The sequence below is a fragment of the Delphinapterus leucas genome, chromosome 2 (genome assembly GCF_059928025.1).
Source record: "Delphinapterus leucas isolate spDelLeu-1000000601 "Yukka" chromosome 2, BTC_Dleu_Yukka2, whole genome shotgun sequence".
Classification (NCBI taxonomy): domain Eukaryota; kingdom Metazoa; phylum Chordata; class Mammalia; order Artiodactyla; family Monodontidae; genus Delphinapterus; species Delphinapterus leucas.
In genome coordinates, this window is record NC_143130.1 from 37051734 (window position 1) to 37123822 (window position 72089).

Consider the following 72089-nt stretch of genomic DNA (forward strand, 5'->3'; position numbering starts at 1 on the left):
TACATGCTTTTCAAATTCATCAAATCATACGCACAAGAGGTGTGCATTTCACTGTAGGTAAATGTTACCTCATTAAAAAGATACAGGGCTTCCCTGGTGGCGCAGTGGTTGAGAGTCCGCCTGCCGATGCGGGGGACACGGGTTCGTGCCCCGGTCTGGGAAGATCCCACATGCCGCGGAGCGGCTGGGCCCGTGAGCCATGGCCGCTGAGCCTGTGCGTCCGGAGCCTGTGCTCCGCAAAGGGAGAGGCCACAACAGTGAGAGGCCCGCGTACTACAAAAAAAAAAAAAAAGATACAGAATTAGTAGGGAAAATTATTTTAAAATATGCCTGATGGCTCATACCTCAAAAGGGAAAGAATCTATCCTCAGGCTACATCCCTAACCTTGAGAGGGTCACAAGACAGGTAACACACACGACCAGATGCCAGTGACCCTGGGTCGATGCCCTGGCTCTGGGGGCCATTCATTGTGGATAGCTGTGCTTCTCTCTCTTTGCCTCTGCCCTTGTTTATAAACTAAGGGAATTTTACAAGGAGGTGGCTAAGCTCCGACCATCTGAGACTTCCTGTCCCCACATTCTGAGACAGAGGCTAGGCTGGATGAGCCATGGGTGTAACCTGATTTGGTGATTCCTGTGATCTGAATCTCTTCCACATGTCTGGTCAGCCCAGTGCAGGGAGCCGGGAGAGCAATCTGATATCTCCAGGAAGTCCAGTGTTCCCTTGTTGCTAAAATTAGAACCAGGCTGCAGCTCAGATCAAGGCCATTCCTTTCCCAGCCCCTCGGTGAGCTAACACTTCTCCCTCCGCCCTGAGCCACACAAATGCGCTCATAATTAGAGCAACCATCATGTGAGCGCCAGATGACCCAGTGCCCGGGAGAAAGCAAGCAGCAAGGGAGTTCTAGCCTCGCAGAGATCCTTTTAGACAATTAGGAGAGGAGTAGGAGGAACGAGAAAAGAGAAAGAGGGAAAGAAGACAAAAACCATACTTATCCCTTTGCTGCTGCACTGTGTGTACCTCCTGGCTTCCCCAAAGACAGCAGTGCATCCTTTTTTTTTTTTTTTAAAGAAAAAAACTCAAAAAATGAAATTATGATCTTTCCTGATCATGCATTTCAGTAGCTGGCCTCTATCTGTGTGCCGGCCAGGAGCAGGTGATCAGGCCGGGCTTGAATCCTAGCTTTGTTATAGATTAACCAGGATTTGAGCAACTTACTTAATTGTTTGTACCTCTGTTTCTTCATCAGCAACACAGAGAAATCTAACTCAAAGGGTATTGGGGGCAGGGAACGAAGTGAAATATATGAGAGCACATTGGACGTTCTTGGGTAGACTGACTGAACCCAAGTCTAGCTGGAAACATTTGTAGATGACTTTCTGGTCTGGCTGGTCTTGGATTCAGCCTCAGGGGATCTTACTTCATCGTAAGCTGCTCTAAGGGTAGTTTCTTTATTCCATATTTTCCCAATCATCCCCTAGGCTTGCATGCGGAGAGCAGCACCGAGGGTACCTCTGACCGGTACCTTTCTGGTTGACCACGAAATGATGACAAGCAGCTTCTTAAGAGCTGCTTAACTTACCTTGGCCCTGTGGTACCCAAGCTGTCAGTGCCATTTCCTCTACAGTGAGAGGGGCTACATCCGGCCTGCAGAGTTGCTGTGGAGATCAGAGGCAGTTGCTATGGAAACTGCCTAAGAGTGGTGGGCACACAGTGGATGCTTAAGCTGATTGTCATTTAACGGGATGAGTTATTAAGGGTTTTTTCTTTTTTTTTTTTAGAAAACATTTAAGCAATTGATTAATTCGCTGCTCTGGACTTTTCAGCTGAATGAAAACATAATCTAATTTCTTTTGGGGAAACACACGTTGCAGTTTTGTACTTGACTGCCAAGCCGTTCAGACCCATGACACCACTCTTACCGTTGCTGCCGTCAGCAGTGGTAATGACAATGGCAATGATGAGAATGAGAGTTCGAGGTCCGCACTAAGTTCTAGCTTCGGGCTCAACCGGCGTCGCATCTTCAACCTTATCAACCAGACACTGTTGAATACGATGGAATCAGAACCGCCCTGGCGTGGCTACCGAATGTCCACAGCAGGGCTACCTGGGATAAAGCTACAACACATACACGGGAAGGGGAATACAAAATTACTTTTTCTTCTGGGCATCCTGGTGGTCCCCTCCTTGGACCTTTCCATGCTCTGTCTCTGAGCTCTCCTTTTCCATGACAGCTACCAATAAGGACCACAGGAAGTCTGTCTTTCCCAACCCCGTGATGTCTGTGGTGGTCTGAGGTGACCACGGGGTCTCGATTCTCAGGTTTCACTGGAGGCAAATATACTGAGAGACCTGCCCTTCTTCTCATCCAGAAGTGCCTTCAGAGAGAAGGGTCCAGGCCTCTGGAGTCACGTGAGTGACAGGGACTCAGGCCACCTTTCGGGAGGTTCTCTAGCTGCAGTAAGCACAAAAAGGAAAGAAAAGAGATAGAGACAGTTCCTTCTAGACGTACAAATCGCCACCTGAAAACCCTAGTGGGATCTCAGCAGTGGACTCATGGTGAGGCACTGCTGTTCCTCAGGTGCATGTGAGGCCCCAGAAAGCAAATACTCCCCTCTTTATGTGGAGACAAAGCAGCCAACTTAGGGCTGAAGATGCTAAGAATTTTCTCTGTGGTAGCCACAGATGGGAGCACTTAGATTTTAGTTTCTCCGGGCCTCAGTTCCTCCCATAAGGAGGTGAGTTGAAATGGTCAACTGCCACCTCTCTTTCCCGCCTGTGAAACTCACAGATGGACACCCCAATGCTCCCAGCCTCGCCTAAGGCAGGAAGTAGGCATCCCTGTCTGCCATGTTGGTGGTCTTGCATTTAGTTGTTCCCTGGGGCTGGGTCCTGGTGTACTGTCCTTTTCTTTCTCCAGGTCTCTTTTGTTGCCTTTCATGACATCTGTGTGGCTCCTAGATTTCTCTCGAGTCTCGTTTTTGTTTTGTTTTTTTTTGCGGTATGTGGGCCTCTCACTGCTGTGGCCTCTCCCGTTGCGGAGCACAGGCTCCGGACGCGCAGGCTCAGCGGCCATGGCTCACGGGCCCAGCCGCTCCGCGGCATGTGGGATCTTCCTGGACCGGGGCACGAACCCGTGTCCCCTGCATCAGCAGGCGGACTCTCAACCACTGTGCCACCAGAGAAGCCCTCGAGTCTCCTTTGAGGCTAACCAGGGCTGGGCATGCCCTCGCCATGAACAGTGGGTCCCTTAACTTCATCCATGGAGGGACACATACTGTATGCTTGAACACAGAGCCCTGCCCACTCAGTGCATACCAGCCCCTCTGGAGTCTGCCCCCTGAGGAAGGGGTGGGTTTCTTGTCTGAACTCCTGGCTCACTCCCTGCTTCTACCAGCCTTGAGCTGTTGCAAGCTGGCCACCAAGTTCTTTAAGATGGATCTAGGTGGGGCCTTTGAGATCTGATATTAAACGGACTCATACCAACTTTTCTTTTCTCTCGGTTCTCAAAACTTCTACAAATGTAGGGAAAGCCCTGGATATGGGCCACACTAACTCATTTTTCTTGCAGAAATCCCTTCTCTCTTTGAACTGCATTTGAACACAGGAATTGTCCATCTGAGGACATTTGTGTCCTTTTGCAAAAAGCCAGTTGGAGCTGTTGCTCCTTGGGTTACCTCATGTCTGTTATATAAGGACTCACTTGATAAATTTCTCCTTGAACGTGGTGCCAGGAAAAATTTCTCTTTCCAATCTGATTCCAAAGCTTTTGTACAATGCAAACTACACGAGCCAGCGCGTTTCCCCTTTCATCCAGGAAACTCAGAGATAAATCCAGCAATCAACTGTAGTAAACAAGTCATCCCAGGTGCCTTGAAACACATTGTTCTCTTTTACTCTAGCTTTTGCTTTGAGTTTTCTGTTTCTAAAGTTTCCTTAGATTCTTTGGGGAAATAACGAGGTGTAAATGTCCCCTCAATAAATCCACGCATACATACACATGTACATGACACAGATGTACCCCACCCCCCATCCCTTTCTTACCATCACCGTGCCAGGTCCTGGGAGTGCAATGATGAAATGGTGCCTCCTGTGAATTGCTAGCAGTTGGTCTATTGGGAAGATAAGCAGATGGACAGAGAACTTGAATGTAAGGCAGAACAGGGTCAGCGCTGACATCAAGGGACGAAGAAAAGGCTGGAGGTGTTCTGATGAAGAGAGAGTGACTCCAGAAAAAGACACCAGAATGGGAGAAGGCTTCTGGAAGGGAGGGCGTTTCAACTAGATTGGGAATGATGGAAAGGATTTCAAAGGCATAGATAGAGAAGGAAGAACATTTCTGACTGAGCGAACAGTTTCAGCAAAGACCGGTATAGGAAAAAATAAATTGCACCTCCCACATTTGGCAAAAACGTCAGGAATCTAGTTCAGTTGGCAGGTGAGACCCATGAAGGAGGCAGTGGGAGGGAAGGATAATATTCTTTTACAGTGATACGTACTTTGCAATGGATAACCAAAATTTGGCTTCAATATATCCTTTTTTTTTTAAAGTTTCGCCTCTGGAAATACAGGAGGAGGGGTTCGGAGGGCCAGGCTCCTGAAGCTTACCTTGGACATAAGAACCAAAGTTTTGTTGTTTTTTTTCCTTAAGGGGTGGGTGGGGGTGTTGATCAGGAGGAAAAGGAGGGGCCCGTGAGTGTAAATTACAGCAGCGGTTCCCTTAACAACGCCTGCAGATGGGTGAGTTTCCGCGCAGCCTGGTTCTCGGTTCCTTTTCTATTGCTGAAGAGGAACCATGAGGGAGTGAGGGATAAGCTGTGATGTTTATCTTTCCAGCTATGAAATTTCAAATGCTGGAATCCCCCAGGGTTGGGAAGAGTGGGTGTGGTCACTTCCCACCATTGCTGAAGGCGGGGAGATGCAGCCACTCCGCTGGGGAAGAGGGGGTGTGATTTCCTCCCAAATAGGAAATTTATCTCCCGAACGGGAGGCTGCAGAGAGTCATCAAGGACTTATCTCCAGAAGCAGATGACCAGAGAGGAGCCCTGCCCAATCCTTTACCCCAAAGGGAATGAGTTAGCCGGAGAAGGGAGACTGAGGTTCACCAGCTGAGGACCAGTGACATGGAGATCTCCACTTTCATTTGTGTTTAAAGAAGAATTCTTCCTGCCAGACTCTTCCAGGACCCTCAGCAGGATCCCAGCGCCCCTCTCGAGATACTCGATTACATTGGAAGTGGAGGACGAAGGTCACTTCGGTAATTGAGAGCAAAGGGAAATTTTAGTCCTTTCTTCCCACTGAGTCCAGAATTCTGGGACAATCATCTCAGGTCTTAGAAATCATGCTCTGGAGACTCCAAAAGCTCCACAAGTAGCCTGATCTGCATGGCTGCTGAGATGAAGCATCCTCTCCCTCTCAGCACCCTTAGAACATTACTATGGGGGGGGCTTCCCTGGTGGCGCAGTGGTTAAGAATCTGCCTGCCAATGCAGGGGACACGGGTTCGAGCCCTGATCCGGGAAGATCCCACATGATGCGGAGCAACTAAGCCCGTGCGCCACAACTACTGAGCCTGTGAGCCACAACTACTGAGCCCATGTGCCGCAACTACTGAAGCCCTTGCGCTTAGAGGCAGTGCTTCTCAACAAGAGAAGCCACAGCAATGAGAAGCCTGCACACCACAACGAAGAGTAGCCCCCGCTCGCCGCAACTAGAGAAAGCCCGCACGCAGCAACAAAGACCCAATGCAGCCCAAAATAAATAAATAAATAAGTAAATTTTAAAAACAAAACAAAACATTACAATGGGAAGGAAGTCCCATCCTTTCTGATAGAGGAGGAAACTGAAGGCCAGAGGGGCTAGATGTATGTTAAGTCAAACTTATTCATGATACCATTTCAAAAATCCTTACTTTAAAAAATGTATTTTATTAGACATAAAGGTATGTCTCCTGCCCTCCTCGTGTCTGTCATATTTCTAATTTTTTTCCTTTTATTTGTACAAGTGATACACTTCTCTGCATCCATGTTGTCATCTATGAGATGGGGGTGATCTTTACCTTCTAGATCTGTGAGCTTCAACTAAATAAGACAACACACACAGGTAAAGCATTTAAAACAGTTCTCGAACATTCAACAAAAGTTATCACAGGGGAGAAAATTTCCACTTTTAATTTCTTTCACCTCTGCCTGCCTCCCAGGTTTTTGGTATAGTCTGGGATTTTTGACTATGAAAACCAAAAATTAAAGTTTAATGCTTATAATTATTAAGTATTTCTTCTTCAAGAATGATGTAACAGGACATTATTTTGTCACTCTCTTCACTATAATTCTTTCATCTTAGTTCTATGCTTAACTTATTTTATGCTTATATAATACATATTTTTTCAGTGTTTATATAATAAGTCCCTTTATAAAACAGCCTCCCTATTATTGAGTTCTTTAACTTGATTTATAGCCCAATTGCATAATATTTTTCAGGAAAGTTACCTAAGAGGCGTATTCTGAACTGATACATACCTTGGAATGTCTTTCTGTTGCTTTAAATCATGAACAACTTTCTGGGTTTTGAAATCTTGCTTTCCAGACTTTTCTCTGCTCAGAGTTTTATTGATCCAGTAGACGAGGAGTTTCAGGCCAGCTCCCTTTTTATTCCTTTGCCTACAAAGTTTTATATGCCTAGATGATTATAGACATCTTCCTTTATCCTTGAATTAAAAAGAAAATGTCTCCACCTTTTCTTTCTTAGGAGTTCTCCTTCTTACCAAAAAGAGGTTTAAGTTGACCAGGTATTTTCTCCCCAGATATGCATTTGTGATCCCCCTGGGCCCCCAGTTGATTTGTCCTGAATGTGGATGGCTCTTTTTTTTCCCATGGTGGAGGGCTGGCTGATCAAGTCTGTGTTACAAGTTCAAGGATTTGGCCACTACCTTGGATGGCTTGAGGATGGAGTTTAGGAAATCCTTAGATCTGTGTGTTTTGTTTTTCATAATGCTACTTTACTGGAGCAAAGTTTCCATATCAGGTTTCTAATCCATTCACTCTTCCTTTTGTGAACCGGTCCAGCCAGGGCTGGGAGCCAATATATTGACAGCCAATATTTAACAGCCTGCCCTGACCAATCAGAAAGAAGCAGGTAGTACAGTGGCAGAGGCCTAGGGACCGCCTCTTATGCTAAGTATTTATCCTTAATTGTTGAATAATGGTGGCGACGGTGATGTTTGGGTGGCCTGGTTGGGGGGGGAGGGGCGGTCTGGGGAAGCCACTGCAGCAGAGGGACCCTAAGGCCATTTGGGGTTAACAGCTATTTGCCAATCAGTATGGAAGTGAATCAATATGATAAAACTGGTATAGCGATGCCAGTCCATGCCCAACCCTAGTGTCAGGGATGACTCCTTTGGTCTGTTCCCCCAGGTTCTCCATTAGTGCCTCTGCTTACTTGGGGTCCTTCTGGCAGGGATGCTTTGCAATGCTTCTTGAATCCCAGTAGCATCCTCCAAAGCTCAGAGTAAGGATAGACAATGATTGGACATTCTCCAGGAATCTAAGCGTGTGCCTGAACTGAGCCCATCACACTGCAGCCTGTACCCCTGCTCTCTTCCGTGATAAAAGGTGTAGCACTGAGGGTAGTTTGGGGGATGGCAAGGACCATCTGGATACTGAACAGAGATTGGCATTTAACCGTTACTGAATCTCATCCTACCCTAAACTGAGCCAGAGAATGGCTCTGTCACACTGCAGCCAAACTGTCAGGAGAATGGTGCCAGGAATTACATATTTATTCGACAAAAATAAATCCTCACCCAGGGAGAGGGTCAGAAAAATAGTGGCCATAATCTTGGCACCTAAGCTTTGGGGTGAAGTTTGGGTCAGAGAAGGTGCTGGGACTTGGGACATGGCCAAGTTCTCTAGGCCAGTTCCTGCACAAGACCTTTTGCAGGAAACATGGGAGGAGATGGTCTCTGCAGAGTATTACATGAACCCAATATGGGGGACTTCCCTGGTGGCGCAGTGGTTAAGAATCCTCCTGCCAATGCAGGGGACACGGGTTCGAGCCCTGGTCCGGGAAGATCCCACATGCCGCAGAGCAGCTAAGCGCGTGCGCCACGACTACTGAGCCTGTGCTCTACAGCCTGCGAGCCACAACTACTGCAGCCTGTGTGCCTAGAGCCTGTGCTCCGCATCGAAGAGAAGCCACCACAATGAGAAGCACGCACCACAACAAAGAGTAGCCCCCGCTCGCCGCAGCTAGAGAAAGCTCGCGCACGGCAACGAAGACCCAATGCAGCCAGAAAATAAATAAATAAATTTATTTTAAAAATGTTAAAAAAAAAACCCAATATGGAATTGGCCCCCAGAAATTCTGTAGGCATTTGGTTTGCTTCTGGAGAGGGCAGGCTGCTGTCTTTGGCAGGCGAACCCAAAGGGACACTGGTTTAGCATGCAGGTACTCCAAGACCCAGGGCTGATAGGCTAGGACACGTGATGGGGTAAGGGATGCAGGTGGTGTTGGATTCTTAAATTGGGTATTAATTTAGGAGGGAAGAATTGGGATCTCTGAGATTGAGGAAATGCTGTAGGCATGGAACAGCCCAAGGGTTGAGAATAAAGGGCGATATTCCTGAGAGTTTGCCAGACAGGCCCTCAGAGAGTGCCTGGGTTGAAGGACCAAAAATCTCAGTTTACCGCAGGACTGTTAGCTGGAGGAAGGGAAGACAGAGGAAGCATGTCCTGATGACGGCAATGGTGATGTTACAACAGGCAACGTTTATTGAGCACATAGTGTGAGCCTGGTACTATTCAAATCCATTGACTCACTTGTCGGAATGAGTGGACAAAAAGATAGTGTTACTATCCCCATTTTATAGATGAGAAAATAGAGGCATAGAGGGAGGCCGAAACCTGCTCAAAGTCACCAAACGAATACGTGATGGAGTTGGTTGTCAAGTCCTTTTCTTCTGGTGAAGAATGGGCAGACTCCTAATCCAGTAATAAACATCAGGCATTTTTCTGCAAAGCGGAGAAAACAGTAGAATTTAGTATGAAAAACGGGGATTGGCTCAATCGAATACTGCCAGGGGGCATCCAGAGACAGGAGCTTGTAGCCAACTCCCTCCCCCAGCTCTTTATTCTTTCACGAATGCAGTGCATCTGGGGGGCCAGAAAGCTGTGGCAGGGGCATGGGGCAGCGGACACGGCTTCATGGACGTTAATCCAGTTTTTCTGGCAACTGAACAGAGGCAGGCTGAAGTGCTGGTGGCTACTTTCAAGACAGGGGATTCGGAACCCCTTAGTGGAGTAGGTAGGATTGAAATGAGGTTCAAGGTCACCCACAGTGAGGTACACCTATATTTTGTGACCAGTGTGGAAGAAATGGCATGGGTTGGCCTCCTGAAACCCCTCAGAGAATCTCTCCTCTTGTCTCCACTTGTGTGGACAAGTCATGCCTTTTAGGAAAGAGTTGCAGGTCAAGGGCTCTGGCTGGCGGGAGTCATAGCCCATGAGGTCCAGCTCTGCCCAGCTGCTCCAGATTCCTCTCACAGAGCAGCTGCCCGGGGAACCTAAACCCTTCCCACTGGGGTAGGCAAGGCCACGGGCAATGACCCAAGAACAGATGGAGATACTTGCCAGGCAGAGCCGGACTGTAGGTCATTTCCAACTCATTCTGTAGGAGGTCATTGGTCCATGTTCCCCGAGAAGAACTTACCGGGAAGGTGTATGTTGGTGAATCTAGAATTTCTGGACAAGTTGTGAGAGTGAGAGAAATAGTGCGCAGGTTGTGTATGGGCTTGGTAGGAGTAGCTGAGTCCTCTCTGGAAATACCGGACATGCTGTTATTGCCAACAGGCTGTGGAGTTGGGATCAGCCCTGCTGCCAGTTCCTGCTTCCAGTGCCAGCTAGGGTGTGAGGTCAGATCAGAGCTGAGGACAATGGGAAATGGTTCCCTCTGTTCCCTCCTTGGGGGTGGGGTGAGGAAATGGGTTTAGAGAGCCCTAGCCTGAGCCGTGGAAAGTCTCAAGGCATGGAAGGAGACATACAAAGGGAAGCTGGGAGCTACAGGGAAGGTGTTTTCTCCCACAGGTGGACTTCAAGCTGTGCCAAAGGGATGCAACCCATGAGTTACAAGGCACACTTTTGACCATCTATGGCTAGAATGATTGCTTTTGGAGATCACACACTGAGGAGCCATATAAAGGAATTCTTTCCAAATGCCTTATGTTGAAGTCTTACACTTTTCCAGTCTGGAAGTTTGGAAAAGTTAAATCCGCTCACCGTGCCCCCCAGTCGTGGGCTAGAGAGGAGCTGATGATCTTTAGTGTTAGGTTGAAGGGCGGGGTGTATTAGCTGTTGAATCCAAGGGGGCTTGGGCATGTAGACTGGCCAGAGGGCTACTCACCGGGAAGGACGCAGTGGATCAGGGCCTTCCACCAGCCCACAGGGCGGTCGGGAAGAGTGGCATGACCTGCTTCTTCCCTTGACATCCAAACATCATCAAGGAGTCACTAAATTCACAAGAGGGTTAGAGTTGGTGGATTCTTGTTTCCCTAACACAGGGCAGAACTGAGAAGGCAAGCTCAGGGGACCCATAAGTGTTTTCAGACATCCCTCTAAGCTTCTGTGTGCATAAACAGTGTCATACTGTATATGACGTTACTAGTTTGCAATTTACATGGTGGATTAGTTTCCTACAGCTGCTGTAACAGATCTTCATAAACTCTGTGGCTACAGGAGAAGTGTTTTGCCCCACAGTTCTGGAGAAGCCTGAAATCAAGGTGTTGGCAGGGTTGCTTCCTTCCGGAAGGTCCAAGGGAGAATCTGCTCCATGTCTTTCTTCTAGATTCTGGTGGTTTCCGAAAATCCTTGGTTTCCCTTGTCTTGTAGATTCATCACTCCAATCTCTGTCTCCATCTTCACAGGGTGTTTTCCCTGTGTGTCTGGATCCAAATTTCTGTCTTATAAAAATACCAGTCATTGGGCCCCATTTTGTAGTCTACTGGAACACAGTTCAAGTGTTTCTTGGATCTGTGTCTCCTGGCCTCCAGTCCTAACAAACCCCCCCAAAACTCATTTTTTGGCCTCAAAAAATCCCCACAAACAAACAAACAAAAGCGAACGCTGGTCATTGGATTAGGACCCTCTCTAATCTAGTATAACCTCTTTTAAACTTGATTACATCTGCATAGACCCTTTTTCTAAATAACGTCATACACCTAGGTACCAGGTAAACATGAATTTTGGGGGGACAACATTCAACCTAGTACACATGGGCACCTCTTCATGTAAATAAATATAGATACTTATTATTATTAAAATATTTATTTATTTATTTGGCTGTGCCAGGTCTTAGTTGCGGCATGCGGGATCTTTTAGTTGTGGCATGGAGGATCTTTTAGTTGCGGCATGCAAACCCTTAGTTGCAGCATCTGGGATCTAGTTCCCTGACCAGGGACTGAACCCAGGCTCCCTGCATTGGGAGCGTGGAGTCTTAACTGCTGGACCACCAGGGAAGTCCCACTCATTATTATTTTTAAGGGCAGTATATTTCACTGGAGTTATGAATCATCATTTACTTAAACCAATCTCCTAAGGATTGACATCTAGGTTATATTATTTTTCTTTTTGACTATTTTCAGCATCTGTTTGATATACACTCTTATGCATAGATCTACACTTGTATAGTTATTTTTCTTAGAGAAATACTGTAAATAGGTTTGGTGATCCAAAGGGCATGCACTTTTTATTATCTTGCCATCGCTCCTTTTTATAACATTTTTATCTTGACATCTCTTGACCGAGATTCTCACGGAGATAGCCCCAGCAATGGATGAGAGGGATCGCAGGCTGTGGGAACTTTGCTCTTACACATGGAGTGTGGGAGCCTCCAGAGCATTCCATGGCCTCACTGGAAGCTCATTTCAATGCCACAAAAACTTCTGTATCTGACACATAGCAGGCATTTCATCAATGTTTATCAAATGAACATGGGTATTTATGGAAAACAGACATTTTCCAGGGAAAAACTAATAGACTTTTTTGAGTGCTGCATTGGTAGAGAGAGGACATTTCTGTATGTTTGACAGTGAGTTTTCTTTGGGAACCAAACACACGGGGAGGATGGGAGAGCTGATGCTTCGGGAGGCGGGGGCCGGGTCCTGTTCTGGCACTGTCGTCATGGTGGGGCCTGTAACCAGCATCTGTGGGGATGCTCTGTAAAGAGAAGAGCTCCTGCTGTAAGATGTGTTCTGACTTCCGTTCACAACGCGGGGGTCTGACCGGGGCGGCAGTGGCCAGCCCCCATCTAGGGCTCAGCATGGTTTTCAGACTGGATTGGGTCACAATCTCTCCATCTGCTCGGCCTGTCCCAGGGCACCCAGGTTACAGGAATGGAGACATGCATTGACCAAACAAACACCAGCCGCCTTCTGCCCCCAGAGTTGGGTGGAAGGAGTGTGTCTTGGTTTGTGGGTGTGGGGAGAGGGCCTACTATGAGCCTGGGAAGACATCATGGGTCTTCAGGAAGTGAGAAAGCAGTGAGCACAGGACGGGTACTCCGGAAGCTGGCTGGCAGAAGTGAAGGAAAACAATTCACCTGGGACGAACAGGAGAGGGCTTCTTGCCCACCCCTAAGATTCAGAGCATGCGCTGAGTAGGAGAGGAAAGAATCTTATCAATCAGGCCATGATGCTGGTGGGGAAACCGAGGCCTGCCTGATGCCCCAGGGATCTCATTTCAGGGTTCACGTGAGATCTGGGTGGACTGTTATTCAAAGACAGTAGCAGACAGGAGATGGCCAAGTCCGTGTGCAACCAGTCTCTGTGTTGGGTGGGTGTAGCTGGGTATTTTCAGTAAATAACATTTATGACTGTAAGAGTAAGTGTGCTTGTGCTGAACTGTACTGAAGATGGTCCCAAGGGAGCAGGGAAGGGGGAATATGTAACCGAACAATTCTTTGATCCACTTGTACTTTTGGACACCTATGTATCAGGCATTGTGCTAAGTGCTAAGGATACACCAATGAAACAAAAAGCCACCGTCCTCGTGGAGCTTACACACTGGTTCAAATTGCCCATTGCCAATAAAAACTTCTAATCACAGCAATTTGCAGAGAAAATACAAAGTGCGTTGAGAGCCAGGAGAGGGGTAACTGGCTTTGTCCAGTCTGGGGATGTTGTTGAGGGAGATGACCTTTGGGATGGACTTGATGAATGAGTAGAAATTACATGGGGAAGAATTGTCTTGAGTAAGGAAATTCAAATAGAGGAAACATCAAGGCAATAAAAACATCCTGTTGGGAAGGCTCAAATATTTTGATACTCTTAGAACATACTGTAAAACAGTATTATTTACAGGAGGGGAAGCTGAGACTATTATAAGTAGACAGTGATTTAATAGGCTTTTGACATTTGAGTGGTTCTTAACCTCAATGTTTATCACTTCTAGGGAGATGCATTGTAATTTCTAGAAACCCAACTTAGCAACTCCCTTTGGGAACAAAGACCCACTCGTAAACTGGGGTCTACAAGGGATCTCCTGCCTTGAGTCCATAGTTTCCTCGTTATGGACAAAAAGCTGTACCCAGGAGGTGCCACACGAGGGCGCAATTGCCCAGTTATCGAATCCAACTCACCTCCAAAGAAAGGTCAGAAAAGACCTTGTCCTCACAAGTTCTTCTGGCTGACAAACTACCAATGAGCACGAGCAGTGGACCACAGTGATTATATAAAAGCTGCCAACATCTGCTGAGTGAGGTGCTTGGAGGAGTTCGAGCAGAGAGTTGGCTCCCATTCTTGGTCCTAACTTCTCGAACCACTGCGACCTTTTATCCACTAGTCCTGCTGTTGGGACACAGATCAGAGCTTTAGTTTAGGTGTGGATTACCCCTGGGCCAGAATGTCTTCAGAGGGTTTTCTTTTTTTATTATTGCAAAAAATTTCATGCTCATTATAGAAAAGAAAACGAAAACAAGCATTCTCATATGGAAAGCCTGACGCAGGGACTTCCCTGGTGATCCAGTGGCTAAGTCTCCACGCTCCCAATGCAGGGGGCCCGGGTTCGATCCCTGGTCAGGGAACTAAGATCCCACATGCCGTAACTAAGAGTTCAAATGCTGCAAATAAAAGATCCCGCCTGCCGCAACTAAGACCCGGAGCAGCCAAATAAATAAATAAATATTTAAAAAAAAAAAAAAAAAAGGGCTTCCCTGGTGGCGCAGTGGTTGAGAGTCCCCCTGCCGATGCAGGGGATGCGGGTTCGTGCCCCGGTCTGGGAAGATCCCACATGCCGCGGAGCGGCTGGGCCCGTGAGCCATGGCCGCTGAGCCTGCGCGTCCGGAGCCTGTGCTCCGCAACGGGAGAGAGGCCACAGCAGTGAGAGGCCTGCGTATTGAAAAAAAAAAAAAAAAAAAAGAAGCCTGATGCCCCCTCCATATCAGCTATGTATATTATATGTGTATAGATTATATATGTACAGATTATGTAGATTATACATGTGTATGATTTTATATGATATTATATATTATATTATATACAGCATGTATGCATATTTTACATATAGATGTACAAATAGATCGTCATGCATGTTTATAAAGTACATTATTTTTCCTATGAATAGAATAAAAATACACATTTTAAACGTAAAACGGACATCTTACATTATAAACTCTTGTAATCTCATTTTAATTTACAATGTTATGAACATCTCCCAAATCATTAAATATTGCTCTTATATCATGATTTTTAATAGTCGCATAGCCTTCCAAAACATACATGGCTCTGTAATTTACTGAAACAACCCATTATCTTTGGATACTTTGCAATTTTTTTCCTGTTAATATACACATCTCCTTGGTATAATATCTTTAAACTGGAATTTAGAGATATCTAGTACATTTATTTCCAAGGCTTTTGATGTAATGCAAAATTGCCTTCCAGAATCATTGTTGCAGTTTTCTTTCTCAACAGCAGCAGATGAGAGGGCTTCCCAGAAATTCTCAGGGTATTTATCGGATTTTGATAAACAGAATAACCCTACCCTAGTTGAAGCTACAGTTTAGTGCAGCTCACAGAAGTCCCTAGAAGAATATTTGAAGGAGAAATTCAACAACTCAAGGATTGTGGTGTGTGTAATTTCTCTCCCCATATCTTAGAGAGTGTGCTAGTTGTATGATCCAGGTAGCACTGAATTTGGAGGCCGTGGGTCCAGGGCTCTACCCAGGCCATGCACTGGCACTGCCTCTGTGCTCCTGGGCAGTTCAGACCACCCTACAGAGCTCACCCTAAGAGAAGGGAGAATGATACCTCTATAGGTAATTAACTCCCCATATGGAATTTTTCTACCGCACAGAGCCATAATATTAAACATTACCACCTTTGCTGTCTATTTGGGAATTACGTACTGAAGACATGCTTCATCTCCCAGCTTCTTACTTGGAACCTTAGCGTCTAACAGAAGAAATTAGTAGGAGTCCTGGAGTCACTAGCTGTGTGACCTTAGCCACTTCTCTTCCCCTGGCTGGCTCTTTGTTTCCCCATTTGTAAAATGAAATATCCCTTGAACTTTAAACTTGTGAATCTTGCAAACAGAAAACTCCTTGATCAAGCCACTCCTGATGTCGGTCTTTCCAGTTCAATAAGCAGCAGTAGCTACTGACTGCTTGCTCTGTCCTGGACACTCTCACTTATGCCTACCAATAACCATATGAAGTGGGTTTTATTATCTCCTCATTTTACAGATGGAGAAACTGAGTCACAGAGAGGTCGTGACTTTACCTGAAGGTCACACAGCCTGCCAGTGGCTAGTTCTGGGATTTGAACTAGGAATGTTTGACTCCAGAGCTTGTGTTTTAAACCACAGAGCTAGCCATAGAGCATAGAATTATTTTCCAACTTCCTGTAGTGGTAATACTCAAATAAAATGTTGTGTGGAAAGCGGTGTAACACCTGGGGATGCTGTGAAAATACAAGGCCCTATTTTTCTCTGTTTTCTCTCCTTTCTTTCTTCCTCCTCTCTTCCGCATGCTTGTGGTAGCTTTTAGTTCTGGCTCGGATGCTAACTTGGGTATTCCCCATAACCTCTCTGTGCTTCCGTTTCCTCATTTGTGAATCGAAGGGACATTCTATCTTTTCCCGTCACATTAAAGGAACTGGAAACGCTAACCGCTTGGGGAAATGTGTCTTTGCTTTGACACCCTCCAGAATTCCCTGGAACTGGTTCATTTCTCCACTGTGTCCTAGGGTACTGTTAAGTGTTTGCATGGTTGCCTTGCTTTCAGAACACATTTGTAATCATATCGCAAAAGAATAGGCGAAATGGACCCAAATGGATGTATCCTTGTTGCATTCTAAATCTTGCCTTCAATGTGTAAAATGCTTCTATGTATATCTTTCTGGAGCGATAAAGGCCAGAACTTTCTTTTGACCAGAAAGACAAGATTAACGGGTCAGTGGTAAAAAGATGAGTGGTCCCTCGGATGGGGACCTGTGAGGGCTGAAAAGTAGAAAAAGCCCTGGACTGAGAGGAAAGTGGCATCGATTCCAGCCCCTGCTTTTCTTCCTGAAGAACTCCTGGCACTGAGTCCCGCTCTGTAAGCCTCACTTTCATCACCTGTAAAGTCAGGCATGAGACAAAATAGATCAGCTGTTTTCAAACTAGGCTCTGTAGACTCTCGGTGTCCTCCAGGGGGACAGGGTGGACATTTGGGGCTCATCATTTGAGTCTCTCTGTTTTAGGTAATTCAGTTCTGTCTTGCTTTGGTTGGAAAAGGGGGCTCTCCTACTTTAAAAAGGGGGAAAGAGTTTGAAATGAATTTCTGGTACTTTTAAAACAGAATGACACTCCTAGAACCTAAACATCCTCCTTGTGCTTTGAGATCTAGAAGAGACAGCTGGCAGCCTTGCTTCCATGCCTGTGGAAAGTACAGAGTCCTGCCCAGGGAGCTTCTTTTCTCCTGGTCACCCCTTCCCCTGGGTGCTGGTGCTTCTCTAGACTTCCCCGCCCTGATGGGGAAGAAACTGGTTTTCTTCTTGCTCTCTTAGGCAGGCCATTTGGCTTTTCCTATCTCCTGCCGCCAAATCCTGCCCTTGGCATTTCCAAACCCACCAGGGAGAGGAGTAGAACAGAAGGGCTTCCTCTTCAGAGGGTATACCCTCCTCAGAAGTCAGGATTGTAAACAGAAGGAAATTTCTTCTGCTTCCAGGACTTAAGACTACATACAAGCCTGTCACCCAAGAGGTCAGCCTAGATGGAGGGGGACGGCCGGTTTTCTGCAAGATTGCCAAGGGCAATAAAGAGGGACTGAGAGACTTTAGTCCCACAGGTTTGCTCCTGGGGTGAAGGCTGGCTTCTGGTGCTTGCGTCTGGACAGGAGAATGACAAGTGCATTGTGGGTGGTCTTTTCCCCAGGGGTCTGGTGCAACCAGAAGGGAAAACAAGAGGGGGAGACACTTTTCTGGTCACACGCCACCCTGTGGTCTTTGGAGAGGATAGAATGAATGACGCGCTAACAAAATGATGATGTATTATAGTTCGATCAGGACTTTCAGTAGCCTGCCTACTTGTCCAAGGATGGTTATTTGCTGACATCCTTTCGGAGAAGTGTTTCCCGCACTGACCCTCTGGCACCAGGCCTCCCATGTGTACTTATTTGTTCAGAATTGTGTCCTCCTTTTGACTCTCCACGAAGGCAGGGCCCATGATTTCCTTATTTATTCCTGAGCACAGTGCTTGGGGCTCGGTGACTCTCGGCTGGGTGAACAATGGATTCTCCCACTGCACAGTCGTTTCCCAAGAGCTCACCGTCCTGACTTGAGCTATTTTATCATTCCTTTCTACCTCTCTACTTAGGCACACCCATCACTTCTCCCCAGGCTGTCTCCTAACTGGGACCCCTGCCCCCTACTTGGCCCATCTGCCTGAATCCACAGCCTATAGTCCCAGCAAACTTCCAAAGCTCGACCCCGCCCTTTGTCAATTTCCTCTTCGGAAACTTTCATGGGTCTCTTTGACTTAAAGAAGAAAATCCAGAGCCCTCGCCTCTGTACCACAGGTCGCCCCCCACCATCTTCTCCCCACTTACGTTCATTACTGTGTGCCCCTTTCCAGACCCTAGAGATACCAGCTTCTTTGCCCTGCTGCATCCTGTTTCCTCTGTCTGTCAAGTGCTTACCTTGATTCTTTTATCTACATGTCCAAATCCTACCCGTTTTACATAGTGTTATATCATTTGAGCCGCACAAAATCTCTTAAAAATTATTCTTGCGAGATGATTCTTGTTTTTAAAAATTAATTTATTTTATGTATTTATTTTTGGCTGCGTTGGGTCTTCGTTGCTGCACGCGGGCTTTCTCTAGTTGCGGCAAGCGGGGGCTACTCTTTGTTGCGGTGCGCGGGCTTCTCACTGCGGTGGCTTCTCTTGTTGCGGAGCACGGGCTCTAGGTGCGCGGGCTTCAGTAGTTGTGGCGTGTGGGCTCGGTAGTTGTGGCACACGGGCTTAGTTGCTCCGCGGCATGTGGGATCTTCCCGGACCAGGGCTCAAACCCGTGTCCCCTGCATTGGCAGGAGGATTCTTAACCACTGTGCCACCAGGGAAGCCCCAAGATCATTCTTTTTAAAAAGTATTCCACAGTGAACTTAGCTTGGGCAATGCCGTATGTATCATCTTTCTGTGGGTTTATAGAGAGCGCCGAGACATTCAAGGCTCTGAGAAGGACTGCAGTAAGGATGCCTATTTAACTCAGCCTTTCTCAAACTGATCTACAACAGAACTCTTTCCCTCTCCACAGCTGTTAACATACACAGGGTATTTTGGAAATGCTCCCTAGAGAGTTAGCTCTAAAATTATCCTTAACTCGTTTTTATTGATGAAGATGCCGAGGCTCGGAGACAAAAATGGTTGCATAAGCTAAGTGAAAGGAACTTCAATCCCATTTTTCTCCTTTAGGACACAGTGATCACTTACAATGTTTCTTGTCCCATGAGGACTTGAAAGCTTATTTTCTGCAGCCTGGAAGTTACTTGCTTCTAAGATTATAACTCTCATTTCTCTTTCCCAATATCTGAATTTTATCCTAAAAGTTCTAAAAATGATCTTTTCTTTTCTAAAAATGATCCTGTCCAAGTATTTCTTTGGCTTTTGTTTTCCTGACAGATGTTTCACAAGTAAGTAACAAAAGGCTCCAATTAACTTTTTCCAAGAGCCTCATCAAATGATGAAAGAAAAGTAGCAAATGAGTGTTCCAGTATATACCTGGTTTATGTCAAAATTATAATAATTCTAAAAGGGAGGGAATGGTGTCCTAATTTAAATAGATATTTATTGCTACACCATGAACTGAGTAAATTACTCAGAGTCTAGCAATGTATGTGTGCATTTCTGTTTTACTATTAGCTTTGAGCAGTTTTGAAGAATATAAATTTAAAATACTCTATAATTGCAATAAAATAAAGATTTCATAATTTTTCAAAAATAAAAGTAAAAATTAGTAAAAAGCTGTTTCAGAAAACTCCTTGTATGTTTGTTTATAATTTTGTTATTATCACCTGGCTTTTAAATCCACCTGTGTTGTAAGTTGTGAGATGCTTCTTTATGTTACTTTATCATATTAAGATTTATTTAGGGGGTCAGGGGACCTTGTGCATGTTCAGGGCTATACCCCTGAAGAGTGACATCAGAGGGCTGCACCCTGTTGGGGAATAGACCTTACCTAACAAGTCTAGCCAAAGTCACTAAACAGATACACAAGTGGATAAGCAAACAACAACAGGCACTGAGGGTGGGGAATCAGTGCCCAGAGTTCCTACAATATGTTATCTAAAATGTTCAGGTTTCAACAAAAAATTTTGAGACCTGCAAATAAACAGGAGCATGTGATCCATCCACAGGGAAAATAACAGGCTTTGAGAGGGCACAAATGTTGGACTTGGTAGAAAAAGACTTCAAAGCAATTATTATAAACATGTTCAACGAACTAAGAGAAACCAAGGTTAATGAATTTAAGGAAGGTATGATGACAATGCCTCCTCAGATATAGAATATCAATAGAGAAATGGAAAAAAAAAAGAGGTAAGTGGAGATTCTGGAGTTGAGAAGTATCATAACCAAAATGAAAAATTCACCAGATAGATGGAATAGCAGGTTTGAGCTGGCAGAAGAAGAAATAAGCAAACTTGAAGATAAATCAATAGAAATTTTATGCAATTTGAAGAACAGAGAGAAAAAAGAAGGAAGAAAAGTGAATATGGCCTTACAGAAACAAGGACATTATTAAGTGCACCAACAATAAGGAGTTCTGGGAGAAGAGGAAAGAGAGAAAGGGAGCAGAATAATATTCAAAGAAAGAATGGCAAATCCCAAATTCTATTTAAATAAAAGTGATCTACCCATCCAAGAAGCTCAACAAATTCCAAATAGGATAAATGCAAAGAGAGTACCTCTCAGACCATGGTCAAAATGATGAAAGACAAAGACAAAGAGAACATCTGGAAAGCAGCAAGGGGCTGTACAACACACTTAGTAGACAAACAAGGGAACCCCAATAAGATTAATCATTGACTTCTTATTAGAGACAATGGAAGCCAGAAGGCAGAAGGAGGGCATATCTGAAGTGTTAAAAGAAAAAACTGTAACCAAGAGTCTTATACCCAGTAAAACTATCTTACAAGGATGAAGGTGAAATGGGCAGACAGGTAAAAACTGAGAGAATGTGTTGTTAGCAGACCTGCTTTACAAGAAATACCAACAGAGACTCTTCAGGTGGAAAGCAAGTAATACCAGGCTGTAATTGGTATCCACATGAAAAAATAAAGATAATTATGTATGTAATCTACAAAAGAGTATAATTGCACATTTTTAGTCCTGACTGATTTAAGAAGCAATTGCATAAAGCAATATGTATGTAATTGTATTGTTGATCCTGTAACATACAGAAGTGTACAATACTTGACCATAATAGCACAAAGAAAATAGGTGAGAGCAAAGCTGTCTTGGTGTAAGGACTTAAGCAAATAACCAAATCATTAGAACCTTAATAAATCATATGGAGATGAAAGTTTCCTTATCATACTCCTGATTTTACAGGGAATATGGAAACAAAGAGAAAAAACATGGACTTTGGAGTCAGAAGATCTGAGTTAAGTCCTTGCTTTGAGCAACTGTTAGCAGTTTGAACTTGGATAAGCAACTAGCATCGTTGAGTCTCAGTTACTTGATTTATCAAGTGCAGTTAGTGGTATAATATCTGACCTACCTTCTTTGTCCCATTTATCCTTTTGAAGGATCCTAGCATGTGGTGCTGTACTGAAAAAGCTCATGGATTCACCAATGTGTGAGAATATTCCTATTTGTATCCCAAGCTGCAGCCTGCCAGCTCAAATCCAAGTTCATCTCCAAAGTCCCCCTTCCCTCAGTCACCACCCATAGATCTCCTTACTCTCATTCTCACCATCACCATCCCCCAAGGCAGAAATGAATCTTTCTTTACGTGCCTATGGCCCTTCATTGGCACATCTTTAATTGCACTCATTCCATTTTCTCTGAAGTAATTTGTTTTCATGAACTCTCTTCTCTTGTAGACTGAGGTTGCTGAAGGGAAGAAAGGTCCCTGTGTCTTTCATTTCTGTCCTCTTAGTAGACACTAAATAAAGGTAAATTACTGAATGCATTCAATCAGCATCAAGCCCTGGGGAGTCCTGCAGTACCTGTTTACCCTTCCTACTCATAAAATTATATTTTGTTTAAAAAATGTTGGCTCCAGCGTATTCCGGTTTTATCAAGACTTCTTGCAAATCATAGGCTTGTCCTTGCACTTGGTATCTGGGGGAGGCAGGAGGAATGCTGTAAAGTCTGTGGAAATAAGAACCGCCTCAGAAGCATATCAACACAAATAGGCTGGCATGACATATTTCTTACTTTGGAGGCAGTGAAAATGTTGAGTAATTTTCTCTTCCACCTTCTTTCTGTATTATTTTGGTTTCCAAATTTCTACATTGAGCTTGTATTATTATTAGGGTGAAATGGCTGCTTGCTGATAATAAAAGTAGGCTGCAAGCAAGCTATGTTTCCATTTCAAAGCTCCTCTTTGCTGCCCCCCAAAGCAAGGGATACTCTACTTAAAAGCAATTTTCGTTTAGATTCTAAAAGAAAAAAAAAAGTTAAAAATTTCTCTCTAGCGGGCATTTAGGACAGTGAAGTCTGTAGGCTCGAGTTTTTTCTCTTGCCTGCTTTGCAATTAAACTCGAGAAAAACCTAAGAGGGGAAGTGAGGCGCAGGGTGGGGGGGCGGAGGTGGGGCAGTGACAGCCCCTGGGATGGGGCCGCACCAGAGCCCAGCTCAACTCGTGTGTCGTCACTTATTGGCTAGCAGGGTCCCGGACCTTGGCCAATCGCAGGGGGCCGGGTCGTCATGGCGACGGGGAGGCCAACACAGGCGCTGTGCCCCGGAAGCTTGTTCTCGGGAGAGCAGGGGACGATGGCTCAGAACCTGTACGGTCCAGGAGTCCGGATGGGCAACTGGAACGAGGACGTCTACCTGGAGGAGGTACGGAGGCAGTGGCCGGGCACGGCCCGCCCACTGCCCGGGGACTCCCCCGCCTGGCCTAAGTTCGGGCCCCTACTTGAGCATCCCAAGCCTCCTTTCGCACCCAGCACACACCCAATGTCCGTAAAATCCCAACTCCCTCTGAACGCCCTAAGAATCTCACTGGCTGACCCGCAGGTCTCACGCCCTTCTACTCTTCACGCGCGTCTCTTGGCCTCCCAAACTCTCAAGGCTCCTGCCTGTGTCTCTCCCTTAGTCTAGAGCCCCACTAAATTCCCTCTGTTCCGCAGAGACTTACAGTCTCCGAAGCTGCGGTCCAGGTGAGCAGGTAGACTGTAAGCAGAAATACTGCCCCCATCCCCCACCTTGTCCCACATCCCCTCCTGAGTGTCCCCGTAGCATCCCTTTTACTGACCTTATACTCATTGCCCTGAATTGTCCTATGGCGGTCTTAACAAGACCCTGGGCCATCCTTTTATGGAACTAGTTGGGTGGGGAGACACTTTCGGTGTCCATCATCATACAACTAGCAGAGACCTCAGTAGGAGGGGATATATGACCTCCAAATGTTACTCATCATTGTCACTGGTTGGAGTAATTACAGGTGATGTTTCTTTTTTGTGTCTTTCTCATTTTTCTAAACATTCCACAATGAAATAAAAAATAAAGTAATGCTAAAAAAAGTCCCCCATTTCCATCATGCTCACATTTCTTTTTACGTTCTCAAATTTTGCTCTTACAACTTGTCGTGCTTTGGACCTGAAAGCTCTCAGTATCTCTATTATTCAGGACTATTGCTGACCCTTTGGGTTTCATTCATTTTTCTCTTTAACCAGGAGCTCATGAAAGACTTCTTAGCAAAGAAGGACAAGGGACAACTTCTCATACAGAGAAACAGAAGACTGAAAGAGAATCTTCTGAGACCGGTAATTTTAAATTCAAGCGTTGTTTTCAAAAGTCTGTCAAATTAAATGTGAGAATATGTTAAGCAAGCAAAAATTCCATAAGTGAGTTGTCATTTGGAAAATACCAATTCTTCTCTTTAGATAACCACAATGTTTAAAATTCCCTAAGATTTTAGAAACATGAGAAGTTTGCTATTAATTTTATTCACCTGCATTTTCCAAATTAAGAAATGAATAGATTGATACATGCATAAGTAAAATGCCCTTTAGTTGGTGCTCAAGAAAATTTCTAGGAATGTTGAATAAGTTAATAATGGAATCAACCCATGAAATTTTTCATCAGCTTTATTTTACTTTGTTTGGGATTATCAGGGACATTGATTTGGCAAATTGGGAGCAGATTGGTGGCAGGAAAAGGAAGAAGAAAGATTTCAGGAAATTCAAGTCAATCCCTTCTTAAAATAGGGTACATCTGCAGTGGCCTCGGCACTGGCTGTGAAGGAATTGCATGGTTTCTCTGAAAAACTCCTATTTAAATTGTAGATGCAGCTTTCCATATCTGAAGACGGATACATTCACTATGGCGACAAAGTGATGCTTGTGAATCCTGACCACCCTGAGACAGAAGCTGATCTGTTTCTGGGCGGGGACCTGAGCTTGTGTATGACTCCAGATGAAATTAAAGCCCATCTGAGTGACGAATTAGAGGTGCCCTGTGGCCTGAGCGCAGCTCAAACCAAGATCCCAGTTGGCAGAAACACTTTCACTGTTTTGTGGTAAAGATACTTTAATTTTAGGCTCATTTTCATCATAAATATCTGTTTTCACTTGCAATTTAAGGATGCCCTGGGATTAGAGCAGTGCTGATTGGAGGCAAAGCTTATGTGAATATTCTCTGTGATTCTCATCTTGCTTTCGTATCTTGAGAATGATTGTCAAGGGGCCTTGACAATCCTGTTACCTTAAACATCAGGATAATGGGTAATTTGATTTCAGTTCACATCAGGATAATGGATAATTTGAATTCAATTCAAAATGCTTAATTCAAAAGTATTGCATCCAGGGAATTAAATTCAGAATCTGCCCAGAAGCCAAGTGGGTTTTCCTAATAACATTTCATAAGGCTTTGAGCTCATTTGAGTGCTTTCATTGTTTTTAATGCTACTCTGTTATTTCTACATCAGAAATATATAGTTAAATGCAAGGTAGCAGTCCATGGGGATTTGCTGTTTTAAAATTAATTGTCCACTAAAAATGTACTTGAAATTTTGGAGACGAGCATTTAAATCCTTAGAGAATAGATACATAATTATTTTGGAATCGAGCATTTAAATCCTTAGAGAATAGATACATAATTACAATTAAAAGTCATTGCTTTCAGTTTGTTACTAAACTATGATAGCAAGTTTATATGACAGGGATATAACTAGTCCTTTAAGTCTTTAGAGTTTTCGAATACACATAATTTATGTTAAAACAGCTAAAAATTGATCACAGTTTCTGTTTCCTGGAAGATTAAGAGGGAAGAGTGTATTAAATGTCTACAAATTTGTTACCTTGCTTCTCTCTAAAGTTGTCAGTGTATGGGGATGTCATATATAGAATAGGGAATATAGTCAGTAATATCATAATAATTTTAAATGGCAACAGATGGTAAGTAGATTTATTGTGATCCTCTCCTAACGTGTATAAATATCAAATCATGATGTATACACTTCAAGCTAAATATAAGATTATATATCAATTGTAATTCAATTAAAAAAAGATGTCAGTGGACTTGGACCAATTCGTTAGTGTAGGACAGTATGACTTGATCATTCCACCCTAGGCTTACAAAGTGGGAACACTGTGTGTTCCGAGTGTGTTGGAAGACAGTGAGTAAGGTGCCAGCAAGACTTGGAGGCCAAAAGAAAAGACCTTTTGGTAAGTGACTTATTTCAGTTATGGTACATGAATAGACATTACTAAGAAAACTATAAACCAAAGTGCATACACAAAAAATAGAGCTGCAGAATGATCCTAATACAGAGAGTTTACATTATATTAATTCTCCACTGACAGTGCAGCTGGAGAGGTCACTGGTCAGGTCCTTAGATACGGGCAGAACTTTCGCCTTGGGATAGCAGGAGGATTTGCAGACAGAATGGTAAGTCGTAATACTGCACGTCTACTTTGGACCAGTCATTTTTGTTTCCATGTGGGCTAATGGCTACTTACTGAAGTGGACAGAGAACTGTATGGGCATGGGCTCCATCTCTGGCCTCATTATGGTGTCAGCCTGCAGCTTTTCCGAGGCAGTCTGGGGCCAATTCTTTCCTTCTAACCTCACGAATTACAAAAATACATCCTTAAAAGCTAAAGAGTAAGGGGAAAAAAAACCCTCTTTGCAATGCAGCTGGTAAAAAGCAAAAATTTATACCACCTCCACTTGTAAGTTAAGTGATCAGATTATGTAATATTCTGACAGCTGTTTAATGTCACCAATGCTAACACATTTGCATAAATCGGGGAACACAAGTCTTTGATCTTTACCTCTACCTTGGGAATTAGGCAGTGTAATAGAACCAGATAAATATGGATTTGAATTCCAGCTGAGATGCATACCTAAGGGTTGGGACTTTGGGTAAGTTATTTAACCTTTTTGAGTCTTTCTATAAAATGGAGATTATTTACTTACTACGTGTTTAAGAGCTTCACATATGTTAACTCATTTATTCCCCCCAACAAGTCTTTAAAGTAGGGACTGTTTTACCCCCGTTTTACTGATGGGGAAACCAAGGCACAGCCAGTTAAGTGACTTCGCTCCAAGTCACTTGGCTACTAAGGGGGAGAGCTGGTATTATATATAACATTTTTCATTGAATCAAAGATTCCGTTATTGTATGATGTGGCACCGTCAACACCAGCAGCATCATTATTACTTTCATACTACCAAGAAATCAATGCTGGCAGATAAATTCTGACACACCATGGACGGTAAGCTGCAGCCTGATTTTAAATGTGAAAATGAGAGGAAATACCCAGTTGTTGAAAGAGGAAGTAAATCATCACTCTCTCATCCAGAGAGTAGCCCTACTAACATTTTAGCTTATTTTATAAAGGGAAAATCTTAAAATATAGGGAAAATTACAAGCATTACAACATTTAGATTTTTTTTTCTTTTCTTTTTTTGTTTCTCTCTTTCTTTTTATTTACCTTCTTTCCCCACCCCTCCCTTCCATCTCTGCTCTCCTTCTCTTTCCCCTAAATCATCTGTTCTTTGCCTGTTTGTTGACTTGGGCTTAAATACCTGCTCTTCCACAGATTATACAAGTTTACATGTTTGTTGCTAATATTCCCTCTCATTTGTTAACTTGGCTTTTAAATTGTAGTTGTTCTCATCTATTTTTAAGTAAAATCTATCAGTGCTTTTCTCTGTAATTCCTTCCATTGCTCAGAGCCTTTGAAGTCTGCTCCAAAGATATGATAAAAAGAATAACTTGTATTAATTTTTAGATGTCTAAACTTGAACTGTTGCTTAAGTTTATTCTTTCATCCACTTGGGATTTATTTTGATAGAGGCCTTGATGTGAACATCTAAATTTCCCCCAAATGACTAGTCAGTCATATCTGTGTTACTTCTTGAATAATTATTCCTTTCTTCACTGACACATGCTGCATGCATTAAATTATTATACGTGCCTTTCTATTTGGATCCTTTGAACTGGAGTTGTTTATTTTTATTCCAGGTCACTCTGATGACTTGTAGGACTAGTTCTTTATCATTACACTTCTTTGTCTGAATTATGTTAGGAATTAATCTTTCAGTCAAATGTAGTAATAATTTTTTTAAGTGCCTCTGCCCCTGTGGGGGGAGAAATCACTTGGTATTTTGATTGGCATTTTAAAATTAAGTAAGCTCACATTTTTAGTAGCTTTACAATATTTGTCCTTCTGAGATGTCTCTCTGTTTCTTCAATTATTCTTTTCTATCTCTCAGTAAAGTTTTGTGCTTTCCTTCACATGGATCTGACACTGATCTCGTCAAGGTTATTCCTTGGTATCTTCTATTTTGGAAGCTACTGAAGGTAGGTCCTTTTGACAGTTGCAGCAAAAATAGAAGATAGACATTGATTTTTATACTCACCTTGGATGAAATCACTTACTCTTATGAATTCAGGTTGATTCTCTTAGGACTTCTAGGTAGACAGTCAGCTCATCTTCAAATTATGACAATTTTATCTCTTCTCAAATTCTTATGCCTCTTATTTCTGTTTCTTGTCTTTGAATTAGCAAGCTCTTTCAGGGTATTTATGAAAAATCTGTTGATGGTGGCCTTGTAGAGGCCTGATTTTTGTTCCTGATTTTCTTATTGTTTTTCTTTATATGAACGAAGCAACGTTTGTGGTTTGAGATAGACATTATTTTCCATTTGGTCTGAATGGCATTGTCATCCGCCCCATCAGCCGGGCCAAAGCCGCAGTGTATCCTGCACCCATCTTCCTTTCCCACCCACATCCAGCTCCAGCTATTGTCAGGTCCCATGGCTCTTCCTTCACAGTGCAGTTCGGCCCGTCTTTGCACTCCCAGTGCCGGTACCTCAGTCCACGCCCCCATAGCTTCGTCCCTTTAGTCTATCCTGACTTCATCTCATACTGGCAGCGTGCTGTCAGGTCAATCCTTTAAAAGCTCAGCTTTGCTCACCTTGCACCTCCATTGAAAAGTCAGTAGCGGTGCCCCCATTGCCGTCTGCATGAAGTGCTGCTGTTCACTGTGGCATTTGAAGCCCTCTGTAATATGTCCCTACCCTCCCTGTCCATGCTCATACTCTCGGGCTCCCTGATACCACATCACCTCCTCCTCGGAGTCTTTCCTGAGCCCCTGGGAGAGCATGTGTTCCCATCTCTCCCCTCCTGTAGCTCTTTGCATCCCTGCTGGACGCCATACCTTACAGATGTTTCCAATTTCTATGCTTAGTCATCCCTCCTGTTAGTTGGAAGGCTTCTTGAGGGCAGTACCTCATGTCTGCCTTCCCCAGAGCGCTTCATGACATAGCTTTGTATAGAAAAGGTGTTTAATGAAAACCGATCAAGATATGCAGAAACGACCTCCAGGTGCAGGGCGAAGGCGAATCAGTAAACGGCTAACGAGGAACTAACATTATGGACATTTCAGCAAGATGGGGTGCTCCTTGGCGAAGTTATAGGCAACCAGAGAGCTGACATAAGTTCCAAGTGTGGACGTCAATTCCAGAGGGGCCGAGGCCCCCTTGGAGTCTCACGTATGAATATCAGCTGTGCTGGTATTGGTTTTAAGAGCACTTCACTTCGTGCAATAAGTTTCATGCAACATTATTTACAATGAATAAAATATTGCTCCAGGCCTGATGTCCTGAAAAAGAGGAGGAGTCAGAATGGGAGAAAATATTTGCAAACGAAGCAACCGACAAAGGATTAATCTCCAAAATATACAAGCAGCTCGTGCAGCTCAATATCAAAAAAACAAACAACCCCATCCAAAAATGGGCAGAAGACCTAAATAGACATTTCTCCAAAGAAGATATACAGATTGCCAACAAACACATGAAAAGACGCTCAATATCACTAATCATTAGAGAAATGCAAATCAAAACTACAATGAGGTATCACCTCACACCAGTTAGAATGGCCATAATCAAAATATCTACAAACAATAAATGCTGGAGAGGGTGTGGAGAAAAGGGAACCCTCTTGCACTGTTGGTGGGTATGTAAACTGATATAGCCAGTATGAAGAACAGTATGGAGGCTCCTTAAAAAACTAAAAATAAGACTACCATACGACCCAGCAATCCCACTACTGGGCATAAACCCTGAGAAAACCATAATTCAAAAAGAGTCATGTACCACAATGTTCACTGCAGTAGCCCGGACATGGAAGCAACCTAAGTGTCCATCGACAGATGAATGGGTAAAGAAGATGTGGCACATATATACAATGGAATATTACTCAGCCATAAAAAGGAACGAAATTGAATTGTTTGTAGTGAGGTGGATGGACCTAGAGTCTGTCGTACAGAGTGAAGTAAGTCAGAAAGAGAAAAACAAATACCGTATGCTAACACATATATATGGAATCTAAAAAAAAAAAAGGTTCTGAAGAATGTAGGGGCAGGACAGGAATAAAGACGAAGACATAGAGAATGGACTTGAGGACACAGGGAGGGGGAAGGGTAAGCTGGGACGAAGTGAGAGAGTGGCATGGTCATATATACACTACCAAATGTAAAGTAGATAGCTAGTGGGAAGCAGCCGCATAGCACAGGGAGATCAGCTCAGTGCTTTGTGACCACCTAGAGGGGTGGGATAGGGAGGGTGGGAGGGAGATGCAAGAGGGAGGCGATATGGGGATATATGTATACGTATAGCTGATTCACTTTGTTATACAGCAGAAACTAACACACCATTGTAAAGCAATTATACTCCAATAAAGATGTTAAAAAAAAAAAGAGGAGGAGTGCATGAGATGGAGAGGGAGGCTGGGTTTGGTATTCCAAGGAAGGGAAAGCAGTTGCCGGTGATGTGAGGGCGGGTGGCCTCAGCCTCTGAGATGGCCTTTCTGAGGGAGAGGAAAGTTGAATGTTCTTGTACAATCAGTAAGAACAGGGTTTCTGAAAACTGCTTTTGAACACGCTGGCCGTCCAGCCTCTCGGATAGTTGTGAGGTAGTCCATCTGCTTGCTGTCGTTTTCAGTTATATTTATCAAGTGACCACAGGACCCTCATGAAGTCGTCTAAGAGGTCTTGGCTCCAGGAGGTGTACCTGACGGATGAGGACTCCTACCTGAACTGCTGGCAGGCGGCCTTCCCTGACCCCCAGCTACGCCTGGAATATGAAGGCTTCCCCGTCCTGGTGAGCGCAGCCTGGGGAAGGCAGACGTGTGGGCGGATGCTGTGAAGTGGGTGCGATTTACTCGTGTGTGTGAAATGGAGGCTTGTCAGGGCTCCGATGCCTTATATGCCTCACACATTTTCACTCTCTCTTTTTCATTTCTTCCTTGTTTTAAAAAAATATTTATTTATTTGTTTTTATTAAAAAATTTTAAAAAACCCTTCTTTTGGCTGCACCGTGCAGCGTGCAGGATCTTAGCTCCCTGACCAGGGATCGAACCTGTGCCGCCTGCAGGGGAAGAGCAGAGTCTTAACCACTGGACCACCCAGAAGTCCCTCTTTTTCATTTCTAACTCAAGTTTGGGAGGCACCATTTTGCCCTGTGGCAGCATCCCGCCTTGGTGTTTCTCGACTCTGGCGGCGCACAGAATCACCTACAGAGCTTCATAAAGATACCGAGGCCCAGGCTCTGCCCCTGAGATCAGGCTGAGAACCACTGCCCCGAGATTGTAAGGATGAGGACACTGCTTTCTTTCAGGCCTCTGTTAAGTCCTCATTTCTAAAGAGGCTGGGTAATCTGGGGGAAGTGAAGGACAGGGTGGGGCCGACGCACAGGTGAGCACGTTGCTGGACATTTTCTCAGGAGCCTGGGCCCTGCGGACAGGAGCACAGTTCTGGATGGGAAGGCAGGTCTGGTGGGCACAGAGCTGTTTTGAGGACCAGAGGCCATGCTACTTGCTTGTGAGACATCCAGCAGACGGAGACTAAGGAGTTGTTGGAAGTTATTGGGAGAGTTACTGGATTTACAGCCAGGAAGGACTTAAAGAGTTGGCCATCCAGGAAGGGGCCCCCAGTTACGAGGCACTCTGAATCCACCTGACGCAGTAGGCTTCTCTCCCGAGCTCTGTAGGCGGACCCAGGTTTGCAAGGGTCTTTCTCCCAGCACGGAGAATATACACATGGTCCACAATGATGCATGCTTAACAGATTTCCTCTCTTCCACTGGTCTTTGCCAAGCTTTGCTCCCCTTGGAATTGCCTCTCATTCCCATGATTTAAACTGTCAGTATCTCAGCTTCATTGTCTGTAAAGTGGGGATAGATGATGATGCCTAACTTACGAGGTTTTGTGAGGACTAAGCGGTTAGTACATTTACGGTGCTTATTAGAAAAGTGCCTGGCCCAGACAGCGCTCCCAAGCATTCATTGTTGTTAATTTAACGGTGGTTGTTCTATTGTTGCTGTCATTAGGTTAGACAGGTTGGGGAGTTCAGGCACTAGGAGCTCATTTCTCTGTTCCTAACTCAGTCCACAGCCCGAGGCAGGTCTCTGAGCCACATTCAGACACATCTGCAGAATGGGACATTTCATACCTGTCCAGCTGCTGTCCACATGTCAATACCCTCCAGTCAGAGACCATCAGGAGCACCTGGGGTTGAACGAGTCGGCTTTATTCCTTGTCGCAGTGATGGAGAACGCGCACCATGGAAAACCGTGGGGCGTCTCAGTAAGAGGCTGGTATACATGGTGCGAAAGGATACATGCACCCCAGTGTTCATAGCAGCACTGTTTACAATAGCCAAGACATGAAAGCAACCTAAATGTCCATGGACAGAGGAGCGGGTAAAGAAGATGTGGTACATATAATACAATGGAATAGTACTCAGCCATAGAAAAGAATGAATTAATGCCATTTGCAGCAACATGGATGGGCCTAGAGACTGTCATACTGAGTGAAGTAAGTCAGACAGAGGAAGAAATACGATATCGCTTATATGCGGAATCTGAAAAGAAATGATACAAATGAACTTATATACAAAACAGAAACAGACTCACAGACTTAGAGAACGAATTTACGGTTACCAGGGGGAAGGGTGGGAGGAAGGGATAGTTAGGGAGTTTGGGATTGACATGTACACTCTGCTATCTTTTAAATGGATAACTAACAAGGACCTACTGTGTAGCACAGGGAACTCTGCTCAATATTATGTAACAACCTAAATGGGAAAAGAATTTGAAAAAGAAGAGATACACGTATATGTATAACTGAATATGTTTGTTGTACACCTGAAACTAACACAACATTGTTAATCGACTATGCTCCAATATAAAATAAAAAGTTTTAAAAATAAAATAAAATAAAATAATTAGAAGGAAAGGACAAGTTATAGAATTGGGGCTGTGGTTGGGAGATTTTAGTGAGGGTCTCAGGAAGCGGGGCTTTGCCCTGGATTGGAATCTGACAGGAAGCAGGGCTGTCTCAGTACATCTTATCTATAGAGGGCAGGCCAGAGCACGACCAAAGCTGTCGTGAGTAAGGAAGCAGTAATCACTCCTATTCTCTGGGGGGGAGGAGGACATTTGGTATTTTGTGGCTTGGACAATGCTCGTGTTTTTGCTGTGTTCAGACATGATCACAAAGTGGTCTTCTTTTTGTCTTGACCCATCGTGGCCACAGCGTGGCCTTGTCTGATGTGGGCACCGTGTGAAATTGATTATATCCCACAGGAGAGCACTAAGGCAGAGCCCTCGCTGCCAGGCCAGTTCCCGGATGTCAGGGGCTGCTTTTCCCCATCTCACTTAGCTTACCTGAGTCAGGATTTTGAAATAATATGTCTTTTATTTTCTGATTATAAACAATATATGTTCACTTATGGAAAGTCAGAAAAGTACAAAAAATAATATGATGATTACCAGTAGTTCCATCTTCTAGAGAAAGCCACTGTTAGCATTTCTTTTTCCATGTATGTGTTTTTTTAATTTAGTTTTAATTTTTAAAAAAAATAGGACATCCGGAATATTCTTATTTTTTCCACTTAACACCACTGACCATATTTCAAGTTGTCAAAGATCTTCTCCAATATGACTTTAAATGATTGTATAATGTTTCACCATGTGTGTATCTATAATAATGTATTTATTAATCTATTACGGTTTAGCTTCTAGATTATTCTCTCTCTCTCTCTCTCTCTCTCTATATATATATATAAATGAATATATACTATATTTCCAAATTTTTGCTTTTAGGAAACTGGAGGCCTTAATTCATAATTCAAATAACATACTCTCTTTATCTTTAAAGGCAAATGCAAAACTTCTCATCAATCACTGCCACACGAATCGGGGACTGGTGGCCCACCGGCATCTTTTCTTAAGGTATTGTATAGGAGGGTGCAAGAAAATGCCATGCCAGAGGGCAGGGGCTGTGAATATAGGCAAAGAAGTTCAATTTAAAGAGGATGACCACACACAGAAAAAGTCCTTTGATGACGAAATATCGCCACATAGAACTTTGATGGTGTGAAAACTCCTATTAGAGCCCCTTCTATTATACAGGTCCTTCCCCACGGAGGACTTTAGCTATAATGGGATCCTATATACCTGGTCCTTGCCCAAGTAGGCTGAGTCTTGTTGGCAAACACATAGTGTTTTAGAGAGCCCCCCCTCCAAGAGCTTTATATAGCAGTCTGTTGAATTACGTGCTTTGAGATGAACTTAACAGCTTACTGAGGGATGTAATTCCATTTCCAACCAGTGTTAATTCTTTCTTGCCCCAGTACCTATTTTGGAAAGGAAGCAGAGGTCGCTGCACACACATATCTGGATTCACACAGAGTTGAAAAGCCAAAGAACCATTGGATGTTGGTGACTGGGAATCCCAGGAAGGACTCGTCCACCATGTTGGACCTGTCTAAACGGCCGGCGGAGGACACCCGAGTCCTGGAGCACGTGGCGGAGCTGGGGACCAGGAACGCACCTGGCGCGCATGCGTTTACTCGTCCGATGTAGCTTTTACAGGAAATCTATCTCGGTTATGCCTCAAGCTATTCTTAAGGAAGGCACAGAACTCTCTGAACTTTGTATTAAAACAAAGGCTGTATTCGGATTATTGAATTAACGGTGGAGGTCTAGGACACAGGAAAAAACAAACAAAAAACCTTGCCTTGGGCCACAGCGCAGAAATGGTCTTTGAAAGTGACAGATGGTATTCCTTTGTTGATGACCAAATTCTGAAGACTCAGCTTCCTTTATTTAGACCCTACAGCAGCAGCTTCTATAAGGACTGTAAAAAACTCGTTACTTTTTAAAGCTGTGTCTCTGTAATGAAGCTGTCGGAACTTGGCTGAATTTCTGCCACCATTCTCTTTCCCCCGACTCTGTACAACGTACTAAGAAATCAAAAATGGGTAGCTGTGGACTGTGGCCTTACTTTAGAGCTGAACATTTTCCCCCTTGTATTTTTGTGTCTCCTTCTAGCTTGCGGGGGTGGACTGAAGACCTCTATTTGACCTCCATTATTTTATAATGATTTTCATATTGCAGAATCTCCTTATTTCTACTTTATCTTTGAAACCAGTACATTAGTTGTGGCATTCACATCATCAGACAAAATACATATATATCCTTCCATGTGTTTGTCCATCTACTCATTCTTTGTCGAGTACGGAGCACCTATGATGTGTAAGGTGTTGTAATGGGATGAAGAGATGCCCAGCCCAGGAAGTAAAGGTGAGGGCTAAGGCTGGTTTGCTTTTAAATACCGTCGGCCCTCCGTATCTGCGGTTTGATGTGCGGTTGGTTGAATCTGCGGCTATGGAACCCGCAGATTTGGAAGCCACATTAAGGAATTTGAGCATCCTAGGATTTTGGTATCCTCGGGGGCCCTGGAACCAATCCCCAGGGATACCGAGTGACGACTGTGTACCCAGAGGCGGAAAGTAAGTCGCGGGTTATGTAAATGCGTTGCAAATAGATGCGGCTTCAAGCCAATGTGGCTTGAGCCTCTTCGAGGAGACAGGCATTTGCCCTTCACGTGCAGTAGGAGTTAGGGCGGTGCTTCCTGCCCTTGGCTGTGCACTGGATTCAGCTGGAGAACTTTAGCAATTACTGATGCCTGACACTAGCCCAGAAATTCTGAGTGAATGGTCTGGGGTGCAGCCAAGGCAAGGAGCATTTTCAGTGGTCTTCGGCTGCCTCTAATGTACGCCAGAGCTGGGATTCACTGCATCAGGAGAGGAGAAGGAAGCGACGTTTCTTTGGGGGCGGTCAGGAAAGGCTTTTCTGAGTGGGCATTAAATCAGAATTTCTGGGGTGGGGCTTTAAAAAATACAGATGCTTGGGCCTACCTCTGAGATTCTTATTTAATTGATTTGGATTGGAGCCCAGGTATCAGCATTTTAAAAACACTTGCTACTTTTTAAAAGATGTGCCGCCTGGGTTGAGAACCGCTGACTTAGCTGAGCAGAATTTGGTTTGCCTGTGTATCTCCAAAGGGTGTAACCAGAACTGGAAGTTTAAACAATCTGCAAGCGTCTAGATCAGTTCTGGTGCATTCTTGTCCTGCCATGAGGTGCCCGCGGAAAGCTTTCAGACAACATGGGGACCCACATTGCTTCCTTAAGCCATCTTTCAATGGTTCCTTGACTGAATCGCTAAAGAGCTTTTTTTTTTTTTTTTTTTTTTTTTTTTTTGCGGTACGCGGGCCTCTCACTGTTGTGGCCTCTCCCGTTGTGGAGCACAGGTTCCGGACGCACAGGCTCAGCGGCCATGGCTCACGGGCCCAGCCGCTCCGCGGCACGCGGGATCTCCCCAGACCGGGGCACGAACTCGTGTCCCCCGCATCGGCAGGCGGACTCTCAACCACTGCGCCACCAGGGAAGGGAAGCCCTCGCTAAAGAGCTTTAGTCCCCCAGGAATACTGGCCAAGTTTGCAAGCATATAGTTAGTGACAACTGTGGTGTGACTTCCACCTGGCTGATGGCAGCTGTAAGGCCCAGTCATTTTAATTCAAAGATGTTAAAATATGAAAAAGGAATCCCTGTAGATCTTAGAATAGGTGAAAGACAATAACTAGAAGGTTAGTGCTATTGAACTGAGCGAACACTCTCACCTGTATATTACGTTGTGTGTTCACATCAGAGCTTCTGCCTTGGGTCTGCTGAGTGCGTTCAAAATTATTAAGGGGTTTTTACACTCATTTCCTTATTCTCACTATTTTCTGGGCTTAGATTGGATATTGTTCATTGCCATAACCCCATTTCTTGAGGAATATCTGTTGACTGAATGAATGAATCCGTATCCTTTGCAGAGGTGACAATAGGCTTGTAGAAGTTAAGCGATTTGCTCAAGGTCACATAGCTCATAAATAGCAGAATTGGGCAGGACCAAGTCAGATCTTCTAGACCTTCTTCTAAACCAAAGTTTTCTAACCGCACACTCTCAATTTTGGGGGGTCCAGATAATTCTTTGTCGTGGGGGACTGTCCTGCACCTTATAAGATGGTTGGCAGCATCCCTGGCCTCTACCTACTAGATGACAGTAACACACCTCCACTTGAGACAACTAAAAATGTCTCTTGTCGTTGCTAAATATTCCCTGGGGGGGAAAATATGCCATTTGAGTACCACTGTCCCTTGGTCTTCTAGATCTTCTTTGTTTGCCATAGACAGAGGATGCTGTAGAGGGTTTTTCCTTTCTATTTTTTTTAATAGAGGTTAGAATATACGGTGTCTAGGTAGCTTCCAGGTTTACTAGTAATCTGCTTCTGGCATCTGACCTGAGCTTTGGTGGAAACCTAGAATTTTGTGTAGGTTGGGCCTCCAGGATAAGGTTGCTATGTGGACCTATGCATACTTCACCTTGATACACACAGCCAAGAGTGGTATTCAAATTGTTATACAACCTACACAGTTTTTCCTGAATATCACTGGGCACTAACCTAACAAAACAAGCTCCAGCCACAGTGCTGGGGTAGGGTCCTCAAGGCCCCCTGCTGGGCCAGGCATTTACTCTCTAGTTTCTGAACTGCAGGGAAGTCCAAGGGTTTCCACCCCACCACGGAGGTGCCAGGGTTGCCCGGGGCATCTGAGGGACTTGGGTCAGTAGCTGTGTGAGAGGCACACAGTACCTTGGTAGTGGTCTCCAGTGTGGGATACACAAGCTGGCCCATTGAGATGTGAAAGGAAAAGTTTAGAACTTCTATGTATATCATTATTTTACCCTGTAAAATACATTAATGTGTGTTTCCTATTGTTCAAAATGTTACTTTGTGTAACATTAATGTGTGTGTGTGTGTGTGTGTATGTAGTTAATGCTCAAAGCTTACCAGGAAGGGTGTACAATAACACAGTGTGGAGACCATTCTGTGTGCTGTGTGTCGTTGTTTGTTGTACAGAATGTGCCACCGAGTCAGTGTTGCTGCGTAGCTCTGTCCCCAGTCATGGACTACAGGTTCCCCCTGCCCAACCCAAGGTTCACTTTTGCTCAATTGCACAGATTTCTATCCATCCTCCACTGTGTGCTGGTTCTCTTACTAGGATGGTGGAGACAGCAACAAATAAGGCAAAGACCCTGCAACTGGGGGCGAAGGGAGAGGGAAGAAGAAACCACCAGTGATTATGCCCCGAGCCTTCTATGATCCCTGTGGGAGAACAAGGAGATGCTCGGGCACCAGGGAAGGCTGCCCTCGGATGACACTTGAGTGAGAAAGGACACCACAGAGAACAGCATTCCTGGCTAGGGAGGCCCGAAGTGGGGGGGTGTTTGGAGCAGTGGTGAGAGGGGGGCACTTGGCGAGGGGCCGGTTCACAAGGGGCTGTGTGCAGAGCTGCTATTCAACAGGTCCACCCAGTAAGTCTGCACTGGCTGTTAAAATAGTGTATCCCTCTGTATTGGTTGGAAAATAGCTACTGACCCAAGTCCCTGAGATGCCCCTGGCAGCCCTGCCACCACCCTGGGGAGGACCCTTGGACTTCCCTGCAATTCAGCAACTACAGAGTTAATGTCTGGCGCAGCAGGGGGCCTCAAGGACCCTACCCCAGCCCTGTGGCCGGAGTTTGTTTTGTTAGGTTGGTGCCCGGTGATATTCAGGAAAAACTGTGTAGGTTGTTTAATAATTTGAATACCACTCTTGGCTGCGTGTATCAAGTTACTGAATTTGCATTTTATCTGGAAGGTGGTGGTCAGCCTTCGAAAGAGTGTGAGGACGAAAGGGGCATGATTTTGCTTTAGAAGGAGTATTACAGAAGCAGCAGGGAGGTAAAGGGGTCCCCGGGGACAGATGAGCCTCTGAACTAAGGCAGTGTCAGGGGCCGTGCACAGGAGGGGATGGGTTGGAGAGAGGTCAGAGAGAGAGAGAGAGACAGGACTCCAAACCTGGTGTATGTAAGACCAAGAGAAGACGACGAGGTGGCAAGCAGGTTTGGGGGCATGCCCATCCCTGAGACTCAGGACTCGGGGGGACCATCAATTGTGCAGGGAAGTTGAGTGGTTGCCTGGAGACAACATGATGTAGCCTGTTTGTCTGTGGGTCCAGCTGCAACCTTGCTACAGTGCCTTCCTCAGCATGGTGATGTCCTCTGCCAGGCTGGTTGGACCCACCAAAACCCCAGCTAAATCCTTGATAATTGGCAGCAAATAAAACTTTAAGATTGAGTAGTACCTATAACTCCCTGCCAGGGGAGGACGGAGGAGTCCGGCAAAGCCTGGTGGCCAGGACTGGCCACTTCCCAGCTGCAGGGATGTTATCTCTCTGAGAATCAGTGCATCAGCTGTGAAATGAGGGTACCGGCCCTTGAGGGCTGCTGGGAGAACCGGATATGTTCAGTTATGTGAAATCAGGTGCTCTGCGTGTGTAAGTGCTTCCCTGTTTCCCCTCTGTCTTCGTACGTGAGTTTAGTATATGGACATCCAAGTCAAGGAGTGAGTTTGTCTCCATCTCCACACTTGGTTCCAACCTGGGATTGGACCCCTTTTCTTTCCCACAAACAGTACACCTTTGTGCATTCAATCGAATCCAACAGACCTCATGACTTTTTTATATCAAGTACTGAGCTAGACCCTGGGAAGTATAAACGTGTTCTTACCTTCAGGGCCTCAACTGGGAGATGATGCTTAAGAGATGAAGAGAGGTTATTCCTGTTAAAGAAAAAAAAAAAAGGCATAACCCAAAGCCATTGACTTGGGGGAAATGCAGGATGTATTAGGAAAGCAGACAGAAGTTCACTTCGATTGGAGCCTTGAGTAAGAGATAGGAGGTAAAGCCTTTAAAAGAAAGGCCAGGAGCTTCCCTGGTGGCGCAGTGGTTAAGAACCTGCCTGCTAATGCAGGGGACACGGGTTCAAGCCCTGGTCTGGGAAGATTTCACATGCTGTGGAGCAACTAAGCCCATGTGCCGCAACTACTGAGCCTGTGCTCCAGAGCCTGTGAGCCACAACTACTGAACCTGTGTGCCACAACTACTGAAGCTCACGCACCGCAATGAAGAGTAGCCCCGGTTTGCCTCAACTAGAGAAAAAGCAACACAGCAGCAAAGATCCAATGCAACCAAAAAAAAAAAAAATTAATTAATTACTTAAAAAAAAAAAAAAAAAAAAAGCAAGGCCAGAGTGTGGAAATTTGCATTTAATACAGTATGTAGTGGGGAGCCACTGCAGGTTTTGGAGCAGGGGAGTGATAGGACAAGAAAGGAAGGTTAATCTGGGAGGGACAGGTACAAGGTAAGTTGAAGGCAGAGGTCATTTCTGAATCCATAATCACAAATGATGAGACTAAGGCTTGAACCTATGGAGAGCAGAGCTGATATTCTTACTGATGGGTTTTAGCAGATGAATTAATCTTTTCCTATTATCCCTTCACCAAAGGCAAAAATAGTAGAAACATTGCCTTTTCCATTAGTAAATTCGCTCAACATCCCTTGATATTATCTGGAGCTTTTAAAAAGGAAAATAGTTGCTTTATTTTTAAGAATAACCACTTAGAACCATTTATAGATTTGATAATAATTCAGTAGAAGTTCAGTTATTATGGAAATTTAACATAAGGAGAGTCAGTTAAATTACTGGCTTTGATTCCTAAGGGGAGACCATGTTGTAAAGAAGACAATTGGTTAATGTATAAAGAACTCTTATAAGTGAAAGAGAAAACCACAATCATCCCATTAGAAATATAAGGTGCTGGGGCGGAGTCAAAATGGCAGTGTGGGAAGATGCCTAGTTAGCGTCTCCCCACAACTAGGGCACCTGCCGGCCGCTGGTGGGGACCCTGACGCCCAAGGAGATGGGAGGAACCCCCAAGTGAACCGGTAGGATGTGGGGGGACTGAGGGGGGAGGAGAAGTGGAGGCCAGACAGGATCGGCGCCCCTGTGTCTGGGGAGATCAGGAGAGGCAGGCTGGAGGGGCCCTCCAGGAGGAGCAGGGGAGGAGAGGAGGGTGTTTGCTCCGCCCACTCGAGCCCAGGAAACCTGCTGGGCTCCCAGGTGAGGTCCCCCACCCCCTGAGACCAGGGGTGGGGGGCATGCCTGGGCCCCTTCTGTTCTGTTGAGTCTAAGCCCCACCCCCCCATGGCCCCCAGGGCCTTTTCCAGCCCTGTGGGTCCTAAGCATAAGCCCCGCCCACTACCCAAATCTCGCCCTTGCTTAGGCCCCACCCTCCACAGCCAAGGCATTTTCCCCCCCTTTTTTTTCTTTTTCTGTCTTTCTTTTTTTTTTGTCTCTTTTTTCTTTTCCCTCCTCTTTTTTACTATTGTGGTACTGTTGTACCTTCCGGTTGTTGATTCATCTATATTTTTATTATTCCGGTTGTTGATTCATCTATATTTTTATTTTTATATTCTTTCTAACATATCTGTTAGTTTCCTAGTCTAATTTTATTTTTTACTTTATTGTTTTTTCTCTCTCTCTTTTTATTTTTTGCCACCCCATGTGGCTTGCGGGATCTTGGTTCATGAAACGGTGGTCAGGCCAAAGCTCATGTGGTGGGAGTTCCGAGTCCAAACCACTGGACTAACAGAGAACCTCAGACACCAGGGAATATTCAGAAACCAGAAAAAGATATCACAATAAAAGAAAATTATAGACCAATATCACTGATGAACATAGATGCAAAAATCCTGAACAAAACACTAGCAAACAGAATCTAACAACACATTAAAAGGATCATACACCTTAATCAAGTGAGATTTATCCCAGGTATGCAAAGATTCTTCAATATACACAAATCAATGTGATACACCACATTAACAAATTAAGGAATAAAAACCATATGATCATCTCACTAGATGCAGAAAAAGCTTTTGACAAAATTCAACACCCATTTATGATAAAAACTGTCCTGAAAATGGGCATAGAGGGAACCTACTTCAACATAATAAAGGCTGTATATGACAAACCCACAGCAAGCATCATACTCAATGGTGAAAAACTGAAAGCATTTCCACTAAGATCAGGAACAAGACAAGGATGTCCACTCTCACCACTCTTATTCAACATAGTTATGGAAGTCCTAGTCATGGCAATCAGAGAAGAAAAAGAAATAAAAGGGATACAAATAGGAAAAGAAGAAGTAAAACTGTCACTGTTTGCAGATGACATGATACTATACATAGAAAACCCTAAAGATGCCACCAGAAAATTACTAGAACTAATCAATGAATTTGGTAAGGTTGAAGGACACAAAATTAATGCACAGAAATCTCTGGCATTCCTATACACCAACAACGAAAAATCAGAAAGAGAAATTAAGGAAACACTCCCATTCACCACTGCAACAAAAAGAATAAAATATCTAGGAATAAACCTGCCTAAGGAGGTGAAAGACTTGTACTCAGAAAACTATAAAACACTGAAAGAAATCAAAGATGAAATAAACAGATGGAGAAATATACCATGTTCTTGGATTGGAAGAATCAATATTGTGAAAATGACTATACTACCGAAAGCTATCTACAGATTCAGTGCAATCCCTATCAAACTACCAATGGCATTCTTCAAAGAATTAGAACAAAAAATTTCACAATTTGTGTGGAAACACAAAAGATCCCAAATAGCCAAAGCAATATTGAGAAAGAAAAACAGGTTTGGGGGAATCAGGCTCCCTGACTTTAAACTATACCACAAAGCTACGGTAATCAAGACAGTATGGTACTGGCACAAAAACAGAAATATAGCTCAATGGTACTGGATAGAATGCCCAGAGATAAACCCATACACATATGGTCACCTAATTTATGACAAAAGAGGCAAGAACATACAACGGAGAAAAGGCAGCCTCTTCAATAAGTGGTGCTGGGAAAACTGGACAGCCACATGTAAAAGAATGAAATTAGAACACTACCTAGCACCATACACAAAAATAAACTTCAAATGGATTAAAGGCCTAAATGTAAGACCAGACACAATAAAACTCTTAGAGGAAAACATAGGACACAAACACTCTTTGACATAAACCACAGCAAGATCTTTTTTTGACCCACCTCCTGGAGTAACAGAAATAAAAACAAAAATAAATAAATTGGACTTAATTAAACTTAAAAGCTTTTGCACAGCAAAGGAAACCATAAACAAGACAAAAAGACAACCCTCAGAATGGGGGGAAATATTTGCAAATGAAAGAACAGACAAAGGATTAATTTCCAAAATATACAAACAGCTCATGGAGCTCAATATCAAATAAACAAACAATCCAATTAAAAATTGGGCGGAAGACCTAAACAGACATTTCACCAAGGAAGATGGCCAAGAGTCACATGAAAAGCTGCTCAACATCACTAATTATTAGAGAAATGCAAATCAAAACTACAATGAGGTATCACCTCAAGCTGGTCAGAATGGCCATTATCAAAAAATCTAGAAACAATAAATGCTGGAAACGGTGTGGTGAAAAGGGAACCCTCCTGCACTGTTGGTGGGAGTGTAAATTGATACAACCACTATGGAAAACAGTATGGAGGTTCCTTAAAAAACTAAAAATAGAACTACCATATGACCCAGCGATCCCACTACTGGGCATATACCCTGAGAAAACCATAATTCAAAAAGAGTCACATACCACGATGTTCATTGCAGCACTGTTTACAATAGCCAGGACATGGAACCAACCTAAATGTCCATCGGCAGATGAATGGATAAAGAAGATGTGGCACATATATACAATGGAATATTAGCCATAAAAAGAAACAAAATTGAGTTATTTGTAGTGAGGTGGATGGACCTAGAGTGTGTCATGCAGAGTGAAGTCAGAAAGAGAAAAGCAAATACCATATGCTAATGCATATATATGGAATCTAAAAAAAAAAAGTGGTACTGATGAACCTAGTTGCAGGGCAGGAATAAAGATGTAGACACAGAGAATGGACTTGAGGACACAGGGTGGGAGAGGGAAGATGGGGTGAAGTTAGAGTATCATCGACATATATACACAACCGAATGTAAAATAGTTAGCTAGTGGGAAGCAGCAGTATAGCACAAGGAGATCAGCTCGGTGCTTTGTGTCCACCTAGAGGGGTGGGATAGGGAGGGTGGGAGGGAGGCTCAAGAGGGAGGGGATGTGGGGACATATGTATGCATATGGCTGATTCACTTTGGTGCACAACAGAAACTAACACAGTATTGTGAAGCACTTATACTCCAATAAAGATCTATTAAAAAAAAAGAAAAATAAGGCAAAAAGCTTGAACTGGAAATTATATAAGAAATAATTCAAGCATCCAATAAGCATTTCAAAGCAAGTGCAAATGAAGACAATGAGATGCCATTTTTTCTTCCTCTGAAGAAGGCAGTGACAGAACCATAGAGTGTCAGAGCCCACAGGGACCAAACCTGATTTGATTTCCCCTGGTCATTTTACAGGTGAGGAAATAGGCTGGATCCCGGAAGGGACATGCTTAAGCCCATAGGGAAGATGGGCAGGGTTAGCCGAACTCCACATCTGTGTGACAGTGACTGTTGAGAGGTCTGGGATAGTTAGCCTCACAGTCAGTTAAGTCCTTTGGAGAATGGAACTAACTAGGGTAAGGTTCATACAGGTGCTGAAGTCTGGATGGATCTAGAAGGTATTATGCTAAGTGAGATAAGTCAGACAAAGACAAATACCATACGATCTCACTTATATGTGGAGTGTAAAAAACAAAATAAACAAAACAAAATGAAAACAGACTCACAGATACAGAGAACAAATCAGTGGTGGCCAGAGGGGAGGGGGATGGGGAAGTGGGCGAAATAGGTGAAGGGGGTTAAAAGGTGCGAACCTCCAGTTATAAAATAAATAAGCCATGGCGATGTAATATACAACATAAGTAAAGTGGTCAAGAATATTGTAATAACTTTGTATGGGGATGGATGGTTACTAGGCTCATCGTGATCATTCCATAATGTATGCAAATGTCAAATCATGATGTAGCACACCTGAAACTAACATAATATTGTACATCAACTATATTTCAATTGAAAGAAAAAAAGAAAGGAAGAAAGAAAGAGAAGGAAAGAAAGAAAAAAAGAAAGAAAGAAAAGAAGGAAGGAAGGAAGGAAGGAAGGAAGGAAGGAAGAAAGAAAGAAAGAAAGAAAGAAAGAAAGAAAGAAGGAAAGAAAGAAAAGAGACTGGTTTCTCTCCTGCGGATTTGGTCTTGCAGTTTTCCAAAGCGGCCACAAGATGTCAATATTAAAAATGCTAACAAGTGAGTGCTGCCATCGCTCAACTGCTGAGCTTAATTTCAAAATACTAGGGAGTTTCCAGTTTTCAAAATGTACATTTTAAGAGGGGAAAACCCATAAAGGCCCTGCAGTCAGATCAGTTCATTTTTTTTCCTTGTAAAAGAAATGGTGTATTAGGTGAATGTAAAGGCTGCTTACCAAATGTAAAATAGATAGCTAGTGGGAAGCAGCCGCATAGCACAGGGAGATCAGCTCGGTGCTTTGTGACCACCTAGAGGGGTGGGATAGGGAGGGTGGGAGGGAGACGCAAGAGGGAAGAGATATGGGGATATATGCATATGTATAGATGATTCACTTTGTTATACAGCAGAAACCAACACACCATTGTAAGCAATTATACTCCAATAAAGATGTTAAAAACAAACAAACAAAAAAACCCACAACATTGCACGGGGTTGTGCCGAGGGGCATTCAGGTTAGGGCACTGTCCCTTTGGGACTCTTCATAGGAATTCCATCTGAAGTCTGGAGTTTTCCCCAGGAAACTGCTTGGCACCCAGGCCCGGGACCCTGAGCTCTACAGCTGCCCTAAGTGAGAGTAGCATGATGTCCAGCGGGGTGATTCCAAAGCCCTCTCTGTTCCTTTCCAAACTTGCCTAAGTCCTCCTCATTCGCCAAGCCTCAATTTTCTCTGCTGGGTTACTGACTTCCCCTCAGACTTGTTTATAAGATTGAATGAAATGACATAATGTATTCTCGAGAGAGGCAAGAGGGGATAATGGTTATAAGCTCCCCTCTGGGGTCAGACAACTCAGTGAGGATACCGGACACTTCCTAGGTGTATGACTTTGGAAATCACTGCACCTCTTTGAGCCTCCATTCTCCCATAGGTTAAAAGATGGCTAACATGTCTCCCATCTCATAGGCTTGCTGCGGGATTATATATACTAAGCATTCAGCCCTCCATCCAGCACCATGTCAGTAACAATTCTAATTATCATTATGACTTGGGTATCTCACACATATCTCTGCTGTCTGTGTGCTGCCTGGCATTGCTGCATCCTGAAGTTTTAATATCCATCTCCTCCACGTGACTGTGAGCTCTTCAAATACAGAGGCTGCACGTACACGTACATGATCCTCATCTCTGTACCCTCAGCGTTCACACCACTAAAATGCTCACCCCGTCTTCCCCCTAATTTCCAGGTAGATCAGTGAAAGCTTGGAGAGGTAAACTGTGTTGCCCAGCATTGCGCACGAATTAGCGCTCCCTCTGCACAGCACTTGTCACTCTGAGTTGTCATTGTGCGTTTACTCCTCCACGTGCCATGCATGACTGCAGGCTCCCTAAGGACAGGAAAACCGATTTGGAGTTCCATCCCCGGTGTTAGAACAAGACCACCAAGGTCATCATCATCGTAGCTAACATTTATGGAGGACTAGGCGCCAGGCGTTGTTCTAAGTACATTTTCGCGTGTTAATCAATTGAATCCTCACATATAACTTGTGAGATGGGTGTCATTATTATCTGAATTTATAGGAGGGGAGACAGACATAGAACGGTTAACTTACCCGATGCTGTACAGCTAAGTAGGGGCGCCAGGCAGTCTGGATCCAGAGCCAGAGCACTTAATCAGTGAGGGGTGCTGCCCCTCAGCCAGAAAGCTTTTGATGCATTTCTGTTGGATTGAACTGAATCAGTAAGACTGGAAGTTGAGCAATATTATAGTGCATTATGGGGAGCCACCATAGGTATGCCTTCGAGTTCTGCATTCAGAGCTGCTTTAAAGGTGTCCTCCAAGGGCACCCGGGAGAGCCTTGCCGGCAGGACACGATGAAACGAGTGGGAGGGAGAGGGTAAGGAGCCTGGCAGCTCCAGAGCCATTCAGTCCTGGCGGCAGCAGGGAGCAGTGGCGGGGGGTGTGGAAGAGGCTGGGAGCTGCCACAAGTCCATGGCGGGACCACAGGGGGCTCTTCTCAGCAGGAGGCAGTGCTCAGTTCCCTGGGCACCCAGGCTGCCTTGGCACAGCTGGAAGCTCAGTCACCCAGCTGCATCCTGCAAACCTGGAGGGGTGGTGTGTGGGCTTCATCTTGGGTACCAGCTCTGGATGAGTAGAGGCAAGACTGGGGACGTGTCCAGTTTCAGTGGAGAGAGCATTCCAGCTGTCCCCATGTGTCCAGCAGGGGGCCGTGGGCCATGCTGGGCAAACCTTCCCTCTGATAGACCCCAATTCCTGCCGCTTCTCCAGGCCTCCCTGGGCAGCCAGGCTGCCTGGCGTTGAGGCTGTGGGTTCTTTCTGGGGCACTGAGTGCATCGGGCTGACCCACCTAGGGCTGTACCCCAGAATGCTGACACTGTGGGCGCCATACTCTAACTCACTGCTGGCAGGTCATGCACGAACCCCTCCCTCCCTCCTCCCCCAGAAGGAGGGGAGATGTTGTCTCCATGGTGTCCCCAGCTATGGGGCAAGAGCCATCTCCCCTCCTCTCTCCCTGCAACATCGTCTCTGTGCTGTGTTATTGTTGGCTGGTGCGAACAAGGTTGAACATCTGCCAAACATCTGCTCATGTCTCCTGTGTGTGCTCCCAAACAGACGCGCAGGAAGCAGCACCACCCCTGGACCAAAGTGCCAGGGGCTGTGAGCCACCACACAGGCACACTGCCTAGCATGTCTGGGGCTGGTGGGATCCCTTGGGGTCTCTGGGAGCTTGCCAGGTGGTGGGGGAGCTCTCGTTCTATGTCCTTCCCCTCTTCCCCGGAAGGGACAGTACTACGGTCAGGGATATTCAACAGAAGAGAGACCTGTTGGGGATGGCTGGGGGTAGGGAGAGGGGGGATATGTTAGAATTCCCCCCACCCTGGGGAGGTAAAGACAAGGGTGGATGTGGGAAGGAGAGTGGCTTTCTGGGTGCTCCAGGAAAGGGACCTTGATGTGAGCGCAAGCAGTTTATTTGGTGTGATTCTATTTGAGATGATGTGCAACAAGGAGAAGAAAGTCAATAAAAGGCTCTTTATTAAGCAGTTATCGTTGGGGGCACCTGGGACTCCATCCCACTGAGGAACCTGAAAGACAGCCTCATTCCCTCACCTGGGAGGTGGGCACGTGGGGACATTTCTTCTTCACCTCCCCTCTGCTGTCTGGAGAGCGGCGCCGAGGGTATCAGCTTCCTGACTTTTCTGCCTGCCGCAGGGAGTGGGCTGGGAGCAAGCCTGCAGGTGCAGAGGCCCCAGTGCTTGCAGGGAAGCCACAGAGGGGGATGGGCAGGACACGGAGGGTCCCTCCCACCAAGGGAGAAGGAAGGTCAAGGATGAGGCTAGCTGGGCATTGGCAGAGTGGTTGTTCCTCTTCCCTCTCTCCTCTTTTTCTTTCTCTCTCTACCCCTTTCACTGTGAGTTGCCCATCTCCTACCCTCTCCTGTGGTCCTCTCCCTTCTCCCTCTCTCTGTCATCTCTCTTACTCTCTCCTTTTCCATTTGTACCTGCCTCTCCTCTCTGTTTTACTTATGTGGCCCTAATCCTGAACAAGGAAGGGATGGAATCATAAAGCAACTTCATTCTATTTCCCAAGGAAGGGCCCTTCCTCCTGTTCTATGGGACTAGGTAGTTCCTCCCTGTCTCCTGGATGAATACTCAACTAGTCCCTTCAGTGGTAAAGTGTCCTTTAACTACTTTATGTTGCTAAACACTTAAACATGGACTGCGGTTAGCAATTAAAATGTCATTTTCCCATGTAATAATCAAATTCTGGGCTTGATGGAAAATTGAGCCTTCCTTCCTCCTCCAGCTCGGGCCCCTGATGGCAGGAGGTTCCCTGTGTAGGTCTTCTCCCCCATCTTACCCACTGCACTTTCTGACCCTTTTGGGGTTGGAGCTTGGGGGAAGAAAAAGAGATCAGGACATCAGGAGAGTTCTTTGCTGACAGCCAGTGCTGGGAGACCCAGCTTCTGCATGCTCCCATCTTGGCTGATGGCCGTGGTGAGTGTCTGTCTTTTTTTTTTTTTTTTTTTTTTGGCCGCACTGCACAACATGTGGGAGCTTAGTTCCCCAACCAGGGATCGAACCCGCGTCCTCTGCAGTGGAAGCGCGGAGTCTTAAGCACTGGACAGCCAGTGTCTATCTTGAGGGTGCTGCTGTGTCCTCTGGGCATATATCCTACTCCTGGGATCTTATCTAGAGTTTCCTGTGGAAGACAAATGCTGTTCTTCCTTGTTGCTTGCTCTCAGCCCCTGGGCATCCCCCATGTTTCTGGGTTCTTCCTCCTGAGGTCTGTTTGCTCTTCCAGGGCTCCTTCTGGACAGAACCTAAGATGCCCACATTGTCCCTCTTATGTGATTCATATCTATCTTACAGGAACAGTCATGGATTCCTGGAGTCCCAACACATTCTAGGTGTGCAGATCCATCCCAGGGCAACCACCTGTTTAGTCACCGGAATAGTATCCCTTGATCTCCTGGGCAGAGGTGGTCCCTTTGCCCTCCCCTCTCCACAACAGACCAGCTCCCTGGGAAGCCTCACTCTCCCTGTCTCTGGCCCCTGCAGGGATCTGGTGAGGACGCACCGCTGGGCTGCTCACTTCGGTGCCCCTAACCGGCACTGCAGAGCCTGGCATTCAGCTAGTGTGGAGTCGGTGTTTGTTAAGTGGCTGAGCGAGTCCTTCGGCCTGGGCCGGGCGGGGGGCTCTGGGTGTGCTGGCTGGGCAGGCCCCTGGCACAAGCGCCTTAGAGGAGTCTCTTACTGAAGCTGATGTTCAAGGTCAGATCCAGCTCCCATCTGCTCTGTGACGTTAGATGCTGTCTTTAGCAGAGAGGGGGAGCGTTAAGGGCTGGACCGGGAGACCCGAGTCTGGAACAACGGGAATGCCCATGACAGCTTTGCCTCCTTTTCGTTTGCTTCGTACCAAACGAGCCATTGAGAGAGCTGGAAGAGCTGAAGGAGAGAATGAAGGCTCAGACAGCCTTTTGCTCCGGTGATTTGTACAGCACACCCAGGAACTGGGACGGCTGGCTTCTCTCGGTACTGCTGTTCACCTTTCACTTGGTACAGGGTTGCTATAACACCCTTGTGCAAATTCTGCTTCTCAGAAAGCTGAGGTTTCCTCCTGTCATGGCCTCTTTGCCCCCTCACTGTCGCCAAGTCTCCCTCAGTCCCCTGAGCCTTCTCGCACCTGTTTCTATAGTTTTCCGAGAAAGTTGATTTTCAAGGAAAAACCTTTGACTACAAGGTTGTTGGTTCAATAGAGTCCATCACTGTGACTTCTATTGCTTCCCCCTTTAAGAGAAGATTCTTAAAATGAAGTATGGTAGGAACCTGACTGATACCAATATGTTTAAAAAACATCGGAGCAATTTCCACAAAGGGAGATTATATACTGGGTTGAACCTATTTTTTATAGGCAACCATGGCTCAAAATTGGTAATTTTATATAGCTCAATCTAATATTTGGTGCAAAGTATGAGTTGGGCATCATGGACTCTTGTCATACTTCAGTGGCGAAGGTGTTGTTAAACTTGATAGAGCCATGTAACTTTTCTGGATCTCAGTTTCTTTGTCCCTTTGATGTTGATACTGAAATAAACTATTGATTCCAAAAAAAAAAAAAAAAAGATAGGGACAAAACAGCTGTTTCAATCAAATGCTTCATTATGAGGTGTGTTCATTTTACTCATTCATTCATTCATCAAGCCCCTGGTTGTGGTCCAGGTGTTGGGGTTAGATATTCCTAGGCTGGCACAGTCCTAAAAAAGGTTTCGTATAGTCATCACCGCGTGCCTGCGCACCACGCATGAAAAGAGAGCCTTTGGTCCGCATCATGTCTTGCGGACTCCTTCATTCCATGCCCCTGCTCGCACCTGGCTTCACATCCTCAGGCCATTGCCTGTGTGGCTGGCTCTGCTGCTCTTCTTGTCTCTTCTCCATGCCTGCCTTTACTCTTGGCTCCTATCCACAGAGAACCTTCTCAACCTTCCTGTCTTCTTGCCCCTCCCCGGGGTCTCCCAGGACTCATCGCTTCTCGTACTTGAGGCTGAAGGGTTCACAGTTTTGTGAAACAAAGAAGTAAATGTGACAGGGTTGGGACATCTACTCACAGTGCAATTTGAATGTGCACAACAAAGGACTCTTTTTTTTTAACAAATAAAACTTTTCCTTTAAAAATATTTCATTACTTATAAAATGCAGCAGAGGTAGTAGTGGTATATGAGTAACAATATAACTTACAAAGTGCAAAAAGTATTTCTGGTGCCGTACTTTTATATAATACAATAAATAATCATGTTTTTTAAATGTGGTATCTTGATTAAGCATGATTTTGTGTCTTTCCTTTATGAAAATTCATTTAAAAAGTCATTAAAATGTATACCTTTGGCAATTTTGTTTTATTTTATTTAACTTTGTATTTTATATTGGAGTATAGTTGATTAACAATGTTGTGGTGGAACAAAGGACTCTTATACTCTGCAGCTACCATGATTTTCTTCACAAAGCCCTACCTTTGGGTAAGGGGATGATGAGAAGGGGGCTCATTAGATCTAGTGCAACCCTGGGATCTTCTTCCAGTGCAATAACTCAAACAGACCCTTTAGGTAAAATTTTTGATCTCTTAAGTTTGTCGTCATTGTCTTTCTCTACCCCTACATGGCATGTGGGGTATGCAGAGGGCTTACCAGGTGTGCCTGGCAGCAGGGGAGAAGGCAGGTCCTCCAGTCCACAGTCTGTCCTGTTGGATCCTCGCTGAGCTCTGCCCTGGGTCACCTGGACTGGTAACTGCTGAGGGGTGACCAGCTCCCTCCCCTGGTATCTGTGGACCCTGATGATAGGAGTCTGTGGTTGGAATGATTAGTGATCGGGCCTCTACTTTGGCCTGGTCAGGACTTCTTGGTCTTTCCTGGTTGGCCTAGCATCACCTCAGTTCTCAGTGCACTGTGGCTGTCTTTTTTTTTTTTTTTTAACACTTTTTATTTTATATTGGAGTACAGCCAATTAACAATGTTGTGATAGTTTCAGGTGCACAGCAAAGCGACTCAGCCGTACATATACATGTGTCCATTCTCCCCCAGGCTCCCCTCCCATCCAAGCTGCCACGTCACATTGAGCAGAGTTCTCTGTGCTATACAGTAGGTCCTTGTTGGTCATCTATGTTAAATATAGCAGTGTGTACATGTCAATCCCAAACTCCCTATCTCTTTTCCCACCCTTCCCCTTCGGTAACCATAAGTTCATTCTCTAAGCATCACCTCAGCATCACCTGAGTTCTCAGTGTGCTGTGGCTGTCTTGATGCCTTCAGGTATGGGCTGCTTTGTCCCTGCAGCAGGGACCTGTCTGGTAAGCTCTCCAGCAAAATCCTCATCTAACTTCTATGTATCCTTTTTGACAAATTGGAACTTCTCGGTCATGTGCACAGCACAAGGGAATGGGAAGCAGCTCGTTAGTGCTAAACTTAAGGGCCTCCCTCCCTAGTCCCACCGTATCTCAAGTTCACTTTGATGTGATTTCCCTCCAGGTCGTTTGGGTTGTAATTACCTGAGAGGTGAGTCCAGCTTGAATTGGGCAAAAGTATATTCCTCAACTTCCCTAAGTCATCAGGATCAAGGTATCAAGAGGGGATGTATCCCCTCTCCCTTCTTTTGCCAATCTCTCCTCCTGTCCGTTATCCTTCGGGGTCAGAGGTGAGGCTCCAGTTTCTCTACTTCCCCTGCATCGTACCTGCTCCCTCTTGGTCAGCATCTTAGGCCAGAGTCTCCCTCAGAGGGCAGAGGAATTTTCTCTCTATTATGGAAAAAACTAAGAAATTTTGTAACCAGACCTGCTTCCTGATAATCCAGGGGGAATGGGGATGAAAAACCTATTGGGAAATCCTTTTCTTGCAACAAATCTAGTTTATAGAACCACTGTGTGACTGGAGCTCCAAAAATCCCATGTGATGCGTCAGAAGCTGAAGCAGTAGCTTTGCCTTCCTGCTTTACTGGTCCCTATCTGTTTGCCTTTCCTTCCATCTCCAAGCACAGGCGTGTGCCTTAAGCTGTCTAGGAAAAGCACGGAAACAAATATGAAAGAGAAAAGTACATTAGTACATTTAAAATATTACTACTATCTAAATGCTACCATTAAATACGTAGGACTGTGGGAGAACAGAAGAGGGAGGGACTCTAGGATGCTTTATGGGATTAGAAAGACTTCTCAAAGGAAAGGCTAACTCAGGAGAAGGAAGGGCCTGTACACTAGTGCATCATCTTGAAAGAGATTCTTGAAAGACCTATACAGAGAATGCAGATTTCAAATGATCAAGTCAGGTGAACTGTTAAGAACTGTTATCTCCCAAACAACTGAATTGCCTGTTGACTTAAGTATTTGTAGTTTTCTTCTGATTACAAAGTAATAAATACTCATTGTGGAAAACTGAGGAAAATAAAATAAGTATCCCTAATTTTTAGTGTGTTCCCTTAACATATATATATATATATATATATATATATATATATATATATATATATTTTTTTTTTTTTTAATGGCCGTCATTTAATTTGAGTTTCTTTTTTTGTTTTTTTTTTTTGCGGTACGCGGGCCTCTCACTGTCGTGGCCTCTCCTGTTGCGGAGCACAGGCTCCAGACGCGTAGGCTCAGCGGCCATGGCTCACGGGCCCAGCCGCTCCGCGGCATGTGGGATCTTCCCGGACCGGGGCACGAACCCACGTCCCCTGCATCGGCAGGCGGACTCTCAACCACTGCGCCACCAGGGAAGACCCCTGTAACATATATTTTGTATGCCATAGATATGCTGCCAGACTCATCTCAGTCTTTATGTGAACAAGCAAGTGATGTGTTAAACCACTGAATTTGGGGGTTAATTTGTGACCATAATATACCCTAGCTTATTCTGACTTATTTAGAAATTGACAGTAGAAGTAAGGTGCCGCAGTAACAAAAACCCACAATACCTGGCATCGATACATTGGGTAGGTGACCAGCAGCGAGGAAACAGGAGTGGAGGAAACCACCAGCCCCTCTCATGCAGTGGTGAAATATTTGACTAGTCTCCTGTTATTCCTTGGAAGGCACATTTGGTTCCTAACGAACTTGTAACTCCAGGAAAAGTGATTGAAACATAGAATGTTGGTAGTTGTGTTGGTTGTTACTGGCTCTGTTTAACAAGGTATTACGAGTCAGAGATGCACACAGAAAAGAATCGACTCGTTTCCAAGAGTAATGAGAGGGAATGGAGCAAGGCCAGAAATGAAGGTTGGAAAAATTAACTGCCTCTAGATGATACAGTCAGAAATGGGATTCAGAAAGACTTCTGAGTGGCCAAAGGCAAATTTAGGTTACGGGCGTGGTACCCAATGTGGTGTCCAGTTGGAGTCAGGGCAGAAATCAAATTAAAGGTGTGGGTCTGGTACCTATTATTAAAATTTCGCTCTGGTTATTATGTCTCAGAGTAAATAGAAGAAGGATGTAAACTTCACACTTGCTGCTATAGGCTGCCTTAAGGCAGCCACTATTGTATTGAGTGAAAGAGCCTTGGGGATGTGAAATAAAGAAATAAAGAAATAAAGCAGATCTAGGAACCAAGTCTTGAAAAAACAATGGGTGTGGTTCCTGGAAGATGAAACTGGAAACTGACTACTGAGTTTGAGAGTCATACTGCCAAAAAGAGAACCCTGGCCTTAAAAATCCTGTGATTATTTGAGACCTTTAACCCTCTAGCCACCCTGAAGCTCCAGCCATCTACAGGCAGCAAACAGGCTGAGAAAGCTATGCAGCCCCCAAGGAGGACATACTTTCCAAAGTCTACTTCAGATGTGGCCAAGGAGGCAATGGAAAATGAAGAACTTTCCAAAAGGGGTCCTTCAAGAGCAGTAAATAATTGCAGTGCCCTCCTGAGCGCAGAATGAAGGCTAGTCAGGGAACACCCCCCCATCCTCAGGCTGGAAGTCTTCACAATGGCTGTCCAGTAGGATTTCAGAATGTCTGTGGACCAATGAGTACTGGGTTCTTCCCATTTTTCTCCTCTTTGAATGGGAATGCTATGGCAATTGAATACTAGGTGTGTAGAGGGCAGCTAAACTGACTTTTTAAATCAGCATTTGGCAAACGTCACTGGTCAGATCCAACCTGCTGCTTGATTTTGTAAATAAAATCTGATTGGAACACAGCCATGCCCATTCATTTACAGATTGTCAGTGACAATGGTAGAGTTGAATACTTGCAACAGAGACCTTATGGCCCACAAGCCTAACATATTTACTCTCTGGTCCTTAAGAAAAAGTTTGCTGACCCCTGCTCTAGAAGGATGCTTCTCTGGACCGAGGGCAGGCACACCTGGCTCGATACAAGGACCACTGTGCATCTGCTGGAGATTCTGATCTTTTGAGCTGGGGGCTGTGACTCAATGGGACTGTGGGTCATCGTCCATGGATTGGGAGTGTTTTCTTGTTGGGGAAGGAGGGAGAAAAAGGATACTGGTGACCAGACTGTAGCTGAGACATTGAATGCTCACTGAATATCCTTGTGCTCTTTCTAGCTGCCCACCAGTTGGGCATGGTCAGAGGGTAAGTTCTAGGCAATAGATCATGAATGAAAATGACATGTGTCACGTCTGGCCTGAGGCACTGAAAAGCCCATGCGAAACAGGAGGGAAGGGGGCAGGGCACAACCTTTAAAAGAATGACATAGCCATAGTACATGATGAAACTACTGAGAACTAACTAGGTCCAAGAAGGTGGAAGATTTGACTTCCAGTGGACCTTGAGCCTCATTATACGCTCACTGTAATATATTAGCATAAGCTAAGTGACACACCCACCAGTGCCATGACAGCCCTGAGGCCAACCATAAAAGGCCAAAAAGTGGGTGGTGGCCCAATTCCTGGGAATCCCCGCCCCTTCCCCCAAATAATTGGAATAATCCTCCCACTCATTAGCCTACGAAATTACCCAGCCCATAAAAGTTAACCACGCTGTATTTTGAAGCCTCTTGCCTTCCAAAATGGCCCACCCTCTGTCTGTGGAGTGTTTCTCTCTAAATAAATCTGATTCTCACCTATCACTTCGTCTCTGAATTCCTTCGCGATGAGGAAAGAACCTTGAATTCACTGGGAACCCGTGTATAAATCTCTATGCCATCTTTTATTTTTATTTTTTAAACATCTTTATTGGAGTATAATTGCTTTACAATGGTGTGTTAGTTTCTGCTTTATAACAAAGTGAATCAGCTATACATATACATATATCCCCATATCTCCTCCCTCTTGCGTCTCCCTCCCACCCTCCCTATCCCACCCCCTAGGTGGTCACAAAGCACGGAGCTGATCTCCCTGCGCTATGTGGCTGCTTCCCACCATCTGTTTTACATTTGGTAGTGTATATATGTCAATGCTGCTCTCTCACTTCGTCCCAGTTTCCCCTTACCCCCCACCCCCGTGCCCTCAAGTCCATTCTCTACGGTTGTGTCTTTATTCCTGTTCTGCCCCTAGATTCATCACAACCATTTTTTTTAGATTCCATATATATGTGTCTGTCAGCACACGATGTTTGTTTTTCTCTTTCTGACTTACTTCATTCTGTATATAACTCAGCAATCCCACTCCTGGGCATATACCTTAAAAAAACCATAATTCAAAAGGAGTCCTGTACCACAATGTTCACTGCAGCTCTATTTACAATAGCCAGGACACGGAAGCAACCTGAGTGTCCATTGACGGATGAATGGATAAAGATGCGGCACATCTGTGCCCTCTGGTCCTCTGTTCTGGAACTCTGCACACGTCATGTTGAGATGGTGGAGATGAAGGAGACAGCCAAGGTCCACCCCCCACCCCGAGTCACCACTTGGAAAGTACTGCCTGGAGAGGGGCCTGAGTTGCATCAGATTTTGTGTTGATGAGAAATAAACTTCCGCTGGGGTTAAGATACTGAGAGCTGAGGACTGATTTTGGTATTGCAGCTGAAACTCTTATTCTTTAAAAAAATTTCTTTTTATTGAGGTGCAGTTGATGTACAACATTAGTTTCAGGTACACAACATAAGGATTAAATATTTGCATATATTGTGAAATGATCACCACAATAAGTCTAGTTAACATCCAACAACAGACATAGTTACAGAATTGTTTTTCTTGTGTTGAGAACTTTTGAAATCTAGTCTTCGTAACTTTCAAATGTGCAAGGCAGTGTTATTAACCGTAACCACCATGCTGTACATTACATCCCCATGACTTATTTATAACTAGAATTTATACCTTTTGACTCGCTTCACTCATTTTGCTCCTCCTCCAGCCGCCCTGGCTGCCCACTTCTAGCAACCACTAATCTGTTCTCTGTAACTACGAGCTTGGGGGTTCTTTTGTGTTGTTGCTGTTTTTTCAGATTCCACATATAAGTGAAATCATACACTATTTGTCTTTCTCTGTCTGACTTATTTCACTTAGCATAATGCCCTCAAGGACCATCCATGTTGTCACAGATGGCAAGATTTCATTCTTTTTCATGGCTGAATAATATTCCATTGTGTGTGTGTGTGTGTGTGTGTATCTCAATGAAATGAAATACATGTGTGTGTAATATAATATATATAAAAACATAGCATTTTCTTTTCTTTATCCATTCATCCATCGATGGGCACTTAGGTTGTTTCCATATCTTGGCTATTGTGAATAATGCTGCAGTGAACAGAGGGGTGCATATATCTTTTCAAATTAGTGTTTCTGTTTTCTTTGGGTAAATACCCAGGAGTGGAATTGCTGGATCATATGGTAGTTCTATTTTTGATTTTTTGAGGAATCTCCATACTGTTTTCTACAGTGGCTGTACCAATTTACATTCTCACACATAGTGCACAAGTGTTCCCTTTTCTCCGTATTCTCACCAACACTTGTCGCTTCTTGCCTTTTTGATACTAGCCATGCTAACAGGTGTGAGGTGATATCCTGCTGTGGTTTTGATTTGCATTTCCCTGATGATTAGTGATGTTGAGCACCTTTTCATGTACTGAAACTGCTATTCTGTCTGATATAATATACATCACACCTATATAATATTAATAATTTAAATAAAATTGAGTTTATGCTTGTATTAATTATCATTCAATTATACAATTTTATATTTATATAATTAATAGCTTTCCATACTATGTAAAATAATCTTTGAAACATGACTTTTAATCACTTCCTAATATTTCATTGTATTCTTTCATGGCTAATGCACAGTGCTTAGGAAAGTATGGTGAGAAAGGCAAGTTTCTGCATTGCGTGTAAAGGGGTAACTTCGTGCAATCTTTCTGAAATGCAATTTAACAACATGTTTATCTCCTGTGATCCATTAATTCTGTATCTGGAAACTTATCATCAGGAAATAATAAGAGAGGTGGACGAAAACGGATAAACAACGATTTTTGTTTTCGCTTTATAATATCTAAGTTGGAAATAATCTAAACATTCAACAGTAACCAAAGAGTTACATAAATGACAGTGCCTCTCCAGGCGTTGCCTGTTTGTTGATGTGGCTTGTTTAGCACCAGATGCTTTCAGCTCGAGACGCAACATAGATCTGATCTAATAACTGGCAGGTTGGATGCCGCTGCCTTTCACACTGTACCTATTCATTCCCTGCTGACTGCCTTGGATCAGGAATGGGGCTGGCCGGGGCTTGTCTCCTTTTCATTTCTTTGGCAACTGATGGCTCTTGGCTGCAAAGATTCTTCAGATGGTCTCTTGGACATCAAACAGCGACAGCCCAACATTTGGTTACATAAAGTGCAAATGAATCATGAACACGTGGATTATATTTCCGTTCAAATACACAGGGATTTCAATTTACGGGAAATAGACTGTGGGCTGCACAGATTAGCACTAGGTTTGGGAAATTGGTCAAATCCCTGACCAGATCCTCAGTTTAGTTATGTCCATCTGTTCCCCCCACCAACTCCCCTCCTTAGCACCCTAGAAAGGACAGCTGTTTCGTTCCAGGGGACGCTAAAAGCTAGTCTTTCCTCCAAGAAAGATGGGAGGCCAACTTAATTCGCCAAAGGTTCCTGAAGTTTATTTCTTTTGTCCCAAAGCCAGCGAAGACTAAACAAAATACAAAATGGACTCTCCTTTCCCCTTGGCTTCTGTGTTGGAACTTTCTTAATTTTTATTTCTCTCTTTAGTTTCTTCTCGGCCTTGATGTTGCATGTCCCTTCCATTGCTGATCCCTTAAATGTTGGAATTTCCCAAGGCTTCGTCCTGAGCCCGTCGTTCTTACTGTATTTTCTAGGTTATTTTAAACCTGAATCCTTGGCTTTGACTACTTTCTCTACACCTATGATGCTCGGATTTCTATCCCCAACCCAGATCTCTCTCCTGACCCCTGATTCCTGCATCCGTGATGCCCACCAGGCATCTCTACTCTCTGTAGCCAACAGGTGTCCAAATTGCTCTCATCCTTTTCCCCCTCGTTCCAGCCATTCTCTCTGTCTTCACTATTCTAGTAACCGGAAGTGCTATTCAATCACCAATGCCGTGATATGATTAGTGCAGAAAACTTTGAATCCTCACTGTATGTCAGCCACTGAGTTAGATAAGGGGACGCAAAGATGATTAAGACCTAGTCCTTGCCCTTAACCTACTCATAACCTCGTGGGGTAGGTGGACATATAAATGAATAATTATAAGACACTGGAAAGCACAGCGTTAGAAATATGCAGAGGCTCTTCCACAGCATGGGAAAGGGGCACCATCACATTGATGCCTGAGCTGAGAATCAAAGGGTGAGTTAGGTGAAGCCGGAGAAGGGGAGAAACAGCGGGGTGGGAAGAGACAACGAGTGCAGTTTCAGTACCATTGGAGTTTGGGGTCTGATGCAGGTGAGGGCTTGGCTGAGGCTGCAGAGGTGCACAGGGGCCAGATAATGGAGGTCTTACATCTTTTGTTCATAGGTTTGGATTTTATCAGCTAGTTTGTGTGGAATGTCAGAAGAGTGGTTTTTTTTTAATCTTTTTATTTTACATTGGAGTGTAGTTGATTAACAATGTTTCAGGTGTACAGCAAAGTGATTCAGTTATATGTATACATGTATCTATTATTTTTCAAATTCTTTTCCCAATTAGGTTGTTAACAGAATATTGAGCAGAGTTCCCTGTGCTGTACAGGAGGTCCTTGCTGGTTATCTACTTTATATATAGCAGTGTGTACATGTCAATCCCAAACTCCCTATCTATCCCACCCCCGCACCCTTGCCCCCTGGTAACCATAAGTTCGTTCTCAGAGGAGCATTAAGTAGAGAGTATAACAATTTGATTTCTGAGGCTGTGGGAGAGTATGAATTTGAAGAGAGTAAGACAGAGGAGGGTGGAGAAGTTGAGATGCTAGAATTATCTGGGCTACATGTATGAGAGTCCAATCCAGGGAGCGTTTGAGAGATGTTTGGAATGTACACTGGCAGGACTTGAATTGAGAGTAGAGATAAGGAAAAGGAGCCAGGGATGGCTTGTAGATCTGGCTTGGGCGATGGGGAATCTGCTAATGGTGCCAGGAGAGAAAACACAGACGGTTTCACAAACATTCTCCATATGCTGGATCATAATTCCTGAACCTCTCCTGTTTCATGTCTCCGTACCACGGTGCGTGCTGGTTCCGCTGGTGCAGACGGGCTCAGCATCCTGACTCACCTGAACTCACCTGATGAGAGTCAGCTTATTGGTCCAGAGCCTCTCCAACCTGGCTCTGGGTGGTCTGTGCCCTATTCTGTGCCCCCACGTCTCCCAGGACTAGGCTTTATCCCCGAACCCACCCCACGGCAGTGTACCTGTCTCGGTCCCCGCCATCACTCTCCATCAGACAGCCCCTGAGGACGGCAGCTTGGCACCCATCCAGTGGCTGCTTGCCGGATGCTGACTGCGTCTTGGGGAGATATGAAAGCCGCTCTTTCTGGTTATCAGGTTAAAACTCAACGCGTCAGCAAGATGAAAACAGCATGGAGGGCATCTGAGCTTTGATTTTATGACTGTTGCTCTGGCGTGGGCTCAGGGAGGTTTGCAGCACGGTGGTGACCATCTGATGGTGTGACCTGGGGCTGTAGCGACTTCTTTGGGCCCTATCTGCCTATTGGGTGAATAGGAAGTTGCACCTGTGCAAGTGGTTGGCTGACCCTTTGGAGGCAGAGTCCGCTGACCGTGGGGTGTGGGCTCAGGCCGTTCAGAGACCCACGTGGGAGGAGAAGGGCTGGTGGAAACGAGGAGTAGCTGTATGAACAGCACGACGGCAACAAGAGGCCACAGCGAGGGGAGCCCAGATATGGGCCCTTCCCTTGTCTCCTTAGCTGCAAATGGAATTCTCGCAGAGGACGAGCACAGCAAATGATTCAGGTGTTGAGGACACAGGGTGGGGTAGTCAGGCTAGAGCAGTGGGAGGAAGAGGAGAGGGGACAATTGGCCCTAGAGGAGCAGTGTGCTGGGCCCACCGCAGACAGCGCACGCTTGGAGACAACCACCAAGAGGCAGGGGGACCGACGGCCTCCCTGGTCGTTCTCCTGACTGTGTGGCCAGTGCAGGGGGAAGGCGGTGTGACGTGGCCTGAGAGGAGTTGGGAGGGCGCCTTGGAGGGACTGAGACTGCCTTTGAGGTGACGCTTAATGCCACCTCCTCCATGAAGTCTAGTCTAGTATGTTGTTATCACTGGGGCTCCTGTCCCCCCTTGAGCTCACTCCAGACCCTTAAGCCAGTCCAGTCTGCCCCCGCACTGTGTCCTCAGCTCCTGATGTCCTCCCACTCTGTGTTTTGGACACTGGCCTGGGGTCTGGTCTTGGCAACTTGGCTCTTGGGCTAAGCTTGAAAGAAAGCTCTGGCCTTTGGTGCCAACTCTCTGTACTTCAGACTGCCTTGGAGGGGACCCCTGGCCTTGGGTGGAGGCTGGGGCTCTTTGGGGTTGGCGTCCATCCAAGCACATCCAGTTCCCCCTGGAGAGGTGGGATTCAGACAGTGGTCCTTTGTCTCCCTGGCTTAGCACTCTGTCAACCTCCATCTCAGCATCTCCACTGAGCCACGGCCTCCCCCAGGTCTCCCCAGCTGGACCACTGAGTAATTTCTCCACTGCAAGACTAAACTCGCTCGACCTTCCAAACGGTGGGCTTATTACCTATCCACCCCCTCAAGGGAGAGCAAAGACATGACACCTCTGGGCTTACCATGGGGCTTTCATGTTGGTTCTGGTTCCCAAGTCATTCCTATGTCTCCCTCCTCCCCACTCACTGGGTCCCCTATTGCTTCCTGCATCCCTGCCTGGGCTGGTACTGGGGTGACTGTCCTTCTTGCTCCCTGTGCTACAGCAGACCACCTGGCTGAAGCTCACTGGTCCGTCAGCCAGCCAGAGAGTGGCCGCTAGTATCTGTGGATAACTTGTTAGTTTCTTCCCTACCTTCTTGTCTAGGTTGGAGGAGATAATCAAGCTTTGATGAAGCATTCTGCAATGTGATGCTGACCACACCTGCCTTAAGGACCTACTGTACAGCACAGGGAACTCTGCTCAATATTATGTAACAACCTCAATGGGAAAAGAATTTGAAAAAGAATAGATACATGTATACGTATAACCGAATCCCTTTGTTGTACACCTGAAACGATCACAGCATTGTTAATCAACTCTACTCCAATATAAAACAAACAGTTAAAAAAAGAAAAAGAGCTTTAACAAACAGAAAAGGGAAAAAAAGAGGTCACAAATGTAACGTGACTACTACAGTGCCTGACACAGAGTGGAGACTCGGGAAGTGGTCACTGTCATCACCACCACCATCACCATCCTCACCATCATCATCTCTGCCATCACCACCATCCTCCTCCTCCTTGTTGTTCATCACAATTACTTGCATATAATCTCTCCATTTCCCACTGTCCAGGCCCAGCCTAGGTGATCATACCATCATATGGAACTCAATCAGGGCGGCTGGCAGCCAGTGTCTTGAAGTGAAGGGTCTGCTCCCAGAGCAGAGTAAGCATGCTGTATACCCAGAGAGAGAGAGAGAAGACGAGCTGTAGTCCAGGGAGTGAAGCCAGGGGCCCTGAAGCTTGGGGGTCCCTGAGTTCAGTCCATCCACGGTCAGTCTTGAGTTGGGGAGGGACTACAAAGAAAGAGCGGGACGGGAACCACAGGGGGCAGGGCTGTGGGGAGGGAGACAGGAGCAGGAACAGGTGGAGGGTGGCCGCCGAGAAGACGATGATGTCCTACCAAGAGGTGGCTTGGGTCAGACCTGTGAGGACGGAAGAGGGTGCCGCTGAGAGCAGGCATATGAGCTACCCGCGCTGGTACCCCCGCAGCCTGGTGTCCAAATCAGCACAGGTGCCTTGGGAATCCTGGCTGCCTTGAACTGACTACCTGATGCCAAGTATCATTGTGAGCTTCTTCCCTGTGGCCTGTGCTTGTTTCTCAGTTGCTCTTGGGGACTCATATAGTCAACTTAATATTTGTGGGTAAACAGTGATACATATGTATGTGTGCGTGTGTATATGTAACACACACACACACACACACACACACACACTGCAAAACCTTTGCAATAAGATAGGAAAAGTCCTCCAGAATAAAGCCTTTATACCTCTGGGTCTGCAGAAAATATTTTATGATAAATTAAAAATATAAGACGAGATAAGATATTTACAGGTGTGCTTTCACAAGGACCAAGTGTGTGAAAGATTGCGAAAGCAAGTTCTATCCATCTCTGTGATCGCTGGGATGTCTCCCTGCTTGGGGAACTCCTGTGGACAAAGGAGACCGACCAGGGCATCAGTGGGCTTCTCTAGATCATCTTAGTGTACAGTAGACTGGTCACTAAGGGGTGGTTGAATGGGATCCTGGGGGCAGGGGAGTGGTGGGCATGGGTGGCCTGAGGACTCTCACATTTCTCTGATCCTCTGTCCTTGAGCCAGTCCTTTCTGCTCTAGGTCTCAGTATCTCCACGTGTGTGATGAGGGGGTTTCTTGAGGACTGCTGTTTTCCAGATGTGATCATCAGAGCTCTAGCGGACTGCTGAAGAGCAGTAAAGGGGGAGGCTGGGGGCCAGGATCACCCTGCCTTCAACCAGAGCAGCTGATGTTGCTCTGATCTGCTTTATCTACTGATGTTCCATGTAAGATGTTTGAAAAAAGGGATCTGGTCCTCCTAAAATGTGGATTAGCTCCTCCCCAAGCCCTTCCACCTCTGACTTTCATGGTTCCATGACTATCCCAGCCAAGGCTTGGAGTGGGTACTAAAGATCACTGCCTTCCCATCTGGGGACATGAGGGATTGGTCCTTTTCGCTGGTGCAGTTATCTGTTTAGTTCTTGACTGCGAAACTGTAATAGGTGTATTTCTTTTTAAAAATATTTTATTGAAGTATAGATGATTTGCAATGTTGTGTTAATTTCTGCTGTACAGCAAAGCGATTCAGTTATACGTATATATGTGTGTGTGTATATATGTTCTTCTCCATTATGGTTTATCACAGGATATTGAATATAGTTCCCTGTGCTGTACAGGAGGACCTTGCTTTTTATCCATCCTATATATACTAGTTTGCATCTGCTACGCTCAAACTCCCAATCCTTCCCTCCCCCACCCCTTCTCCCTCTTGGTAACTACAGGTCTGTTCTCTGTGTCTGTGAGTCTGTTTTTTTTCTCGTAGGTGTGTTTATTTGTGTCGTGTTTTAGATTCCACATATAAGTGATATCATATGGTGTTTGTCTTTCTCTTTCTGACTTTCTTCGCTTTGTATGATAAACGCTAGGTCCATCCGTGTTGCTGCAGATGGTACATGATTTCATTCTTCTCTATGGCTGAGTAATATTCCATTGTATATGTATATACCACATCTTCTTTATTCATGCGGTAGGCACATTTCTGACCTTTACATGAGAATACCGGGCACCTCACCTCCATTGCTTCTTAGTTCTGTGACCCCAGGCAAGCCTCTCAACTTCTCTGAGCATCCGCTCCCACCTCTGTAAAAGGTGGGAGAGCAATGAGGATTATGGGATGCTATATGCGATAGGGTAGCTCTTTCTAACCTGAGAATGAGTGTGGACTGTCATTGTTAGGGGCTTAATAGTTAAGCAGGCTCTGTGGTTTCCAGCTCTGTCACAGGTGACCTGATGGAATTTCAGCACTTTTTTCCTGAGATTTTTGATCACCCAATCTCCCAGTTTAGTCTGTATGTTTGCTCTTCTTTGAATGTTGTAGGAGGTTCAGTATGCCCTTAAAATGAACGTTTAAAAATTGTAAAGCATTGTAAATATCAGAAATTGTCACAATAAGCCATCTCTATAATTTTCTGAGTGCAAAAGTAAAATTTAAAGGCAGTAAACATTTTAAAGTGAATGGGTTGGTTGAACAAGAAAATTGATTTTTAGGTGCATTTACCATCCACAGGGATAAAGGCATTTGGGTCAATGATTACACATGAGGTTGAAAAATAGTTTACTGGCTTTCACTGAGCCACCCCAAGCTCCCTTGGGGTCACTGTCATGCAGGCTGTCACATGTCCCTCCATGCAGTGTGGCAGCCCCATCTGTGGGCACGTGTGGAGACAGTGCTGACCTCATCTGAGGACAGAACAGGCCACTTGCTGCTCTGGCCCTGGTAGAGAATGAAGAGGCAAAGCCTTAGAGGTTTGTGACCTTGGGGTGACGCCGGCAGACAATGGCTCAGCTCGTCCTTCGGTGTTAAATGTGACTTGACAATTTCAGCAGGGAACCCGGATGCCCAGGCAAAGGGGAACGGGAGGATGAGGGCTGTGGAAGGTGGTCCCTGGGCTGCTGCAGGCCACGAATCCATTATGCAATAGGGCTTGGGGGAGCTGGACTTGGTTTGGGCTGTTCCCCTTTGGGAAGCAGCCCATGCTGGAACCTGGTGGCGGCAGTAGCGTGTGGCTTGGAAGAATGGAGCAGGGACAGGTCACAGGCCAGTCTTCAAACTAGAGGCCCCTAAATTTGATGGAGTATACAGTCAAGGGTAGGCTCCAGGTCCAGCAGGGAGTGGACAGGCCAGTCAACAGAGCAAGAGGAAGGCTTGACAGACCCGGCCAATACATGGGGTCTGGGAAGACTCAGGGCTCATCCAGGCATAACAGATCCTGCATCCACAGCAGTGAGCATCCTCGTGGGCTCACCAGCCCAGCTCTCTGAGCCTCCAACAACCTGGCTGCCTGGTCAGAATTGGCTCAGGACGGGGTAGGGCTCACTTTGTAACTGGAGGTGTCTTTGTCTATAACCCTGAGGGGCTGGGGGACACAGGGACCAGCAAGGGAAGGCGACCCTATCCTCTGAAGTAAGTGTGATCCAGAGGGCTTATTAAAAGTATGTGTGTGTGGCGGAGGTGGACGGCAAAGGGCAAAGGCCTTGGGTCCTAGTACGGGGTCACTGCAGGTAGAGGCAGAGGCAGAGACCAAGAGGAGGACAGAGAGCTGGAAACGGGGGGGGTGAGGTGCCATCTTTCCCCAGGTGATTTGACCAGTAGGAGATAGGACCCCCGCATTCTTTGGTGCAGACCCTAGGCAACAAAAAGATATCCTCTCAGTCACCTTATGCAGGGGAAGGATACCAAGGACAAGCCTTTATTTATGGGAAGAGGCCTTCACGAATGTGAGACCCCTCCATTATATTCCCTTATTCTTTGTGGTTATATCTGAGATTGTGCCATTTGACCCCCTCTTCATTCGCTTGGGTTGGGGGTACCTTCTGAGAGTAAGGATCTGTAAATATATATATATATACATATATATAATATATATAAATATATATGTTCCTTTTGGAAAAATAAATTAGAAAAGAAATGAAAAGCACTCATAACTTTTCTCACTAGCCAGAGATTACCTCTATTTACATCTTGGCATCTACTAATAGACTATTTTCAGACAAAAGTCATGTATAAAAATGCAGTCTTCCTTATTCCTCTGTTGTTGAACTTAACTCTTAACCCCCCATGTCTGTGGATGATGGAAGATTAATTTTGCCAATCCAAAGTAAATTTAGTCATTCCTCGTTTACTCCTGATTTTACTCAGGTCTCCTCTGGGTACCTACTCAGCCAGTTGAGGGTCTCCCTGCCTGGTTTCTACGTGATATGGTGGCGCTGGGGAAGGTGTACACGGTCCTTGGTCCCCTCGCTGAGACATTCACGGTAGAGGGAACCGGCCAGCCTCTCCTTTGTCCGAGAGGTTCCATCGCCACCATGTTGGCTGCCGAGGTATCTGGTTCTCTCATCACAGAGGTCACCCTGCTTCCTCCACACCCAACTGTGCAGAACTCCTGGGTCAGCTGGGGCATTCAGGCATTCTGGGTACCTCTTCAAGGCACAGGGAACTTTCAGCTACACTCTCTCCTACCCAACCCTCCACCCTCCCATGGGAGACTCAGGGGATTGTCCCAGGATTTTGGTCTAACTCTCCCAGGTGGACATTTCCACTCCGAGTTGGCTCAGGACACTCGAAGGAGGCTCTTTCCTCCCAGTATTTCAGATAGAAAGTGGGACACAGGTCTCTGTGCTAGGTCTTGTCCCCAGTGTGTACTACGTGTGTGTCTCAGTGCCAACCAGGAAGGGGCAGAAGTGAGGGGCTCCTTCCCAGGCCCCAACCTGCAGTCTTTGAAACTCATCCTCTCTTCAGTTGGGCAGACTTTTATCTCCTTTTAAATAAGAAAATAGCTTCTCTTATATCTTCATACGTTTTCCCCAAATCTGTGGGTTTATGGTATAAATTTTGTGCTTTGTATCCTCCAGGCTTTGCTCTTTGTAATCAAAACCAAGCTTCTGGCATCAAACAAAATAAAAACAAATCCAAATGTGTTAGCGTCCTATTGCTGCTGTAACCAATCAACACAAAATTAGGAGCTTAAAACAATACAAAGTATCTTATGTAGTTCTGGAGGTCAAAAGTCCAAAATGGGTCTCCCTGGGCTAAAATCAAAAGTGTTGGCAGAGTTAACATTCCTTTCTGGAGACTGGAGGGGAGAATCCTTTCCCTTGCCTTTTCTAGCTTCTGGAGGCCGCCTACATCCTTGGCTTGTAGCCCCCTTCTCCATCATCAAAGACAGCAGTGTAGCTTCTTCAAGACTCTCTCTAACTCTGACCTCCTCCTCTGCCTCCCTCTCCCACTTTTAAGGACCCTTGTGATTTTATTGGGCCCACCTGGACAATCCGGGATAACCCCTTTATTTTAAACTCATCTGATTGGTAACCTTAATTCCATCTGCAACCTTAATTCCCACTTGCCTGTAACATAACAAGTTCACAGGTCCGTGAGAACAGCATGTGGACACCTTTGGAGGGACAATTACTCTGCTTACCAGTCAAATAATAACTCCTTTGTCAAAGGCTTAATTCATATGATCAAAAGCTATGACTTTCAAAAGTATAGTTTTTGTTATTGATTTAACAAAATCTACTTAGGAGTTCCAAAGCCAATGACTTGCCTTAGAAAAACAATTTTTTTTAATTTAAAAATGTTTCTATCATCCTATAGGTGATACAGATTGGAAGCTATTACTGTTCATTGACCTGTGGGGACAACATAATGGATATTGGAAAGCTCAGTGGATGTTGGGAAGCTCATGAAGAAAAAAGAAATCCCTCAATTTTAGGTCTCCAAATTTAATCTTGTTTCATGTATATGGATCATACTACACAACCTGTGTTTGTAACCTGATTTAAGTCACTTGAAAATGTAAAGCAGATATCTTTCTATGGCAATAAATCTTACTTTATTACATCATTTTAATTTCTGCAAAGTATTCCCTATTTATCTAGCCGGCTTCCCATTGTTGCTGCTACTGGGTATCACTAGAATGCAAGGCCCGTTTCTGGCCCTTATTGTTCTGCATGCGTAGTATAGCTGCAGCATCCTGCAGGTTCATGACCTAGGCAGTTAGGTGGTTATTCAAAGCAAGGTAGAGCAGGCAGCAGAGAAGTGCCAGCTCTGGATCCCAACCCTCATCTGGGGTAAGGATGACTCTCGGGGAGCTGTTCTGACTCCAGGTGCTGATAGCAGAGGTTTTCCTGGCACCCTGCAGCACTGCCCTGAGAAATGATTATTTAAGGGATGAGAGGGGTGAGGAGGTGGGGGAGGGGTAGAGTGGTCACAGTGACCTGGAGGTGCTTTGATCAAGCGACGGTGATTCGAGACTATGAATGGTGAGAGTGATATTGGTCAGGGGGCCAGAGGCAGCCATGGCAGGGGTCCATCCCTGGAAGACCTGGGCCACTTGGCAGGGGACAGGTAACCCAGGAACTGGACCAGGCTCTGTCACGCTTGCTTCCCTGGTGACTTTTTCCCTCTCTATCAAACAGAGCAGCCTTTCCCTTCAGTCTGCTCTCACATTGCTGCGTCCCGAAAACCGTCACATTTTTCTGCAGCTTTCAGCTCTGAGTCTTTGCCCACTTATTGTATAGTCTTTTGGTCTTTTTGGTGGGGGAATCCAAGGATTTATTTAACCCAGCAATCAAACTGGTCATTTAAAATAATAGTACATCTTGTCCAAGTCTAAAAATAAATCCCCCTGGTATGGGAAGGCTAGCAAGGGGAAGTTGGGTAGAGCAGGCTGCAAACGTTTTATAGCCCAGTTACCCAGTGGGCTTGAGCCCACTTTTCTTTCATCCCTCCTTGTCCTGACATGGGCGGGAGTCAGAGCGCCTTCTGTTTGCCTTGATTAGAGTCAGCCTCCACCTTCCCCCAAGCCCAACTGCCCTTCTCAGGACACAGGCTGCATTCACCATGACTCGCTCTGCCCCAGCCCTTTGCAGATTTTATGAAAGGCGTTTTCACTTGGATTAAACAGGCACTGTGTTTGTGTGCGGCATGTGTAAAGGAGAAAATGAATCACTTCGACTTTGGGCAAAGGACTGGAGGTGTTGTGTTTGTCCTTCGCAATTACATAAACACACCAGAACCCATTAAAAAGAAAAAAAGATGTAGGGTGGGGAGGGGGAAAGCCGCGTTGAGGGCTTGGGATGATCTAACAAGTTTAGCACATTTCCCATACGTTCAATCTCAGAAAGCGTGTTCTGCCCGCTCACGACAGTCTCCGAGGCCAAGGGAAAGTTTGAGGTTTTACATTTCTGTTTTGGTACCGGAAAAGGCTTATGATCTGAGGGCTTGATTCAGTGAAATAACATCGCCTTCTACACATTTGCTTCGCAAGGAGGGCAGGAGTTGGAAGCGACCGTTTTGAGATGTTAAAGATTTGCTGGCAGAGGGAAAGGGATTTTTTTCCCTCCCTCCCTGCCGAGGAAAAACAGTTCTAACGAGGAGTTACTTTGTAATTTTAACTCCCATTCAAATACTCCCAGCCCTAGAAGCTGCCGTTGATCCCCCGCGACTTCTTATTTCTTTTTTTTTTTAACATCTTTATTACAGTATAATTGCTTTACAATGGTGTGTTAGTTTCTGCTTTATAACAAAGTGAATCAGTTATACTGAGAAGGGACCGGTCTCGGCACTCCCTCATCCCTGGAGCCCCCGTCATGAGTTTGCAGAAGAGACTCTTCCCTGGAAGGGAGAATGGTGAGTGAGGCTGCTTCTCAGGGGCTTCACGGGGAGGTAGGGATGGAGGGTTTGACATTTTTTTTTGGACACCGAGGGGTGGAAACCTAGGGAAACATAATTTTGGTTATGCCGTGTGGTGTGGTGTGTGTGGTGTGTGTGTGTGTGTGTGTGTGTCTGTGTGTGTGCACGTGTGTGGTGCAGCGGGACACAGTCCCTCCCAGTCTGTCTGCGTTGTCCTCACAGAGGCTGGCTGAATGCTCACTAGGCTGCTTGGTGGAGGGGTGAGAGATGGATGTATCACAGGACCCCCAAGGGGCATGAGAGTGAGCCCTGGCCAGGGCAGCTGCTTTCTACCTGCCTATTCTTCCTCTGTGAGTGGTCCTGGCAACGCTCAGGGGTGGGGATATCAATATCTAAATGCTCAAAGCTCTCAGGGTCCCCATGGCTGGGCTCCGCTTCTAGCAGGATGCAGAACAGAAGGGGGAGCTGCTCAGCACCTGGGGGAGACCGGGGAGCAGGTCTCTGGAGCAGGGGGCCCCCTGAGCCTCATGGATCTGAGCCCTGGGAGGGGCGCCAGGTACCCCGGCCAGACTCCCTGCCTTGCTGCAGGTACAGCCCCGTGGATCAGATCATTTCTTATGACAACCTCCTTCTTTTGCTCCAGAAGCATAAACAAACAGACATCAGGGAAAAGGATTTTAACCCCTCAGCCTAGCTTTTAAAGTCAACACTTGGCAAAAACTTCAGCTCTGTCGTAACTTTGGCATAAGAGAATAAACACGTGGTTTTCTTTAAAAAGGAGAGCAAGGCGAGTCAGAGGCACATTCTGACTTTTTCTGCTCCAGGAAGATATGATAGGGACGGCTAGAACACTGGGATCCGTTCGGTTAGGTTCTGTTAAAGAATTCTCTGAATTCTGGAGAAAGGCGTGGGGCACAGGGGCCCCGAACCCGGGCTGTGGGCACGGAATCTTGGCTCTGAGATGAACAGGCTATAGTTGGTGTGGGGAGAGGTGTTCAACCTCGCTATGGCTCAGCTTCCGCCTCTGCAAAACAGGGGTCATAAATTCCTACCACACAGGACTATAGAAGCCGTAAATGAGCTGAAGCTGGTGGAATGGCCCGAGCAGCATCTGTGCGATACAGAGAATGTTTCAACCCCCAAAGCAGCTGCTCCCCTGTTCCCCTGTCGTGACACAGGAACCCTCACAGAGCACCCAGCCCTTGGGGAGGAAAGAAGGAGTTCTCGAGGGTCCCAAGTGGCCATGGCCTCCCTCTCTTGCAGAAGGTGCGCCGAACTTCAGAGATAAAGTACAGGATGCATTTTCTTACACTGGGGAATCTTTGAGGACTGGACTTCACCTGGTATTTAGTAGGTGCTTGATGTTTGCTGAAACCATTTTATTCATTTTTATTTCCATGGGGTCCTGCCACTTCCTGTCCCTGGCTGCATCACCATCTTTGGTTGGGTTTCCCTGGTGCGTGTAGGAAGTTCACTGGAGAGTGTCCCTGGGCACCTGAGAGGGGTGAGGGAAGCAGAACTGGACAGAGGGAGGAGCTGGGCTGCTCCAACACAAACCTCAGCCAATCCAGCCGATCGCATGGGGCTTTGTACCCTGGCAATGACCCATCACTGCATGTGGGCTGCCCTGGGAAGAGGCCGCTGCCTTCAGCTGAGGGTAAGTCCTGGAGAGAGGTTCCGCTCTGAGCTGTTCCAGGCAACCTGTGTGCCAGCTGTGGGAATGAGTACTCAGTCCTGGGGCAACAACCCACAGCATCACTTCTCGACGGTGATCAAGTCCCTTCTTTCCTCTGAGTTCAGCAGCTGGAAGGTTGGGGGTTCAATGCACGGACACCTGTTCAGTTACATTCTTACACAGCATTATGACCTTGGATAAGCCCCTTCCC

The 72089-nt window shown here is 45.3% G+C and overlaps 1 protein-coding gene across 1 annotated transcript; it reads left to right on the plus strand.

Moving 5' to 3' along the window:
* The first annotated feature begins 22356 nt into the window (after nucleotides 1–22356).
* On the plus strand, nucleotides 22357–34659 carry CFAP161 (cilia and flagella associated protein 161). The gene is made up of 7 exons (XM_022554517.2): nucleotides 22357–22530; nucleotides 23367–23456; nucleotides 23979–24211; nucleotides 25497–25581; nucleotides 30145–30303; nucleotides 33362–33435; nucleotides 33837–34659. Exons 1-7 carry the CDS (start codon nucleotides 22396–22398, stop codon nucleotides 34066–34068), a joined length of 1008 nt encoding a protein of 335 aa, XP_022410225.1. The 5' UTR covers nucleotides 22357–22395; the 3' UTR covers nucleotides 34069–34659.
* Nucleotides 34660–72089: the final 37430 nt, after the last annotated feature.

Excerpts from the sequence above, each read along its gene's own strand:
- CFAP161 (XM_022554517.2), top strand. The coding sequence starts at position 22,396 with ATGGCGACGGGGAGGCCAACACAGGCGCTGTGCCCCGGAAGCTTGTTC. Across the intron at positions 23,457-23,978 it reads AAGAGAATCTTCTGAGACCG|ATGCAGCTTTCCATATCTGA; the intron begins GTAATTTTAAAT and ends TTTAAATTGTAG. Across the intron at positions 25,582-30,144 it reads GAGGATTTGCAGACAGAATG|TTATATTTATCAAGTGACCA; the intron begins GTAAGTCGTAAT and ends TGTCGTTTTCAG.